The sequence below is a fragment of the Eleutherodactylus coqui genome, chromosome 9 (assembly GCF_035609145.1).
Source record: "Eleutherodactylus coqui strain aEleCoq1 chromosome 9, aEleCoq1.hap1, whole genome shotgun sequence".
Lineage (NCBI taxonomy): Eukaryota > Metazoa > Chordata > Amphibia > Anura > Eleutherodactylidae > Eleutherodactylus > Eleutherodactylus coqui.
The window spans coordinates 156,142,354-156,214,442 of NC_089845.1; the positions used below are offsets into that span (position 1 = coordinate 156,142,354).

The 72,089-nt window shown below is 46.9% G+C and overlaps 1 protein-coding gene and 1 pseudogene across 1 annotated transcript; both read right to left on the reverse strand.

Annotated features, from left to right (window-relative positions):
- Positions 1 to 4,882: 4,882 nt before the first annotated feature.
- Positions 4,883 to 31,259, reverse strand: LOC136578729 (uncharacterized; annotated as a pseudogene).
- A 31,460-nt stretch (positions 31,260 to 62,719) lies between these two features.
- LOC136578730 (forkhead activin signal transducer 3-like) lies at positions 62,720 to 67,073 on the reverse strand. The gene is made up of 3 exons (XM_066578904.1): positions 66,588 to 67,073; positions 65,315 to 65,419; positions 62,720 to 63,352 (listed from the first exon to the last, which is right to left on the reverse strand). Exons 1-3 carry the CDS (start codon positions 67,071 to 67,073, stop codon positions 62,720 to 62,722), a joined length of 1,224 nt encoding a protein of 407 aa, XP_066435001.1.
- Positions 67,074 to 72,089: the final 5,016 nt, after the last annotated feature.

The window sequence follows — 72,089 nt, forward strand, 5'->3', positions numbered from 1 at the left end:
CGACTGCTGTGCGACGTGCCCACACGCTAGAATTCTATGCTGCACATGTTGGTCAGGCTTACAAGCAGCGTAGAGCAATAGTGGAATACCAGCTGCAACATGGGCGGAGGAGTCGTAGTCAGCTTCCGCAATTCTTTACTGAGGAGTGGGCATGGATGGCAGATATCTACCAGGTCCTCGGAAACTTTGAGGAGTCTACCCAGATGGTGAGCGGCGATGCTGCAATCATTAGTGTTACCATCCCGCTGCTTTGCCTGCTGAGAAGTTCGCTGCTAAGCATAAAGGCCGACGCTTTGCGGTTGGAACAGGAGCCGGGGGATGACAGTATGTCACTCGATAGCCAGACCACCCTCATGTCTATATCTCAGCGCATTGTGGAGGAGGAGGGGGAGGAGGAGGAGAAGGGGGAAGAGACAGCTTGCCACACTGCAGAGGGTACCCATGCTGCTTGCCTCTCATCTGTTCAGCATGTATGGGCTGAAGAGCAGGAGGATCCTGAAAGTCCTCTTCCTAGTGAGGACAGCGATGTGTTGCGTACTGGTACCCCGGCAAACATGGCTGACATCATGTTAGGCTGCCTGTCCCATGACCCTCACGTTAGATGCATTCTGGCCAACACGGATTACTGGGTGTACACCCTTCTTGACCCATGGTATAAGGAGAACCTTTCGACTCTCATTCCTGAAGAGTAAAGGGGTACAAGAGTGATGCAATACCACAGGGCCCTGGTGGAAAAAGTGATGCTAAAGTTCCCATCTGACAGCACTAGAGGCAGATGACGCAGTTCAGAGGGCCAACTAGAAGGGGAGGCATGGAGATCAGGCAGCATGTTCAGCGCAGGCAGGGGAACACTCTCCAAGGCCTTTGCCAGCTTTATGGCTCCCCAGAAAGGCTGTGTCACCACTCCCCAGTCAAGGCTGAGTCAGAGGGAGCACTGTAAAAAGATGGTGAGGGAGTACATAGCCGACCGCACCACCGTCCTCCGTGATGCCTCTGCTCCATACAACTATTGGGTGTCAAAGCTGAACACATGGCATGAACTTGCACTATATGCCCTGAAGGTGCTGGCCTGCCCTGCGTCTTGTCAGAGAGGGTGTTTAGTGTAGCTGGGGGATCATCACAGATAAGCGCACCCGCCTGTCAACTGCCAGTGTGGACATGCTTTTTACTCATAAAGATGAACAAGGGCTGGATTTCCCCAGACGTCTCTTCTCCACCGGTGGAAAGCAGCGGATCCTGAAGAATCTTTTTGCTGCAACAGGAGAAAAATGCATCCTCTATTACCCCAAAAAAGGGGAGAATTAGCTTTGTGTATCCCTCTCAGATATTATTACTCCTCCTCCTCCTCCTAAAACAGCATGTCATCATGCTGAACTGACAATTTCTAAGCGGCCCAAAATGCTCTGTTTAAAACTTTTATCAGTTTTTATAGTTTTAAAAGTTAAACAAACCAATTTTTTGCAGAGGGCTGCCTCCAGGCTCTGTTACTAATTAACAAATATCTTCAAAAAATGTTTGTGGGTTTCACCTGCCCTTGTGGTTGAGCAATTTTTCAGGGGTACACTTGTACTCTTGGTACACCAATTTTTCAAGCCATTGCCAATACTGTTAGCAAACTAAATTTTCGAGGCTTCACCTATACTCTTGGTAAACAATTTTTTACAGGTGCTCACCTATACTATTGGTACACCAATGTTACTGGGGTTCGCCTATACTATTGCTACAGAAATGTTACTGGGGTTCGCCTATACTTTTGCTACAGAAATGTTACTGGGGTCTGCCTATACAGTTTCTACTGAATGGTTTGAGGGGTTCGCCTATACTCCTGCTACAGAAATGTTACTGGGGTCTGCCTATACTTTTTCTACTGAATGGTTTGAGGGGTTCGCCTATACTCCAGCTACAGAAATGTTACTGGGGTCCGCCTATACTCCTGCTACAGAAATGTTACTGGGGTTTGCCTATACTCTTGCTACAGAAATGTTACAGGGGTTCGCCTATACTCCTGCTACAGAAATGTTACTGGGGTTTGCCTATACTCTTGCTACAGAAATGTTACAGGGGTTCGCCTATACTCCTGCTACAGAAATGTTACTGGGGTTTGCCTATACTCTTGCTACAGAAATGTGACAGGGGTCCGCCTATGCTGTGGGTGCACAAAGACTTCCTATCGGGGTGTTTTACCTATCTGGCACAAATACAATGACTGACTAGGGCAGAAATGTGGACCGAGGTTCGTGGCGGGGTGAAACTCTGCCATGTTTGAGCACTCTTATTTCCTCCTGTGTAATACCATCTTTGTGCACCGACAGCATAGGTGAGCCCAAGGAACTCAAAGACTTCCCATTGTGGTGTTGAGCTATTTGACACCTACACAGAATGAATTGTGTGGGGACACATGGATTTCCCATTGCTATGTAGCTCGTGGCACCTTGGGTCACACAAGGTGGAGGCTGGGACCAAGCCTGACCCTGGGCCCACTCACGTACTTCCCAGAGTATTGCTGCATTGTGGAGATGTGTAGAAGTGCTGGCACCGGAGTCCCCTTTATGCCCACGTTTGCGGCTCCTGGCAATTTTGTGACGGAGGTGGCACGGGATTGAAATAATGATCGTACGTCAATTTATCATCAATTCCCAATATCATTGTGGGCTATCGCCCACATGTTCAAAGAGGGTCACTGCCTGGCCCTGCCAACCCTCTGCAGTGTGTGCCTCCGTTACCTCCTTATCCAGTACGCACTTATAAATCGACATGAGGGTAGTGTGGCTATGAAGCGAGTGTGTGGCATGAGGGCAGTTGAACGCTGCGCAGGGAAAATTTAGTGTGCGCTGTGGACGCAGGATCGTGCGGGGGGTTGGACAGCAATGCCAGCAAACCCAGGAGAAGAGCAGTGATTGTCCTTGGCTGCAGGTAGTGTGGTGCTCAGCTAAGGTGTGCCAGCGCATGTGCCTGGCTAATGAGGGTTTGTCCCAAGTAAATTGTTAGGGGGGTGACGCCAGACTCTTGCCCCCATTTTGGCTTAATAGTGGGACCTGGGAGCCTCAGATGTTCTAGAAAACCCCAGATGGTTGGCGGTGAGATCCTGGCGCTGATGACCGCGCCTCGCTGGAGTCACGCAGATCGCTGGATGATTTACACCTAATGTGGGTTCACACTGAAACAGAGCCCAAAACCGGAACCGGCAGTATTCTTAGCCACGCCCCTTACCGTATTGTGAACGCATCCACAATGCAAACCGACTGGGAATATTGGCGCCACCATACAGCGTCTGCATGTGGCGCTCCCTAAGGGCTCATTCACACTGATGGATGCGGGTTTAGTTACTGATTGAAACATGCAGTATTGATCGTGTATTACATGCAGACAGGAAGGGGTTTTACACGTGAAAACGCTGGGTATTTATGTGCGCAAATAGCAAACGCCTGAAACTCCATTGATTTCAAGCACAAATATTCAGGTTTTCTGCGTATTTTTGCCGTCCCAGTGACTTCATTGGGCTCTTTTGGCGCATATTATGCAGCAAATCAGGACATGCTGTTTTTTTTTTATGCAATTGAAATTCATGTGAAAAATCCGCAGACGTGAATAACCGCGATGACATCAATGGGTTTATTCTGCATGTTGCGCAGCGTATTTACGCCGTGTGAACGAGCCCTTAGAGTTACTACTTCCTTCCTTGCTGGATGTTTCCGAGGGGCTCATTCACAAGTACAGAACCGGGACAAGAGTCGTTTACAGAGAAAAAAGTTTATTAAGAGTTAAAAGACAAAACAACAAAGATTAACCCCTACAGGACCGGACACGTTTTAGGGATTTTACCCATCTGGTGGTTTTGCAGCTTTATTTTTTTTCCTTCAACAACCAAAATTATTTTTGCTGTGTTTTTTTCCGTGACATATAGGACTATTTTTTTATATATTTTTTCACTCTTTTTTCTTTTTTTAGTTTTATTGGAGGTAAAAAGCTAAAACAATAAATATTTTTTATATTTACCGTTTTTTTACGTTAGTATTAAGCACTTATGTAGCTAGGAAAGGGGAAGGCAAAAGCTATTATAGACTCCTCCGGGCCTTCAGCTGTGTCTGGGATTAAAGCTAAGGACCAAGCGCCGTATATTTACCACACATTGTCCATAAGTGATATATAACCCACTGTGCCCTCACCCCGGACCGGCCTGGTGAGATGCTTTGGGAAACGGACTTGGAAAAATGTCCAGTATGTTTACATGTAGTGAATTTGGTGCAGATTTCCTGCACTAGAAAATCCAAGCCAAAGTCTGCGGTTTGGTGTAGATTGCGGATTCGCATCAGACTTCAACTGAAGGGGTGAAATAAGCAGACCTGCACCAATATCCGCAGTGCAAGATATTCTGTGGACTTTGGTGCGGCACCAAAATCTCCCACATGCAAACACATCCTACGGTTCACAGGGTTGTAAGCAAACTCTTGCCACACAAAAACCCCCCGTGGTTTGCGGCGGAGATTCGCTCGAGATGGCGTATGTCACTGGCTCTGGCATGAATATTTGTGTGTAAACCTCCCGCTTGTTTATGTACACAAATATACATAAAGTTGCATTGATTTTGTGTATATGTGTGATGCAAATATGCAGGATTCCAAATTTGCGCAAGCACGGAAAGATCCCATTAATATCAATAGGGTCATGTACTGCACAAATGCTCCAAATATAAAACATGTTGCGATTTTTTTCTTCATGTGAGCGTGAAAAAATGCATCTATGTGAATGAACGCATTGAAAATATTACGCAGCACAAATCCAACCGTGTGAACCGGCCCTAAGAGGCTGTGAGGAACGAAGACTCAACATTATGTCCTCAGACCCAAAGATTGCATCTCCACGGTTAGTAACTCACATGCCGCTATCCAGAATAGCTGGCGCTGTGTGTGAGCGTCTGCCTGTATACCGGCTGGGACTGGGGCGGGGGGATCAGAGGTTGTGGGGTGTATCCTTGAATATCATACACTGATCTGTTAGGGGGGAAATCAGCAGACACCGGTGGAGGCCTTGGGGCAAGGGGTAATTGTGGTGGTAGGCAGGATGGGTAGGCCTCCCTCCTGTTTTGGTAAGGGGGATTGGGGCAAGGAGGCGGCATATAGTTACCCAGGGACTTTGATGCAAAGTTGGGGTAAAGCAAAAGTGGATGGATACTAGGAGGGGCGACCACATTAGGGGCAACACAGTTCGTGTAAGATGTGGGCAAGTTCCATAGGATCATTGGGTAAGACACTGCGGGGTCCGGGGCAGATGAGCTGGCTGCAGCAGCGGCTTTTGGTTGTGCTGCTGGAGCATCTGCCGCATCAGTAGGAGGGACAGCAGAATATTGGCACCGGGTAGGGCGGAAGGGATGTCCGTGGACAATGAAGGGGGCCAGATTGTGCGGGTAGATTTCCTGTCTGGTGACCGCCGTGTTCTGGAGCTTCATGGCGTCATCCGGAATCTTACTGACATCCACCGTCCAGTAGTTTCCCTTCGCCTGCGGTTTGTGCGGATCTTTCAGGACCTGAAAACAAAATAAAAAATAATTCAGCTGATGGCTTACTGGACAATTCTGGTTTACACCAAAGGCGAATTACAGGAGTTTTATTAATGATGACATCACTTATTACAGGCTGGTTGAACTCCGTCTTAGATGAATACATCTGCCTTTAGTACATGCGGCCTGGTGGCCATCTTATACTGTTGAGATGAATGTATTTAATGAGCTTTCTCCTATCAGACAGTGACTTTTTATTTGCACTATTAACCCCTTCCCGCACCAAGATTTACATGTACTACATGAGAGGGCAGGAGTTTCCCTGAAATGCCGTACATGTCTGGCATGTAGCTGGTGCGGGCTCAGAGCTGAGTCCATGCCATTCGCAATGGGAGTCAGCTATCGTCCTGCTACAATGACTGGAATGGCAAAGAACTGCGATCCCTGCCGTTAATCCCTTACATGCCCCAATCAATGTTGATTATGACATGTACAAGTCTACTGTAACAGAGGGAGGGGCTTCCTCTGCAATCCTATCACGAAAGACCAGATGATACATTGCAGGTCAGACGTACTGCTGTGTATAATCTGTTCGGTCATAGGATTGCAGGATTGGCTCCCCTACCGGGACATAAAAAAATGGTAAATAAAACTAAAATAGTCATACAAAATCTACAAAAAAATCCACCTAAAGGCTTATTTACACGAGCGTATATCGGTCGGGTTTTCACGGCCGGCCGATATACACTTCCATCTGGCAGTTCCCCCTTCCCTCGCCGGCTCTCTGCTTCTCTCCTCCTCTCTGGCGTTTGCAATGGAAGGGGGTTGGACAGGGGCTGAGCTAAGCTCCGCTCTGTGCCGCCCACTCCCATTGCTGGTTGCGGACAAGGGGCGGGGAGGGTATAAAACTGATATATTAAAAACCTGTATAAGGGTGCGTTCACACATGTAGCTGATTTACTGCGGATTTTGGTTCAAATGTGCAGTAGAGTTCACCCCTTCAATTTGAAATCAAAATGTGTGACAAAATCCCCATTTACCACATTTGAATGGACCCACAGAGTAAAGCTAACATGTTGATTTTGCTGCACTATGAACATCATACGGCGCAATTGTGTTTTTTTCTTTTTCACCCCTCTTAAAAATTTTAAAAGTTTTCAATGGTACATTAAAGAGACTTTTCAGGAGTAGGTGAGGGAGTCTATGAGCTGAAATTAGGTGATCTGCCGATCTTCTGATATAAAAGGCAGACAAAGGGAAGGGGCTCCTCTGTCATCCATCGGACCCCTGCGATGTGATTGTGGGGCCCTGATGGGTTGCCATGGCACCCAGAGGCTTTGGTATAGCCTCAGGGTCTTCCAGTTATGGTGGCCCATGAGGTTCATTTTCTTGCCTACCTCATTGGCTTTCTAATGCCTGTTATACTGAAGTAAATTAGTGTATTAGACGATTGATAAAATATGGTGATATTCAAGTCCACTTGTAGGACAAAAATAAAAAGTTACAGTATAAAAACTGGGGTCTGCCAGTTATACCGCACGGTAAACGCTGTTAAAAATAAAAAGCCAGAATTGCTGATTTTATTAATCTTGCCTCCAGAAAAAAATGAAATAAAAAGTAATAAAAATGTTAAATGTTCCCAAAAATTAACTAAATGAAAACTAAAGTTCATTCCGCAGAAATAAAGCCCTTATAGATCTCCATCGATGGAAAAATAAGAACAATTCTCTGGCCTTTGGAATGAGGCAGCACAAAAGCAATTTTTTTTTTAAAGCGTTTTTGTGTACAAAAAGAGTAAAACATTTAAAAACTGTATAAACTTGGTATCTCTGGAATCGGGCTGACCCCGAGAGTGTTACTACATTAAGCACAAATGGCAGAATTTCTTTTTTTCCCCAATCCCCCATAAAAACAATTAATAAATCATACAGTGCATTATATGTTCCCAAACAGATTTCATTAAACAATACAACTTGTCCCGCAAAAAAACTTCGTTATGGCTCCTGGACTGCGACAATGAAAAATACTGAAAAATTGATTGGCCATTATGGCGCAAACAGGTTTTGTCACTAAGGGGTTAAGAAATCTCCCAACTATATATTGAAAAGTTACCAACACTTATAAGAGGTATATCACTCCAGTAAATTCTACCACCGCAGTCCATTATTGGGTCCCTTACCTTTGTGAAGCATTCGTTAGATGATAAGTTGTGTCTGATGGAGTCTTTCCATCCCTGGTAATCTCCCTTGAAGAAGGGGAATGTGTTGCTGATCTCCTGAAGAATCTAGAAAAAAGCAAAAACATTTAGTGTTGGAGTCTGTTAGTAAATTGAACCCCCACCCCCTGCTTACCATTGGGTATGAAGAGCTTAGATTGTATAAACCCTTCCCACCCCATGATGTACATGTACAGCATATGGATAGCATGGGCTTAGTGATTGGCAGACAGGATCTTGTTGCAACAGTAGGAATCAGAAAGATCAGTATTCATCTCCGCATGTATGGGGCTCCCTCTGATGTCACTGGCCCTCGGTCATCCAATTGCGGAGGGATAAAAGTTTGCCATGGCTTCTTATGTAAATTAATAGAGATAATGCACTACAGTACAGAAGTACTGCTGTGTATTATCTGAATAGGGTCACAGTTTTTAGTCCCCCACTGGGAAATAAACAGTGAACAAAAAATTCCAAAATAATAAAAAATGCCTTTGGTATCGAGTTATCTAAATAATCAATTGAGCACACTTTTTATCCTGAGAGGCAAATGCCCATTAAAATAAAGCCCAATTGTGTTTTTGGTTTGTTCATTTTGCCTCCCAAAAAATGCAATAAATGCAATCAATAAGGTATTACGCTCCAGAATGTTACTAATAAAAACTACAGCTATCTCACACAAAAAAGCCCTTAACAGCATCGTCTATGGAAAAATGAAGAAGTTCAGGGTTTTTAACTGCAGTGATGTCAAAAGCAAATTATTTTTCAAAAAAGGGTTTATGGTGCAAAGTTGGAAAATCCTAAAAAAAACCAAAACATACGATTACGATACTAGAATTATATCGACCACCAGAAAAAAAGTGATCATGTTATTTATACTGCATGGTGAACGCCTTAAAAAATGGCAGAATTGATGTGCTCTTTCACCCTGCCCCCTCCCAAATAAGTTATACATTATATGTACCCCAAAATCATACCAATAAAAACTACAACTCGCCATACGAAGAGCGATCCCTCATATGGCCATGTTGGCTGAAAAATGAGTTAATTACTTTTGAAAAATGAAGAAGCAAATCCAAAACAATCATTATATATTTAAGTACCAATCTAGGCCGCGTCCTTAGGGGCTTAACAAGAAGTTTCTAGTACTTTGTACCTGGATAATGGCTGCAGCTGTTGGTCAGTTCCTACTTGCCAATCACTGCCCCGTGCTTCCAGGACATAAAGCTCTCTTACCTGGGACAGCTTGAGCTTCTTTTCTGGAGAGGCTTGTATAACCAGGGCAATCATGGCCAGGTAGGAATATGGAGGCTTGGCGTATCGCTGGTAGTTCTTTTTCTTCCCAGGGGTCTTCTCTATCTTCTTAGAAGCATCCATGAGGTCTTGCTCACACACAAGACTTCTCCCTTCCCCTGAACTACTCTCCCTGTTGGAGTCTCTCTCCAGCATCTGCTCCATGCTGGGCAGGTCAGTTGCCGGCACGTAGGTTGGATCCCAAGAACGGTATGGGTAGGACATGTCTCGCTCTTGTGTTCACCAAGGATGGAAAGTGAAGAGGTAGAGTTCACTGTGGTCTTCACTGCTCCCAATGCTGTATCTGATGTGACACTGGGCCCCATTGAATGGGACCTTGATAAGTTCTATCACCCCACCTCCAGCACTGTTATGTAAATGCCTCCAAACCAGAAGGAACCCATTGCTGGTAACCCCCTCACCACCCATCATTATTGTTATAAAAACCTCTATCCATAAAGACAATAACATTGAGTTTACACTTTAGTTTCAGTCCTTGGGTGTGATCCATCTTTCTGTTATGTATACAGTATGTATATGAGGTGTGTATACCCCAAAGTATGTTGCATGGGCAGTCATCATCCGCATACATCATTTGGGGCTTAGATTAACAATCTATAACATTTCATTCCCTTGGTTTAAGAGCTTATATTCTATGAGTGTAGAAGGGACTTTACATTTTTTTAAATTGCAGTTTTTTTGTATAAAATATCCATGTAGAACAAAATACTTGTAAACTACTAAATGCCATAATTAAAGGGGCGTCCAGTGAGTAAATGTATATGGTGGTAGGCTGAATCCTGCAAAGGCCTCTCTGCTGTGGCGAATGCATGGAGTCTTAAAAGGTTGAACCCCCCCCACCCTCTATGGACTCTTGAGCTTGGGGGATTTATTGTATTGTCTTGTAGATGACTCGGTCTTATAGTTCCCCCATTGTACTGTATGAGTAAGCCGGCCATTGAGTACTGATTTTTGTCATTGGTGGCGATAAATTTTGACCTTATTGTTTTAAGTCTGCAAGAGTGGAGTCAGACAGCGACCGAAAACAGATATCTTTGGAATAGTTGACAAACCCTTGAAGGAGTTGTGCCAACTTCCACGACCCCTATTATAATTCTGGGCCCTCTTGACTCCCCTGCATATAGCTTGTCATGGAGGCCGCAGCCAGCGAGATGTTTCCACTGCAGCAGAAATGTAGTAGTTCAGGACAGCCATTCACATTAATTACAAGAGCAGCACACTGTCTGCCTGAATTGGAGACAGTCTTATAACATGGCTCTCCACACTAGTCATGGAGGGGGCGATCTTCAGCAGCGTGACCCCTATATGCCGTAATGTGAATAGGGCATGCTATCTTAGCATAACCCCTTTAGGGTCCATTTACATGGGATGAAAATTGACATGATGATTGGCGCTCATTCACTGCCGTTCACACGATAGATGATCGGCTTTATGGGGACGAATATTAATACAAGCGTTCATCCTCACAGAGCCACCATTGATCGGCTATACATCTCCCAGTCCACACAGGGACATGTGCAGCCAACCAGTGAGCATCTTCATGCTACTATAAAAAACATTTGCGCAGGCAAATGAACGTTCTGGCAAAATTCCTGCCTGATAATTGAATTGTGTAAAAGGCCCTTAAAGGGGATGTGCCAAGTTATTCTATTTTCTTCTATAAGGATAACATCATGATTGGTGGGCGTCCTGCTTCTGTGATCCCTACGATCATGAAAACAGGGGTCCCACATGAGCAGAGCAGAGGTCACACATGTGCACTGCCATTCCATTCAAATCAATGATAGTGTCAATAATTGCCAAGTACAAATGCTTGGCATTCTCCAGCACTCCCATTGAAGTGAGTTGAGTCACGGTGTGCTTGCGTGATCTCCGCTGCATTCATATGGGGACTTTCGGGAACCCCATTCCTAAGATTGGTGGTGGCTCCAGTTATCAGACCCCCACTAATCATAAAGCTATCCTTATCCTGTGAATTTGGCACAACCCATTTTGTCCCCTTAACACTACAAGACATACAGTTATATCCTGCAGGTTCGGGGTATGTATGGAGGGGGATTGGGGGCGTTTATCCCGCTCTATACAATGCTGGTGCCGGCTGTTTGTTACGGCCAACAACAGCTCCGATAAGCCTCACCACTTATTGGAGCTGTTAACCCTTTCAATGCCGAGGTCAATTCTGACAGCAGAATTTAAATGCCCCGATCAATGTTCGCAGGTTGACATGCCAGCCTGGGGCTTCTGAAAGGCCCCAGAGCAGCCATTACAGTTTGCCTATCAATCCAGGCCTGTGGCATGGCTTGATAGAATGCCTGTCAGATTACGGTATGATATAATGGTAAGGCATAACAGCATACTGCAGGAGCGATCAAAGCATCACAAATTCTTGACCCTGATGAGGACTAAAAAAATGTAAAAATTAGTTTAAAAAAGTGTTATTACCTTTTATTTTTCTTAATAATTAATAAGTTCCCCCCTTTTTATATTTGTAATAAATTAATCTAAATAAACAAACTTATTTGGTATCACTCCATCCGTAAAAGTCAGATCTAGCAGTATTTACCCCGTATGGTGAACGTCGTCAGAAAAAAAAGCCAGAATTACACTTTTTTGGTCACCCTATGTCCAAGAAAAAATGTAATAAAAAGTGATCAAAAAGTCATATGTGCTCCAAAAGAAAGTATGGCGGCAGAAAATAATTTTAAAAAATTAAATATTTTTGGAAAAACAAATGTGCTCATACTGACCCATAGAAGAAAGTTATCATATCATATCATTGTTGCAGTGTGTATGCCGTAGAAACAAGAAAGGCTGCTTCCTTTAGGGGTTAAAGCGATAAACAAGTGATAACATTATACTGCAGAATGACGTTATCGCCTTATGAAGCATATAACTTTCTCTTTGAATTGCCGGAATACCCCATAAGTCAATGAGATGTTTGATGCATCCCTGTCACCTACTTGGTTTATCTATAGAGCCGTAGTGTTTACGTGAACAAAGCTGGAGATATTCGCAGCTTCAACTCAGGATCTGTTTTCTAATGAAAAAGTTACATTAAAAAATTTCGGTAAGAAGAGAAAAAACATTTGTAAGATTTTTAATACATATTTACAATGGAAGAAAAGCCCCGGTGCGCCTACTGATTATACAGAGATGAGTCGCTGCAGGTTCTGGTACTCATGTATAATACGCCAGATCCCATCATTGTATTATACTTTTGTATCTACAGGAGATTGAGAAGTGTTTTACTGATTGTGACTCTGTAGGTTCTGCGGACGGGACTTATTTCATTTATTTTACTTTTGTTTGAAGGTAAATACTGACAAACAAAAAATTGCACCCTATGGGATTCAAATACAGATACAAAATGTGAGAATAACCACTTATTTCCCCGCAGTACCACCTCCGTCTCTAATGTGTCAGATGCCCTACAGCTATACATGAATACAGTGTTATGTGAGGAGGTTCGCTCTCCAGCTGGGATTGTTGTCTTTGATTGCTGCTTGTTGACAGTCATTCTGGGATATTATTGGGGTCAGTCATATGTAAAGACTGTATTGTCCCCCAGATCGGTCACCACAGGGGGCTCCACTCTCACAGCATAGGAGGCTTGTATTCCTTTAGCATCTCACCCCACCCTGATGCTTCAAGTACTGAAGAGCATCTCAGTGAATGCACCCACCACTAGGACCTTACATAATAATACCACTATATGTGTTTATATAGGATTGTCATGAAAGTCCTTAAATGTTTTTGTGATTTCTTTCATTTTTCACAAAACATTGAAATGCAAAATGCACTGATGATGAAGAACACCCCCAGGGCAGGAGACACGGAGCCACATCTGTCTGTTGGCCTACAGGTTTTGCCGTTTTTTGTTTTATGGTTTTATACTCTTAGGGTTTTTTTGCATTGTTATTTTTATGTTTAATTAACAGCATTTTACAGTATAAACTTATGGATCCAATTTTAAGAAATCTCATCCACAGACTGGAAAAATATCTCCATTGTAAATTGACTTGCGGCGTAAATTTTAGATCTGCAGTTTGCCAATCTGTGCTGCCGGTTTCCATCATGGATTCCATCTCTTCCAATGAGAGGGTGAAATCCGCATTAACCCCTTAGTGACCAAGCCTGTTTGCGCCTTAATGACCAGGCCAAATTTTGCAAAAATTTGCATGGAAAAACACCAGAAAGATTTTGCATATCCAAGCGATTCTGACATTGTTTTTTCGCCACATGTTGTACTTCATTTAGGCGGAAAAAAGACTGATAGAGTTTGTGTTTATTTATTAAAAGCGCCAAAATTGGGAAAAAATTTTGAAAAAAAATCGTCATTTTTTTCACATTTCCAACTGCAATATCTCAAATATGTGCTAACATAATATAGAAATTTTTGCTAAGATATATATTTCCATGCGTTTACTTTATTCTGGATGCACATTGGAAAAACTTTGTTTTTTTTTAACAATTTAGGAGACGTACAAATTTAACATTACTTTTCAGCATTTTGAGGAACACTTTGTTTTCCTACACCAAGCCAAGATTGGAAAGGCTCATAGGAGTCAAAATGATAGATACCCCCACAAGTGACCCCATTTTAAAAACTACACCCCTTAACGTATTCACTGAGGGGTGTCATGAGTATTTTGACCCCACAGTTTTTTTAGGAGTCAATGCAATTTAGAAGAGAAATCTAAAATTTCATATTTTTGCAAATATGTCATTTTAAAGACAGGACTTTTTTCTATAGTACACATGAAAATGAGGATTTGCACCCCAGAATGGATACCCCTGTTTGTCCCGTGCTCAGAAACATACCCATTGTGGCCCTAGTATTATGTCTGTATGCACAATTGGGCCCAAAACGAAAGGAGCAATCGGTGGCTTTCGGAACAGAAATTTTGCTTGAAGGAGATTTAGGCCCTATTGCACACTTGTAGAGCCATTCAGTGACCAAAACGATGGAGAACCCCCACAATTGACCCCATTTTGAAAAGTAGACCCCTTAAGGAATTTATCTAGGAGTACGATGACTTTTTTGACTTCACAGTTTTTGAATGAATCTAAGCCAAGCCGAAGGAAAATAATTACAATTTTCATTTTTTTGGTAATACTGTCATTTCAAAAGCAGTTTTTTTTGTACAACACATATATGAATGAAGACTTGCACCCCAAAATGGGTACCCCTGTTTGTTCTGTGCTCAGAAACATACCCATTGTGGCCCCAGTGTTACGTCTGTATGCACAATGTGGCCCAAAATGAAAGGAGAAGCCGGTGGCTTTCGGAATAGAAATTTTGCTTGAAGGAGATTTAGTCCCCTTTGCCCACTTGTAGAGCCATTGAGTGACCAAAACGATGGAGAACCCCACAAGTGACCCCCATTTGAAAAGTAGAGCCCTTAACGAATTTATCTAGGGGTACGATGACTTTTTTGACTTCACAGTTTTTGAATGAATCTAAGCCAAGCAGAAGGAAAAAATTACGATTTTCATTTTTTTGGCAATTTTGTCAATTTAAAAATTGTTTTTTTTTTGTGCAGTGTACATAGGAATGAAGACGTTCACCCCAAAATGGATACCCCTGTTTGTCCCGTGTTCAGAAACATACCCATTGTGGCCCTAATCTACTTACAGGACACATGGCTAGGCCCATAATGGAGGGAATGCCTGCTGGGTTTCAGTACAGAACTGAATAAATTCCAGGCCCCATGCCAACTTATACGGAAAAAAATTGACTTCCTAAAAATAATCCCTCCCCCCCCCCACCATCCCCATTTTTTGGCATTCCCTAAATATTAGATAAAGGTAATAATATAAACTGCGTTTTATGTCCGAAGACAGGGGTAATTACGGAGGCTGGTTGGGTTGGGCACATGGGGCAAGAAAACCGGGTATTCCCCTTCCTCTCATGTTTTTTTGGGGGTATTTCTTGACCTCAGTGGTGGGGATGGGGTGTAAAAAGTGGCTCACAGAGAAGGCGCTCAACAAGCTGCTCCTGGAACTGCATGAAGGCGAGCGTTCCCGGGGCTTCTTGTAAATTACGGATTACAGGTAGCGGTCAGAATAACGCCGGGCTCACACGGCCGTATGCAGTATCCACTTGCGGAGGCCCGCAGCGGATTCCAGCTATGAGCCAGCCGTGACCCTGTGTATGGCCACGTAATGTACTGTGCATAACTGCCTATTCACACAGGCGGTCATGCGCAGTACACCGTTGTTTGTTTATATTTCCCGCGCCGTCGCTTAGAGATGACCCGGGTACCCACAGCCCGTACACAATGTATTTGCACATGGGCTGTGAGTATATTCACGGTCATAGAGCACAATGGGCTCTAGGTCGTGGATACCCGTGGTAAAATATATTGTATGCGGTGTTCTGTTTCTGCGAGTGGATTACGTAATTGCGACCCGCTAATTGGGGGGAATTGTGTAATCCAATGCATGCAATTGATCCGTGGATTACCGCTGATCAAGCGCATGGAGATCCCGTAATTCCTCTCCGGTCATGTGTGACCAGCCTAATGTTATATCACTAATTTATCACGTGACCGAGGACCGCTCAACGAGGCCACCGGTCACTGCTCCAAACAAGGAGATTTATACGCAGCCTACAGTATCTGTCTGCAGTATCAGGGGGATGAGGCTGGGGACTTCTGGCAACTGTCTCAAGAGCTTTCAGTGGGTGAGGAGGACGATGACAATGAGACACAGTTGTCTATCACTCAGGTAGTAGTAATTGCAGTAAGTCCGAGGGAGGAGCGCACAGAGGATTCGGAGGAAGAGCAGTTTTTCACTGAGAGTGCAGACGACCGACGAACTGTGGTGTGCATGGTTTGTCACGCCAAGATCAGCCGGGGAGCCACCACCACCAGCATGCGCAGACATATGATGGCCAAGCACCCCACAAGGTGGGGCGAAGGCCGTTCACCGCCTCCGGTTTGCACCACTGCCTCTCCCCCTGTGCCCCAAACCTGCCACTGAGATCCAACCCCCTCTCAGGACACAGGAAATACCATCTCCCGGCCTGCACCCACACCCTCACCTACGCTGTCCTCGGCCCCATCCAGTAATGTCCCTCAGCGCAGCGTCCAGCCGTCGCTAGCGCAACTGTTTGAGTGCAAGCGCAAGTACGCCGCCACGCACCCGCACGCTCAAGCGTTAAACGTGCACATAGCCAAATTGATCAGCCTGGAGATGCTGCCGTATAGGCTTGTGGAAACGGAGGCTTTCCAAAATATGATGGCAGCGGCGGCCCCGCGCTACTCGGTTCCCAGTTGCCACTACTTTTCCCGATGTGCCGTCCCAGCGCTGCACGACCACGTCTCCCGCAACATTGTACGCGCCCTCACCAACGCGGTTACTGCCAAGGTCCACTTAACAACGGACACGTGGACAAGCACAGGCGGGCAGGGCCACTATATCTCCCTGACGGCACATTGGGTGAATTTAGTGGAGGCTGGGACAGAGTCAGAGCCTGGGACCGCTCACGTCCTACCCACCCCCAGAATTGCGGGCCCCAGCTCGGTGCTGATATCTGCGGCAGTGTATGCTTCCTCCACTAAACCACCCTCCTCCTCCTACGCAACCTCTGTCTCACAATCAAGATGTGTCAGCAGCAGCATGTTGCCAGCAGTCGGTGTCGCGCGGCGTGGCAGCACAGCGGTGGGCAAGCGTCAGCTGGCCGTGCTGAAACTACTCAGCTTAGGAGAGAAGAGGCACACAGCCCATGAACTGCTGCAGGGTCTGACAGAGCAGACCGACCTCTGGCTTTCGCCGCTGAGCCTCCAACCGGGCATGGTCGTGTGTGACAATGGCCGTAACCTGGTGGAGGCTCTGCAGCTCGGCAGCCTCACGCACGTGCCATGCCTAGCCCACGTCTTTAATTTGGTGGTTCAGCGGTTTCTGAAAAGCTACCCACGCTTGTCAGACCTGCTCGGAAAGGTGCGCCAGCTCAGCGCACATTTCCACAAGTCCAAGACGGACGCTGCCACCCTGCGGACTCTGCAACATCGGTTTAATCTGCCAGTGCACCGACTGCTGTGCGACGTGCCCACACGGTGGAACTCTACGCTCCACATGTTGGCCAGGCTCTATGAGCAGCGTAGAACTATAGTGGAATACCAACTCCAACATGGGCGGCGTAGTGGAAGTCAGCCTCCTCAATTCTTTACAGAAGAGTGGGCCTGGTTGGCAGACATCTGCCAGGTCCTTGGAAACTTTGAGGAGTCTACCCAGATGGTGAGCGGCGATGCTGCAATTCTTAGCGTCACCATTCCTCTGCTATGCCTCTTGAGAAGTTCCCTGCAAAGCATAAAGGCAGACACTTTGCGCTCGGAAACGGAGGCGGGGGAAGACAGTATGCCGCTGGATAGTCAGAGCACCCTCCTGTCTATATCTCAGCGCATTGAGGAGGAGGAGGAGGAGGAGGGGGAGGAGCATGAGGAGGAGGGAGAAGAGACAGCTTGGCCCACTGCTGAGGGTACCCATGCTGCTTGCCTGTCATCCTTTCAGCGTGTATGGCCTGAGGAGGAGGAGGATCCTGAAAGTGATCTTCCTAGTGAGGACAGCCATGTGTTGCGTACAGGTACCCTGGCACACATGGCTGACTTCATGTTAGGATGCCTTTCTCGAGACCCTCGCGTTACACGCATTCTTGCCACAACGGATTACTGGGTGTACACACTGCTCGACCCACGGTATAAGGAGAACCTTTCCACTCTTATACCCGAAGAGGAAAGGGGTTCGAGAGTGATGTTATACCACAGGACCCTGGCGGACAAACTGATGGTAAAATTCCCATCCGACAGCGCTAGTGGCCGAAGGCGCAGTTCCGAGGGCCAGGTAGCAGGGGAGGCGCAGAGATCAGGCAGCATGTACAGCGCAGCCAGGGGAACACTCTCCAAGGCCTTTGACAGCTTTATGGCTCCCCAGCAAGACTGTGTTACCGCTCCCCAGTCAAGGCTGAGTCGGTGGGAGCACTGTAAAAGGATGGTGAGGGAGTACGTAGCCGATCGCACGACCGTCCTCCGTGACGCCTCTGCCCCCTACAACTACTGGGTGTCGAAGCTGGACACGTGGCCTGAACTCGCGCTGTATGCCCTGGAGGTGCTTGCTTGTCCTGCGGCTAGCGTCTTGTCAGAGAGGGTGTTTAGTGCGGCTGGGGGAATCATCACGGATAAGCGTACCCGCCTGTCAACCGTCAGTGCCGACAGGCCTTCAATCATAAAGATGAACAAAGCCTGGATTTCCCCAGACTTCTCTTCTCCACCAGCGGACAGCAGCGATACCTAAACAATACGTAGGCTGCACTCGCGGATGCAAGCATCGTTCTTGATCACCATCAAAAACGGGGACCTTTTAGCTTCATCAATCTGTGTATTATATTCATCCTCCTCCTCCTGCTCCTCCTCCCTAAACCTCACGTAATCACGCCGAATGGGCAATTTTTCTGAGACACACAAGGCTCTGTCATATAACTTTTGTAAACAATGTTTATACGTTTCAATTCTCAATTCAATAAAGCGTTGAAACTTGCACCTGAACCAATTTTTATTTTAACTGGGCCGCCTCCAGGCCTAGTTACAAATTAAGCCACATTAACCAAAGCGATTAATGGGTTTCACCTGCCCTCTTGGTTGGGCATGGACAATTTTTCTGAAGTACATTTCTACTGTTCGTACACCAATACTTTGGGGCCCTCGCTTACATTGTAATCCTAGTAATTTTTTGCCCACCTGCATTAAAGCTGACGTTACCTCAGCTGTTCCGGGCACTGCAATGGGATATATTTATGTACCGCCGGTGGGTTCCAGGGAGCCATCCATGCTGTCGGACCACACGGAGTTGTAACTGCATGTGTCCACTTCTAAAGAACCCCAGTCTGACTGGGGCATGCAGTGTGGGCCGAAGCCCACCTGCATTTAATCGGACGTTACCTCAGCTGTGATGGGCAATGCAATGGGATATATTTATGTACCGCCGGTGGGTTCCAGGGAGTCACCCATGCTGTCGGTCCACACGGAGTTGTAACTGCATGTGTCCACTTCTAAAGAGCCCCAGTCTGACTGGGGCATGCAGTGTGGGCCGAAGACCACCTGCATTAAACCTGACGTTACCTCAGCTGTGATGGGAAATGCAATGGGATTTATTTATGTACAGCCGGTGGGTTCCAGGGAGCCACCCATGCTGTGGGTGCACACGGAATTCTCATTGCAGAGTTGTACCTGCCTGTGACTATTTATATAAAACCCCGGTCTGACTGGGGCATGCAGACACCTTGACAGAATGAATAGTGTGTGGCACATGGGTTCCCCATTGCTATGCCCATGTGTGCAGCTCCTGATGGAGGTGGCACAGGATTGGATGTCTCATTGCTTCTGTACAGCATTATGGGCTATCGCCCCGCCCCTTTTAAAGAGGGTCGCTGCCTGGCTGTGCCAACCCTCTGCAGTGTGTGCCTGCGGTTCCTCCTCATGGCAGATGCGCTTATAAATAGACATGAGGGTGGTGTGGCATGAGGGCAGCTGAAGGCTGCGCAGGGACACTTTGGTGTGCGCTGTGGACACTGGGTCATGCGGGGGGGGGGGGGTTGGGCAGCATGTAACCCAGGAGAAGTGGCAGCGGAGTGTCATGCAGGCAGTGATTGTGCTTTGTTGGAGGTAGTGTGGTTCTTAGCTAAGCTATGCATTGCTAATGAGGGCTTTTCAGAAGCAAAAATTGTTGGGAGGGGGGGGGGCACTCTTGCCGCTATTGTGGCTTAATAGTGGGACCTGGGAACTTGAGATGCAGCCAAACATGTAGCCCCTCGCCTGCCCTATCAGTTGCTGTGTTGTTCCCATCACTTTCTTGAATTGCCCAGATTTTCACAAATGGAAACCTTAGCGAGCATCGGCGATATACAAAAATGCTCGGGTCGCCCATTGACTTCAATGGGGTTCGTTACTCGAAACGAACCCTCGAGCATTGAGAAAATTTTGTCACGAGTAACGAGCACCCGAGCATTTTGGTGCTCGCTCATCTCTATTTATTACATTTGCCTTTTCTGTCGTTATTCTGCCCTTCCCATCAGGTATGCCAGCGTCCCTTCTCAGTCCTTAGCGAGAGTAGGGACCACCGCCCAGTTGCCCGCCCAGGGTTAGCCAGGAGTCAAGGCAAGTAGGCAGGGGCAGGGGATGCCGGTGAGATCACGGCAACCCGGGCTGGCGTATCAAGGGTAGTATACTGTAACAGCAGCTTTATATACCTGAACTTTGACAAAATCCTATACATTCACTGAGGCCAATCATCCAAAGGAGATGGGAAAATGAAGACTTCTCCATGACCTTGTATTAGGTAAAGCAGTGGAATAAATTTACTTCTGATGTTAGAAGACTCTGAAATTTCAGTTTTAGGCCTCACAGGAGCGAGAATCTCACATGAGTTTTGTGCATTGCGAGGCACTCAATATTAGTGTGATTATAACTCCATTATTTTGAATGCCATCACAGAAAGGAGAACCTAAAACGTAACTTTTATTGGTATTAGATTAAAAAGAAAGAACAAAAGGAGAAAAGCCGGCTCCTTCTTTAGTTACAAAAAATCCATAAAATTATAAATCTTAGGCATGGTGGGATACCATGTCAACCCACAGTTGTGTTTCGAAAGCTACTGCTTTCTTGATCACTGTTACTCTGTTTCCCAAAAAATAAGCCTAACCCCTGAAAATAAGCCCTAGTTACACTACATAAAAAAAAACAAAAAACATTACCTACCAGACTTGATCCAGATCTCTCCCGCAGCTCTCTAGAAGTTCAACGCAGTTTCTGGAGTTCTTAGCCGCTCATACAACATCAATTCCTGGTTACGGGAATCATAAATCCCACCTCCAGGAAGTGATGGCTGTGATTGTTTCTTTGACTGCTACTCAGCCAATCAATGCAGCGCTGGATGAACTAATGCGATGGCTGTGATTAGCCATGGCTAACCCAATTCATAAATCCCACCTCAACAGCGCAATGACTGTTGATTGGTTCTTCCACCACTGCTCAGCCAATCAATGCAGCGCTGGATAAACCAATCACAGCCATCGCTTCCTGGAGGTGGGATTTATGAATATCGTAACCAGGAAGTGATGTTGTATGAGCAGATAAGGACTGCGGGAAGTGCGTCAAAGCTATAAAGAGTAGAAGGACGGAGCCGGACCAAGCCTGCTAGTTAAGTATAATAAGACCTCCTCCGAAAATAAGAGCTAGTGCCTCTTTTACGGCAAAAATTAATATAAGACAGGATCTTATTTTTGGGGAAACACGGTAGCAGACGGACATGGTAGTTCCCCTTGGAAACAATTATGGACCGATCATTACACATTTAGATCATGTGTAGACATTCCCACAAACTTGATTATAACTTGAATATATAAAAAAAAATGTTTCTCTTCCTTCTTCCTTTCGCTTTAATAAATATACAGCAAATATTTTTTCAAATTACCACTGGTAAGCGCGTTCCCAACTTCAATATCCAAAATACCTCTCTGCTGAGGACAAATTTTCTCCAATCCCCTCCTCTTAAAGGTTTTTTACAGCTTCAATATTGCAGAATCTGAATGACTCCAAAGAGCTGCATGATGTTCCAAAAAAAGTGTGCTCCACGGAGCCTTTGGGGCTCCACAAGTGATTGTCAGGGGCTCTGACGGAGTGTCTAGATCCCCACTCTACTCACCGCTGTAGAAGTGTCCGGACAGCCTGTACTATGGAAATTAATGTGTTGGACCTGTGGTTGGCATAGCAATGCGGATCAGATGAGCCGACTCCGATCATGTGATCTGTGTTGCTATGCCAACCACAGGTCCTGCATGCTTATTTCCTCAGTAAAGGTTGCTTGGACACCGTTACAGGAGTGAGTAGAGTGGGGACCAATGGTGGAAAATAATAGGGGTGAACGTACCGGGCCCGAGACTTCAAGGGGGCCCATGGCTGTCTTAATCTCACCTATTGTAATCTGCACTACTAAACCTCTCCTTGCATCTGAAGAGCATAGCGGCAATGAGGGACCCTATTGCTACTGGGGCCGCAATGGGGACCCTATCACTACTGGGGCCGCAATGGGGACCCTATCACTACTGGGCCAGCAATGGGGATCATAATACTACTGGAGCAGTAATGTGGGACAATATCACTATTGGAGTGGCAATGGGGGACCCTATTACTACTGGGGTGGAGATGGGAGGTGCTATCACTACTGGGGCTGCAATGGGAGAGCCTATTACCACAACTGGGGTCACTATTATTACTGAGGCCAATACAGGGGTCACTATTACTACTGAGGGCACCAATATAGGGGACACTATTATTACTGGGATAGCAATAGGGGACACTATTACAACTGAGATCAATATAGGGGACACTATTACTACTAGGGCCAATATAGGGGACACTATTGCAACTAGGACCACCAATTAATTGGACACTTTTACTAAGGGGGACCACCAATATAGGGGGTCACTAATACTACACGGCGGATTTGCTGCAGTATTTACAGTAGCTGTAGCAGCAGAATGGATGAGATTTTGAAAATCTCATCCACACGCAACAAAACCCATGTGGATATTGGCATGAGGTGCGGAATTAAATTCCGCACCTCATGTCAATTTTAAATATAATGTATATCAATAGCCTATTCAGTGCTTCAGCATTCCCCTGGGGTTGTTTTTTAAATGGCCCTGTCCTTTTTATAATGATTAAGGTTAAAATCATGTCATAAGCCACGCCCCTAACCCCTCCCCTGACCACACCTTGGGGCTCTACGAGAAACTTTTGCTTCAAAAAGGGCTCCATGGCTAAAAACGTTTGAGAGCCGCTGCTCTATGTCATTAATATGCTTGATGCAGCCTGTAAAGCTTTTATTACAAATATGTTGCAGATGACGTGTTTACGGTCACAATTGATGACATTTTTAATAATAAACTCAGATTTTCCATCTAAGGCCGCCTGCACACGGGCGGAAATCTCAAGGCGGGATTTCCCGCGGGATTTCCGCCGCTCAAAGCCTGCATAGGAGTGCATTACAATACGCACACCTATGCAGACGGCCGCGGTTTGGCCGCGCGAAATGTCGCGCGGCAAACAAACCGCAGCATGTCCTATTTTTGTGCAGGGCTCGCAGAGCCTCGCACAGATACGTCACTCACCCGGCCGCCGGTTCCGGTCTGCGCATGCGCCGGCTGCCGGAACATGAAAGAGCCGGGGCCGCCGGGCGCGGGTGAGTACGCACTCGTCTCTGCAGGCGCTCAGGTCGGGTCCCGCGGCGAGAATTCTCGCCACCGGATCCGACCCAATCGTCTGCAGGTGGCCTAAGAAGAAAGAACACATCGCTGCATTAAACTCCAATCCACCAAATCCACGGACGTACGGGGTCCGGGTGATCAGGCGTCGCCCACAGATCGCGGGCAGTGGAGGGTATTGGGAGATATAACAACCATTGGCACCATATGAGGGACAACAGTGATTATTTCAATGTTAATCACAAGACCAACAGAACAGAACTACCGGCCGGTTGGTGAGATGAGACCTGCGGCTCCGGTGATACAAAAACATCTCTAAGGGTTCCATCCCATGAGTGCTGTTTGAGCGCTCCAATAGCGGCTATCTGAGCGTTAAATCACGTGAATAAATAGCAGCTGCAAGAACGTTGTGGCTGCTATTAGCGAGATTGCCGCTCTCCTCCCTCCCTGATTTGCCGGCTGGCTTCTATAGGAGTCTATGGGAGCCACCTGCGATGTGCTGTCAAAAGATAGGACATGTCCTATCTTCTGAGGCGAGAAATCTCAGCGTCAAAAATCACACCTATTGCTCCATCTTTTGCCGCGTGAGTTTCTCGGCACGCCAAATAATTCCTCATCTGGAAGAACCCATAGGAAATTCTAGCTTCTTTTAGGGTGAAGTCACACGAACGTATATCGGCTCGGTTTTCCCGCCGAGCCGATATACGTTGTCCTCGTGTGCAGGGGGGGGTGGAAGAGCCAAGTGCAGGAACCGAGCTCCCGCCCCCCTCTCTGCCTCCTCTCCGCCCCTTTGCACTATTTGCAATGGGTGAAAACCGAGCCGATATACGTTCGTGTGACTTCACCCTGAGATGTGATTTTATTTTTTTTTTTTTACACACCTAATCAGCGTTCATGAGGCCTAATATACACACATGGATGAATGGGACTTATCCCCCCTGATGCAAACAGTTATAATTGAGGTGTCGGCTGCTGTGAGACACAGGAAGCTGTGATGGTGATTGAATTACTATTACCCCTAGGGCTCCATTCACAAGGGGAGGGGGGGGGGGTTGGTTGTGGTAAAAACCGCACCAAATAGCGCATTGGTGAAATGGTTTGTTTTTACTATGTTTGTTGAAAAATGTGGCGATTACTGCGGAGGGGTCACATTCTTGTACACATGGACGGACCAGGATCGCAGTGCAGGGATGTGATGGGTAGACATAGCGGTGCCTATCAATACAATGTTTATTCACTTGTGTTAGGGCTCCTTCACATTGGTGATAAAACGGTGCGAGAGTGAATGAAAACGCATGATTATGTAACCAATGATTTTCAATGGTTTCATTCCATTTGTGATGTTTGCGATGCTGCTTGAAAAATCACATGTCCTTTCGTTTTGTAATATCACCCATTATTTTCATTGGGGCTCAGCATAAAGCGATAAAAAAAAATCACTCCCTTGTCGTTAGCGGCTGTTTAAGATGACTTTTCAATCCAGATTAGCTCTTTTTGCTTCCTGTGTAAAAAGCTCCCAGCTCAGCGCCGCCGACCCCATTGAAAACACTGGGAGAACATCGCGATCCCCAACTAGGGCTGTGACAGTGGCAGGAGGGGATTCCTTCAGCCCCGCAGTGATGTGAGGCTGTCACAACCGGGGTTCCAACACTGCTGGCCCCATTGAAAAGTGCCGATGTGGGGATCAATATGAAAACACCTCGCATCCAGGGGTTTACAGAAGGATTGCGAGGGCGATATCACAGCATTATATCGCCCCCACCAGTGTGCAGGAGGCCGAAGACATAACATTCTGTTTTATTGGTTGTTTATACTGAAGACTCAATCTACCCCCCCCCCCCCCCCCGACAGACGTTCTATGGATAGTGTGATGACATCATCTTGGTGAACACCCACCTCGGTCCCTGATTGGCTCTAGAACTGAGGAGGGCGGGGTTATGAACACATAAGGCCGGACGTTGGCCGGCGGCTCCACTATTACCTCCAGCTAGTGGCTGAACATCATGGCTGTATGGCTCTCTACCCATTAGGGCAAATAATGTCTAAAACTCCTGATGAAATACTGCGGTTATGCCGGATAGAAACCCGTTGAGTCTTCATACTTTATCCAAACCTTTTCAGTGATGAGTTGTTTGTCTATTAGATTCCCTTTCGCTGGATGCTTTCCTCATCGCGCCATTTTTGGTATACACTCCACATTGCTGCACTAGAAAACCCCAGATGGTTGGCAGTGAGATCCTGGTGCTGATGACCGCGCCTCGCTGGAGTCACGCAGATCGCTGGATGATTTACATCTAATGTGGATTCACACTGAAACAGAGCCCAAAACCGGATCCGGCAGTATTCTTAGCCACGCCCCTTACCGTATTGTGAACGCATCCACAATGCAAACCGACCGGGATTATTAGCGCCACCATACAGCGTCTGCATGTGGCGCTCCCTAAGGGCTCATTCACACTGATGGATGCGGGTTTATTTACGGGACAAAACACGCAGTATTAATCGTGTATTACATGTGCGCAAATAACAAACGCCTGAAACTCCATTGATTTCAAGTACAAATATTGAGGTTTTCTGCGTATTTTCACAGTCCCATTGTTTACAATTGGCTCTTTTGGCGTGAATTATGCAGCAAATCAGGACATGCTGTTTTTTTTAATGCAACTGAAATTCATGTGAAAAATCGGCAGATGTGAATAACCGCGATGACATCACTGGGTTTATTCTCTGCATGGTGCGCAGCGTATTTACGCCATGGGAACGAGCCCTTAGAGTTACTTCCGTCCTTGCTGGATGTCTCCTCAGAGGGGCTCATTCACAAATACAGAAACGGGACAAGAGTCATTTACAGAGAAAAAAAAGTTTATTAAGAGTTAAAAGACACAAACAACAAAGATTAACCCCTACAGGACCGGACACGTTTTAGGGATTTTACCCATCTGGTGGTTTTGCAGCTTTATTTTTTTTCCTTCAGCTACCAAAATTATTTTTGCTGTGTTTTTTTCCGTGACATATAGGGCTATTTTTTTATATCTGTTTTCACTTATTTTTCTTTTTTTAGTTTTATTGGAGGTAAAAAGCTAAAACAATAAATATTTTTTATATTTACAGTTTCTTTAACGTTAGTATCGAGCGCTATGCAGCCGGGGAAGGAGAAGGCAAAAGCTATTAAAGACTGCTTCTCCTCCGGGTCTTCAGCTGTGTCTGGGATTAAAGCCCAGGACCAAGCGCCGTATATTTACCGCACTTTGTCCTTAAGTGATATATAACCCACTGTGCCCTCACCCCGGACCGGCCTGGTGAGATGCTTTGGGAAGCGGACTTAGAAAAATGTCCAGTATGTTTACATGTAGTGAATTTGATGCAGATTTCCTGCACTAGAAAATCCACGCCAAAGTCTGCGGTTTGGTGTAGATTGCGAATCCGCATCAGACTTCAACCGAAGGGGTGAAATAAGCAGACCTGCACCAATATCCGCAGTGCAAGATATTCTGTGGACTTTGGTGCGACACCAAAATCTGCCACATGTAAACACATCCTACGGTTCACTGGGTTGTAAGCAAACTCTTGCCACACATACCCCCCATGGTTGTGCGGCGGAGATTCGCTTGTGACGGCGTATGTCACTGGCTATGGCATAAATATTTGTGTGTAAACCTCCCGCATGTTTGTGTGCACAAATATACATAAAGTTGCATCGATTTTGTGTATTTGTGCGACGCAAATATGCAGGATTCCAAATTTGCGCAAGCACGAAAAGAGCCCATTGATATCAATGGGGTCATGTAATGCACAAATGCTCCAAATATGAATGAACGCATTGAAAATATTACACAGCACAAATCCAACCGTGTGAACCGGCCCTAAGAGGCTGTGAGGACCGAGGACTCAACATTGTGTCCTCAGACCCAAAGATTGCTCTTCCACTATTAGTAAGCCCCATGCCGTCATCCAGGATAGCCGGCGCTCTGTGTGAGCGGCTGCCTGTATACCGTCTGGGGCGGTGGGATCAGAGATTGTGGGGTGTATCCTTCAATATCATACACTGATCTGTTAGGAGGGAAATTAACAGACACCGGTGGAGGCCTTGGGGCGAGGGGTAGTTGTTGTAGGCAGGATGGGTAGGCCTCCCTCCGGTTTTGGTAAGGGGGATTAGGGCAAGGAGGCGGGATGTAGTTACCCAGAGACATTGATGCAAAGTTGGGGTAAAGCAGAAGAGGATGGACACTAGGAGGGGCGACCACATTAGGGGCAACACAGTTCGTGTAAGATGTGGGCAAGTTCCATAGGATCATGGGGTAAGACACTGCGGGGTCCGGGGCAGATGAGCTGGCTGCAGCAGCGGCTTCTGGTTGTGCTGCTGGGGGATCTGCCGCATCAGTAGGAGGGACAGCAGAATATTGGCACCATGTAGGACGGAAGGGATGTCCATGGATAATGAAGGGGGCCAGGTCATGCGGGTAGATATCCTTTCTGGTGACCGCCGTGTTCTGGATCTTCATGGCGTCATCCGGAATCTTACTGACATCCACCGTCCAGTAGTTTCCCTTCGCCTGCGGTTTGTGCGGATCTTTCAGGACCTGAAAACAAGATGAAAAATAATTCAGCTGATGGCTTACTGGACAATTCTGGTTTATACCAAAGGCGAATTACAAGTGTTTTATTAATGATATCACTTATTACAGGCTGGTTGAACTCCGTCTTAGATGAATATATCTGCCTTTAGTACATGCGGCCTGGTGGCATCTTGTACTGCTGGGATGAATGTATTTAATGAGCTTTCCCCTATTGGACAGTGACTTTTTATTTGCACTATTAACCCCTTCCCGCACCAGGATTTACATGTACTACATGAGAGGGCAGGAGTTTCCCTGAAATTCCGTACATGTCTGGCATGTAGCTGGTGCGGGCTCAGAGCTGAGTCCATGTCATTCACAATGGGAGTCAGCTATCGTCCTGCTACAATGACTGGAATGGCAAAGAACTGTGATCCCTGCCGTTAATCCCTTACATACCCCAATCATTGTTGATTATGACATGTACAAGTCTATTGTAACAGAGGGAGGGGCTTCCTCTGCCATCCTATCACAAAAGACCAGATGATACATTGCAGGTCAGAAGTACTGCTGTGTATTATCTGTTCGGTCATAGGATTGCAGGATTGGCTCACCTACCGGGACATAAAAAAAAGGTAAAAAAAAAATAAAATAGTCATACAAAATCTACAAAAAATCCACCTAAAGGCTTATTTACACGAGCGTATATCAGTTCCCCTATTGTCCCCCGCTGCTGGGCTATTGCTGCCCAGAAGCACCTTTTAAATGTCCCGTTGTAAAGTCCTGTTAGTCCCAGCGGGGATTATCGGAACCCTCGGTGAGTCCCTTCATCCCCGCGGGGACCAACCGGAGTTAACAGCGGGACATTTAAAAGGTGTTCTGGGCAGCAGGTGATAAATGTCCTGCTGTAAGCAGCGGGGAATCTATTCCCAGAGCAGGAGTTTCCAATAACTCCTTCTCCCATAGGAATCAGTGGAAACTCCTGACGCCGCGCACTGAACATAGTGCATGTTCTATCTGTTTTAGGTGCGCACCGTTTTGTGCTGCTCATTCCTCACATATGAACGCTTCTATAAAAACCTGCTGGTTATTGTAGGAGAATTCATTTTCTGCGCACATATAAAACGTACATATAAAACAGCTCATAGTGCAAAAAAAAATCTGACACGGCACTGCTGCAAAAAAGAAAGAAAAATGTTAGAATTCTTTGTACGCAGTGACAAATAATTTTTGAAAATTTTTAAACATTGCAAAAAAAACCCAAACCTATATAAATTTGGTATTAATGTAATCATACTGGACTGCAGCATTAATTTACCATATTTATACCGTACGGGAACGCTGTTAAAAATAAAAAGCCAGAATTGCAGATTTTATTAATCTGGCCTCCCGAAAAAATGAAATAAAAAGTAATAAAAATGTTAAATGTTCCCAAAAATTGGATAAATGAAGACTAAAGTGTTTTTGTCCACAAAAATAGTAAAACACAAAAAACCTGTATAAACTTGGTATCTCTGGAATCGGGCTGACCCCGAGAGTGTTATTACATTCAACACAAAACACAAATGGCAGAATTTCTTTTTTTCCCTAATCCCCCATAAAAACAATTAATAAATCATACAGCGCATTATATGTACCCAAAAAACAGTTCATTAAACAATACAACTTGTCCCGCAAAAAAACTTTGTTATGGCTGGAAGGCGACAATGAAAAATACTAAAAAATTGATTGGTCATTATGGAGCAAACCGGCTTTGTCACTAAGGGGTTAAGAAATCTCCCAACTATATATGGAAAAGTTGTTCACACTTATAAGAGGTATATCACTCCAGTAAGTTCTACCACCGCAGTCCATTATTGGGTCCCTTACCTTTGTGAAGCATTCGTTAGATGATAAGTTGTGTCTGATGGAGTCTTTCCATCCCTGGTAATCTCCCTTAAAGAAGGGGAATATGTTGCTGATCTCCTGAAGAATCTAGAAAAAAGCAAAAACATTTAGTCTTGGAGTCTGTTAGTAAATTGAGTCCCCACCCCCTGCTTACCATTGGGTATGAAGAGCTTAGATTGTATAAACCCTTCCCGCCCCATGGTGTACATGTACAGCATATGGATAGCATGGGCTTAGTGATTGGCAGACAGGATCTTGCTGCAAAAGTGGGGATCAGAAAGATCAGTATTGATCTCCGCATGTATGGGGCTCCCTCTATGATGTCACTGGCCCTCGGTCATCCAATTGCGGAGGGATAAAAGTTTGCCATGGCTTCTTATGTAAATTAATAGAGATAATGCACTACAGTACAGAAGTACTGCTGTGTATTATCTGAATAGGATCACAGTTTTTAGTCCCCTACAGGGATATAAACAGTGAACACAAATTCTACAATAATAAAAACTCCCTTTGGTATCAAGTTACATAAATAATTAATTGAGCACACTTTTTATCCTGCGAGGCAAATGCCCATTAAAATAAAGCCCAATTGTGTTTTTTTTGTTCATTTTGCCTCCCAAAAATGCAATAAATGCAATCAATAAGGTATTACATGTTCCAGAATGTTACTAATAAAAACTACAGCTATCTCACACAAAAAAGCCCTTAACAGCATCGTCTATGGAAAAATGAAGAAGTTCAGGGTTTTTAACTGCAGTGATGCCAAAAGCTAATTATTTTTCAAAAAAGGGTTTATGGTGCAAAGTTGGAAAATCCTAAAAAACCCCAAAACATACGATTACGATACTAAAATTATATCGACCACCAGAAAAAAGTGATCATGTTATTTATACTGCATGGTGAACGCCTTAAAGAATGGCAGAATTGATGTGTTCTTTCACCCTGCCCCCTCCCAAATAAGTTATACCTTATATGTAACCCAAAATCATACCAATAAAAAACTACAACTCGCCATACGAAGAGCGATCCCTCATATGGCCATGTTGGCTGAAAAATGAGTTAATTACTTTAGAAAAGTGAAGAAGCAAATCCAAAACAATCATTGTATATTTAAGTACCAATCTAGGCCGCATCCTTATGGGCTTAACAAGAAGTTTCTAGTACTTTGTATCTGGATAATGGCTGCAGCTGTTGGTCAGCTCCTACTTGCCAATCACTGCCCCGTGCTTCCAGGACATAAAGCTCTCTTACCTGGGACAGCTTGAGCTTTTTTTCTGGAGAGCCTTGTATAACCAGGGCAATCATGGCCAGGTAGGAATATGGAGGCTTGGCGTATCGCTGGTAGCTCTTTTTTTTCCTAGGGGTCTTCTCTATCTTCTTAGAAGCATCCATGAGGTCTTGCTCACACACAAGACTTCTCCCTTCCCCTGAACTACTCTCCCTCTTGTAGTCTCTCTCCAGCATCTGCTCCATGCTGGGCAGGTCAGTTGCTGACACATAGGTTGGATCCCAAGGACGGTATGGGTAGGACATGTCCCGCTCTTGTGTTCACCAAGGATGGAAAGTGAAGAGGTAGAGTCCACTGTGGTCTTCACTGCTCCCAATGCTGTATCTGATGTGATACTGGGCCCCATTGAATGAAACCTTGATAAGTCCTATCACCCCACCTCCAGCACTGTTATGTAAATGCCTCCAAACCAGAAGGAACCCATTGCTGGTAACCCCCCTACCCCCCACCACCCATCATTATTGTTATAGAAAAACCTCTATCCATAAAGACAATAACATTGAGTTTACACTTTAGTTTCAGTCCTTGGGTGTGATCCATCTTTCTGTTATGTATACAGTATATATATGAGGTGTGTATACCCCAAAGCATGTTGCATGGGCAGTCATCATCCGCATACATCATTTGGGGCTTAGATTAACAATCTATAACATTTCATTCCCTTGGTTTAAGAGCTTATATTCTATGAGTGTAGAAGGGACTTTACATATTTTTAAATTTCAGTTTTTTGTATTAAATATCCATGTAGAACAAAATACCTGTAAGCTACTAAATGCCATAATTAAAGGGGCGGCCAGTGACTACATGTATTTGGTGGTAGGCTGAATCCTGCAAAGGCCTCTCCGCTGTGGCGAATGCATGGAGTCTTAAAAGGCTGAACCCCCCCCCACACTCTATGGACACTTGAGCTTGAGGGATTTATGGTATTGTCTTGTAGATGACTCGGTCTTATAATTCCCCCATTGTACTATATGAGTAAGCCGGCCATGGAGTACTGATTTTTGTCATTGGGGGCGACAAATTTTGACCTTATTGTATTAAGCCTGCAAAAGTGGAGTCAGACAGCGACCGAAAACAGATATCTTTGGGATAGTTGACAAACCCTTGAAGGAGTTGTGCCAACTTCCACAACCCCTATTATAATTCTGGGCCCGAGGTAAACAGCTGATTTCCAGGATCTCACTCTTAACTCTCCTGCATATAGATTGTCATGAAGCCACAGGCAATGAGATGTTTCCACTGTGGGAGAAATGTAGTACAGGACAGCCATTCACATGAAATACAAGAGTGGAACACAGTCTGCCTGAATTGGAGACAGTCTTATAACATGGCTCTCCACACTAGTCATGGAGGGGGTGATCTTCAGCAGTGTGACCCCTATATGTCCTAATGTGAATAGGGCATGCTATCTTAGCATAACCCCTTTAGGGCCCATGTACATGGGATGAAAATTGACATGATGATTGGTGCTCATTCACTGCCATTCACACATGATAGATGATCGGCTTTATGGGAACGAATAATAATACAATCATTCATCCTCACAGAGCCACCATTGATTGGCTATACATGTCCAAGTTCACATGGCAAGATGTACAGACAACCAGTGAGCATCTTCATGCTCCTATGAAAAAACATTTGCGCAGGCAAATGAACGTTCTGGCAAAATTCCTGCCTGATAATTGAATTGTGTAAAAGGCCCTTAAAGGGGATGTGCCAAGTTATTCCCTTTTCTTCTATAAGGATAACATCTTGATTGGTGGGCATTCTGCTTCTGTGATCCCTACGATCATGAAAACAGGGGTCCCACATGAGCAGAGCAGAGGTCACACATGTGCACTGCCATTCCATTCAAATCAATGAAAGTGTCAATAATTGCCGAGTACAAATGCTTGGCATTCTCCAGCACTCCCATTGAAATGAGTTGAGTCACGGCGTGCTTGCGTGACCTCCGCTGCATTCATATGGGGAGTTTCGAGACCCCCATTCCTAAGATTGGTGGTGGCTCCAGTTATCAGACCCCCACTAATCATAAAGCAATCCTTATCCTGTGAATTTGGCACAACCCAATTTGTCCCCTTAACGCTACAAGATGTACAGTTATATCCTGCAGGTTCGGGGTATGTATGGAGGGGGATTGGGGGGGGGGTTGATCCCTCTCTATACAATGCTGGTGCCAGCAGTTTGTTACGGCCGACACCTGCCTGCAACAGCTCCGATAAGCCGCGCCACTTATTGGAGCTGTTAACTAGAGATGAGCGAACGTACTCGTCCGAGCTTGATACTCGTTCGAGTATTAGCGTGTTCGAGATGCTCGTTACTCGTGACGAGTACCACGCGATGTTCGGGTTACTTTCACTTTCATCTCTGAGACGTTAGTGCGCTTTTCTGGCCAATAGAAAGACAGGGAAGGCATTACAACTTCCCCCTGCGACGTTCAAGCCCTATACCACCCCCCTGCAGTGAGTGGCTGGGGAGATCAGGTGTCACCCGAGTATAAAAATCGGCCCCTCCCGCGGCTCGCCACAGATGCGTTCTGACAGAGATCAGGGAAAGTGCTGCTGGTGCCGGAGCTGCTATAGGGAGAGTGTTAGGAGTATTTTAGGCTTCAAGAACCCCAACGGTCCTTCTTAGGGCCACATCTAACCGTGTGCAGTACTATGGAGGCTGCTTTTTGCAGTGTTGCACATTTTTTATTTTTTTTGTATATCTGCCGTGCAGAGCATTGCGCCCTGCAGTAATTATACATAGTCCAGGGCCAGTAGTGGTGGTGAGGCAGGGACAGAAGACATATTTATTGAATATAGGCAGTGGGCCTTTCCAAAATCATTTGGGAAAAAAAATCTATTTGGGCTGCCTGTGACTGTCCTCAGTGTACTGGGTCTGTGCTGGGGGTAGTTGTCCTCCTAATTCATACGCAGCCAGCTAAGTGTTACAGCAGGCTTGCGCAAAATTATTTCCTGGCTCTGTATTGGCTGTTACATCACCACTGTATTCCAGTCTACAGTGCAACAGTCTGCAGTTATTTTACATACTCTAGGGCCAGTAGTGGTGAGGCAGGGACAGAAGACATATTTATTGAATATAGGCAGTGGGCCTTTCCAAAAACATTTGGGAAAAAAAATCTATTTGGGCTGCCTGTGACTGTCCTCAGTGTACTGGGTCTGTGCTGGGGGTAGTTGTCCTCCTAATTCATATGCAGCCAGCTAAGTGTTACAGCAGGCTTGCACAAAATTATTTCCTGGCTCTGCTGTGCGTTCCGTAAGCGAAGTCAGCCTCTAACCACAGGCCAATAAGTGGCACATTTAATTACAGCGTTCTGTTTCTGCACTACTGGTAATACAGCATGCTGAGGGGTAGGGGTAGGCCTAGAGGACGTGGACGCGGGCGAGGACGTGGAGGCCCAAGTCAGGGTGTGGGCACAGGCCAAGCCAGTGCGGTGGCCAGGGGTAGAGGCAGGGCCAGACCGAATAATGCACCAACTGTTTCCCAAAGCGCCCCCTCGCGCCATGCCACCCTGCAGAGGTCAAGGTACTCTACGGTGTGGCAGTTTTTCACAGAGACGCCTGACGACCGACGAACAGTGGTGTGCAACCTTTGTCGCGCCAAGATCAGCTGGGGAGCCACCACCACCAGCATGCGCAGGCATATGATGGCCAAGCACCCCACAAGGTGGGACGAAGGCCATTCACCGCCTCCGGTTTGCACCACTGCCTCTCCCCCTGTGCCCCAACCTGCCACTGAGATCCAACCCCCCTCTCAGGACACAGGCACTACCGTCTCCTGGCCTGCACCCACACCCTCACCTCCGCTGTCCTCGGCCCCATCCAGCAATGTCTCTCAGCGCAGCGTCCAGACATCGCTAGCGCCACTGTTTGAGCGCAAGCGCAAGTACGCCGCCACGCACCCGCACGCTCAAGCGTTAAACGTGCACATAGCCAAATTTATCAGCCTGGAGATGCTGCCGTATAGGCTTGTGGAAACGGAGGCTTTCAAAAGCATGATGGTGGCGGCGGCCCCGCGCTACTCGGTTCCCAGTTGCCACTACTTTTCCCGATGTGCCGTCCCAGCCCTGCACGACCACGTCTCCCGCAACATTGTACGTGCCGTCACCAACGTGGTTACTGCCAAGGTCCACTTAACAACAGACACGTGGACAAGCACAGGCGGGCAGGGCCACTATATCTCCCTGAAGACACATTGGGTGAATTTAGTGGAGGCTGGGACAGAGTCAGAGCCTGGGACCGCTCACGTCCTACCCACCCCCAGAATTGCGGGCCCCAGCTCGGTGCTGGTATCTGCGGCGGTGTATGCTTTCTCCACTAAACCACCCTCCTCCTCCTCCAACGCAACCTCTGTCTCGCAATCAAGATGTGTCAGCAGCAGCATGTCGCCAGCAGTCGGTGTCGCGCGGCGTGGCAGCACAGCCGTGGGCAAGCGTCAGCAGGCCGTGCTGAAACTACTCAGCTTAGGAGAGAAGAGGCACACGGCCCATGAACTGCTGCAGGGTCTGACAGAGCAGACCGACCGCTGGCTTACGCCGCTGAGCCTCCAACCGGGCATGGTCGTGTGTGACAACGGCCGTAACCTGGTGGCGGCTCTGCAGCTCGGCAGCCTCACGCACGTGCCATGCCTGGCCCATGTCTTTAATTTGGTGGTTCAGCGCTTTCTGAAAAGCTACCCACGCTTGTCATACCTGCTCGGAAAGGTGCGCCGGGTCAGCGCACATTTCCGCAACTCCAAGACGGACGCTGCCACCCTGCGGACCCTGCAACATCGGTTTAATCTGCCAGTGCACCGACTGCTGTGCGACGTGCCCACACGGTAGAACTCTACGCTCCACATGTTGGCCAGGCTCTATGAGCAGCGTAGAGCTATAGTGGAATACCAACTCCAACATGGGCGGCGCAGTGGGAGTCAGCCTCCTCAATTCCTTTCAGAAGAGTGGGCCTGGTTGGCAGACATCTGCCAGGTCCTTGGAAACTTTGAGGAGTCTACCCAGATGGTGAGCGGCGATGCTGCAATCATTAGCGTCACCATTCCTCTGCTATGCCTCTTGAGAAGTTCCCTGCAAAGCATAAAGGCAGACGCTTTGCACTCGGAAACGGAGGCGTGGGAAGACAGTATGTCGCTGGATAGTCAGAGCACCCTCATGTCTATATCTCAGCGCGTTGAGGAGGAGGAGGGGGAGGAGCATGAGGAGGAGGGGGAAGAGGCTGCTTGCCTGTCATCCTTTCAGCGTGTATGGCCGAAGGAGGAGGAGGAGGATCCTGAAAGTGATCTTCCTAGTGAGGACAGCCATGTGTTGCGTACAGGTACCCTGGCACACATGGCTGACTTCATGTTAGGATGCCTTTCTCGTGACCCTCGCGTTACACGCATTCTGGCCACTACGGATTACTCAGTGTACACACTGCTCGACCCACGGTATAAGGAGAACCTTTCCACTCATTCCCGAAGAGGAAAGGGGTTCGAGAATGATGCTATACCACAGGGCGCTGGTGGACAAACTGATGGTAAACTTCCCATCCGACAGCGCTAGTGGAAGAAGGCGCAGTTCCGAGGGCCAGGTAGCAGGGGAAGCGCAGAGATCAGGCAGCATGTACAGCGCAGGCAGGGGAACATTCTCCAAGGCCTTTGCCAGCTTTATGGCTCCCCAGCAAGACTGTGTCACCGCTCCCCAGTCAAGGCTGAGTTGGCGGGAGCACTGTAAAAGGATGGTGAGGGAGTACGTAGCCGATCGCACGACCATCCTCCGTGACGCCTCTGCCCCCTACAACTACTGGGTGTCGAAGCTGGACACGTGGCCTGAACTCGCGCTGTATGCCCTGGAGGTGCTTGCTTGTCCTGCGGCTAGCATCTTGTCCGAGAGTCTGTTTAGTGCGGCTGGGGGAATCGTCAGAGATAAGCATACCCGCCTGTCAACCGACAGTGCCGACAGGCTTACACTCATCAAGATGAACAAAACCTGGATTTCCCCAGACTTCTCTTCTCCACCAGCGGACAGCAGCGATACCTAAGCAATACGTAGGCTGCACCCGCGGATGGAAGCATCGTTCTCTATCACCATCAAAAACGGGGACATTTTTGCTTCATCAATCTGTGTATAATATTCCTCCTCCTCCTCCTGCTCCTCCTCCTGAAACCTCACGTAATCACGCTGAACGGGCAATTTTTCTTAGGCCCACAAGGCTCAGTCATATAATTTTTGTAAACAATTTTTATACGTTTCAATGCTCACTAAAGCGTTGAAACTTGCACCTGAACCAATTTTTATTTTAACTGGGCTGCCTCCAGCCCTAGTTACAAATTAAGCCACATTAACCAAAGCGATTAATGGGTTTCACCTGCCCTCTTGGTTGGGCATGGGCAATTTTTTTGAGGTACATTAGTACTGTTGGTACACCAATTTTTTGGGGCCCTCGCCTACAGTGTAATCCAATTAATGTTTTGCCCACCTGCAGTAAAGCTGACGTTACCTGAGCTGTGCTGGGCACTGCAATGGGATATATTTATGTACCGCCGGTGGGTTCCAGGGAGCCACCCATGCTGTCGGTCCACACGGAGTTGTAACTGCATGTGTCCACTTCTAAAGAACCCCAGTCTGACTGGGGCATGCAGTGTGGGCCGAAGCCCACCTGCATTTAACATGACATTACCTCAGCTGTGATGGGCAATGCAATGGGATATATTTATGTGCCGCCGGTGGCTTCCTGGCACCCACCCATGCTGTCGGTCCACAGGGACTTCACAATAGGGAGTTGTACCTGCCTGTGTCTATGAATTAAAAACCCCGGTCAGGTTGGGGCATGCAGTGTGGGCTGAAGCCCACCTGCATTTAATCTGACGTTAGCTCTGCTGTCCAGGGCACTGCAATGGGATACATTTATGTGCAGCCGGTGGGTTCCAGGGAGCCACCCATGCTGTGGGTGCACACGGAATTCCCATTGCGGAGTTGTACCTGCCTGTGACTATTTATAAAAAACTGCGGTCTGACTGGGGCATGCAGACACCTTGACAGAATGAATAGTGTGTGGCACATAGGTTCCCCATTGCTATGCCCACGTGTGCAGCTCCTGATGGCGGTGGCACAGGATTATATTTCTCACTGCTTCTGTACAGCATTGTGGGCTATCGTCCTGCCCCTTTTAAAGAGTGTCACTGCCTAGCCGTGCCAACCCTCTGCAGTGTGTGCCTGCGGTTCCTCCTTATGGCAGACGCACTTATAAATAGACATGAGGGTGGCGTGGCATGAGGGCAGCTGAAGGCTGCGCAGGGACACTTTGGTGTGTGCTGTGGACACTGGGTCGTGCGGGGGGGGGGGGGGGGGTTGGGCAGCATGTAACCCAGGAGAAGTGGCAGCGGAGTGTCATGCAGGCAGTGATTGTACTTTGTTGGAGGTAGTGTGGTGCTTAGCTAAGGTATGCATTGCTAATGAGGGCTTTTCAGAAGTAAAAATTGTTGGGAGGGGGGGGGGCACTCTTGCCGCTATTGTGGCTTAATAGTGGGACCTGTGAACTTGAGATGCAGCCCAACATGTAGCCCCTCGCCTGCCCTATCTGTTGCTGTGTCGTTCCCATCACGTTCTTGAATTGCCCAGATTTTCACAAATGGAAACCTTAGCGAGCATCGGCGATATACAAAAATGCTCGGGTCGCCCATTGACTTCAATGGGGTTCATTATTCGAAACGAACCCTCGAGCATCGCAAAATTTTCGTCCCAAGTAACGAGCACCCGAGCATTTTGGTGCTTGCTCATCTCTAGTCACTTTGTATTAATGGGTTGTAACTTTGAATCCACAATTACTCTGTCAATGAACATGTCTTTCACTTAGGCTGGGCTCACATGGGTGGAATCCAATTGCAGAAACCGCAATCGGCATCTGCGTGAATTATCCGCAGCAAACCACAGCCATTCAAAGGCATGTACTTTCGCTTTTTCACTCAGTTTCGTGGATATGGATTACGTATCCTGCAAGAGGAGGAAAAAAATTGCAGCATCCTCTATTTTGCTGTGGACTCCACGCTGACGGCCTACATTGAAGTCAATTAACATTGTGTATGGGCTGCAGATGCAATGACGCGGAAATAAAAACATTTTTAAAAAACTGTATTGCGCATGACCAATGGCGAGCTGCTGCGGCCATATGCAATACAGATTATTCAGGTATGCAGGGTTGCTGGCTGAGCTTACAGACGTAATCTGCTGTGGGGCTCCGGAATGTGGAATCTTTTCCGCCTGTGTGAGCCCGGCCGTAGGCTGCTTCCACATTCGCAACTTATTGACACTCTTATTTTGACGGGAACATGAATGTGAATTCTGCAGAATTTGTGATGGAGGCACCAAAAAAAGCCTTTGAGGTTGATGTGAATGCAGCTGTTACCATGCGGCGGTATTTCCTCCTGGGGCAGCCGGGTCCCACCGTCGGGGCGCGCCCCTCCGGCTTGTGGTTTGACTACTGGGGGCGCGGGTGCCTGGCTGGCGGTGTGCTGGTGGCTCGTGGTGCCGTGCGCTCATGCATCGGTGAGTGCAGTTGCTGTGCACTAGCTTCCTTTTTATATTGTCTGTTGGCTGTCTCCCTCTCTCCGCCCCTGGGCGGAGGCTTTTGTTTATAAGTCTGGCGGTGATGTGCAATCCCTGCCAGTTATTGGTTTCCCTCAGTAAGCTAGCCAGCCTGCCTCTGGCGGTCTCCTGCTCTTGTCAGCTTGTTTGCTATTTCTGTCAGGTTATTCCATCTGCCTCAGGTCTGCTTTGTATTTTCATGTTGGTTTATTACATTTGCCTTTTCTGTCGTTATTCTGCCCTTCCCATCAGGTATGTCAGCGTCCCTTCTCAGTCCTTAGCGAGAGTAGGGACCACCGCCCAGTTGCCCGCCTAGGGTTAGCCAGGAGTGAAGGCAAGTAGGCAGGGGCAGGGATTGCGGGTGAGATCACGGCAACCCGGGCTGGCGTATCAAGGGTAGTATACCGTAACAGCAGCTTTATATACCTGAACCTTGACCAAATCCTATACATTCACCGAGGCCAATCATCCAAAGGAGATGGGAAAATGAAGACTTCTCCATGACCTTGTATTAGGTAAAGCAGTGGAATAAGTTTAGTTCTGAAGTTAGAAGACTCTGGATTTTCAGTTTTAGGCTTCACAGGAGCGAGAATCTCACATGAGTTTAGTGCGTTGCGAGGCACAGAATATTAGCGCGATTATTAACTCCATTATTTTGAATGCCATCACAGAAAGGAGAACCTAAAACGTAACTTTTATTGGTATTAGATTAAAAAGAAAGAACAAAAGGAGAAAAGCCAGCTCATTAAAACACTTTTTTAAATCTTTAGTTACAAAAAATCCATAAAATTATAAATCATAGGCACTGTGTGATACCATGTCAACCCACAGACATGTTTTGAAAGCTACTGCTTTCTTGACCACCGCTACTCTGTTTCCCAGAAAATAAGCCCAACCCCGAAAATAAGCCCTAGTTACACTACATAAAAAAGAGAATACATTACCTATCAGATTTGATCCAGGTCTCTCCCGCTGCTCTCTAGAAGTTCAGCGCAGTTCCTGCAGTTCTTAGCCGCTCATACAACATCAATTCCTGGTTACGGGATTCATAAATCCCACCTCCAGGAAGTGATGGCTGTGATTGGCTGAGCAGCAGTCAAAGAACCAATCAATGCAGCGCTGGATGAACTAATGCGATGGCTGTGATTAGCCATGGCTCACCCAATTCGTAAATCCCACCTCAACAGCACAATGACTGTTGATTTGGCTGAGCAGTGGTGGAAGAACCAATCAATGCAGCGCTGGATAAACCAATCACAGCCATCGCTTCCTGGAGGAGGGGGTTTATGAATACCGTAACCAGGAAGTGATGATGTATGAGCAGACAAGGACTGCGGGAAGTACGTCAGAGCTATGAAGAGTAGAAGGAGGGAGCCGGACCAAGCCTGCTAGGTATGTATAATAAGACCTAGTGCCTCTTTTAGGGCAAAAATAAATATAAGACAGGATCTTATTTTTGGGGAAACACGGTAGCAGACTGACATGATACTTTCCCTTGAAAACAATTATGGACCGATCATTACACATTTAAATCATGTGTACTAGAGATGAGCGAACGTACTCGGTAAAGCACTACTCGTCCGAGTAATGTGCTTTATCCGAGTATCTCCCCGCTCGTCCTGAAAGATTCGGGGAGCGCCGCGGAGTGGGGAGCTGCGGGGGAGAGTGGGGAGGAACGGAGGGGAGATCTCTCTCTCCTTCTCTCCCGCCCGCTCTCCCCTGCTCCCCGCCGCAACTCACCTGTCAGCAGCGGCGCTCCCCGAATCTTTCAGGACGAGCGGGGAGGTACTCGGATAAAGCACATTACTCGGACGAGTAGTGCTTTACCGAGTACGTTCGCTCATCTCTAATGTGTACACATTCCCACAAACTTGATTATAACTTGAATATATATAAAAAATGTTTCTCTTCCTTCTTCCCTTCGCTTTAATAAATATGCAGCAAATATTTTTTCAAATTACCACTGGTAAGCGCGTTCCCAACTTCAATATCCAAAATACCTCTCTGCTGAGGATACATTTTCTCCAATCTCCTCCTCTTAAAGGTTTTTTACAGCTTTAATATCGCAAAGTCTGAATGACTCCAAAGAGCTGCATGATGTTCCAAAAAAATGCCATGCAGCTCCTGAAGCATTTTTGTTCTTTTTCTCTGTCAGGGTTTCCCAAAGCATGCTCCACGGAGCCTTTAGGGCTCCACGAGTGATTGTCAGGGGCTCTGACGGAGTGTCTAGATCCCCACTCTACTCAGTGCTGTAGCAGTGTCCGGACAGCCTGTACTATGGAAAATAATGTGCTGGACCTGTGGTCGGCATAGCAATGGGGATCACATGAGCCGACTCCGGTCATGTGATCTGTGTTGCTATGCCAACCACAGGTCCTGCATGCTTATTTTCTCAGTAAAGGTTGCTTGGACACCGCTACAGGGGTGAGTAGAGTGGGGACCAATGGCGGATCATAATAGGGGTGAATGTACCGGGCCCGAGACTCCAAGGGGGCCCATGGCTGTCTTAATCTCACCTATTGTAATCTGCACTACTAAACCTCTCCCTGCATCTGAAGAGCATAGCGGCAATGAGGGACCCTATTGCTACTGGGGCCGCAATGGGGACCCTATCACTACTGGACCAGCAATGAGGGATCATAATACTATTGGAGCAGTAATGTGGGACCATATCACTATTGGAGTGGCAATAGGGGACCCTATTACTACTGGGATGGAAATGGGAGGTGCTATCACTACTGGGGCTGCAATGGGAGAGCCTATTACCACAACAGGGGTCACTATTATTACTGAGGCCAATATAGGGGTCACTATTACTATTGAGGGCACCAATATAGGGGACACTATTACTACTGGGATAGCAATGGGGGACACTGTTACAACTGGGGCCAATATAGGGGACATTATTGCTACTAGGGCCTATTTAGGGGACACTATTACAACTAAGACCACCAATTATTGGGACACTTTTACTAAGGGGGCCCATCAATATAGGGGGTCACTATTACTACACGGGTGGATTTGCTGCAGTATTCCCATCCACACACAGTGGAAAGAATCTACACAAAACCCATGCGGATATTGACATGAGGTGCAGGATTTAATTCCGCACCTCATGTCAATTTTAAATATAATGTATATTAAGAGCCTATTCAGTGCTTCAGCATTCCCCTGGGGTTGTTTTTTAAATGGCCCTGTCCTTTTTTTAACAAGGAGGTAAAAATCATGTCATAAGCCACGCCCCTAACCCCTCCCCCGACCCCACCTTGGGGCTCTACGAGAAACTTTTGCTTCAAAAAGGACTCCATGGCTAAAAACATTTGATAACTGCTGCTCTATGTCATTAATATGCTTGAGGATACGTGTTTTAACTTGCCCATAGTGCAGCCTGTAAAGATTTTGTTACAAATATGTTGCAAATGACGTGTTTCCGATCACAATTGATGACATTTTTAATAATAAACTCAGATTTTCCATCTAAGAAGAAAGAACACATCGCTGCATTAAACTCCAATCCACCAAATCCACGGACGTACGGGGTCCGGGTGATAATCAGGCGTCGCCCACAGATCGTGGACAGCGGAGGGTATTGGGGGATATATTATTTCAAGGTTAATCACAAGACCAACAGAACAGAATTACTGGACGGTTGGTGAGATGAGACCTGCGGCTCCGGTGATACAGAAACATCTCTAAGGGTTCCATCCCATGAGTGCTGTTTGAGCGCTAAATCACGTTAATTAATAGCAGCTGCAAGCACATCGCGGCTGCTATTAGCGAGATTGCCGCTCTCCTCCCTCCCCTTCTTTGCCAGCTGGCTTCTATAGGAGTCTATGGGAGCCGCCGGCGATGTGCTGTCAAAAGATAAGACGCCCTATTTTCTGAGGCGAGAAATCTCAGCGTCAAAAATCACACCTATTGCTCCATCTTTTGTTGCGTGATTTTCTTGGCGCGCCAAATAATTCCTCATCTGGAAGAATCCATAAGAAATCATAGCTTCTGTGATTTTTTTTTGACATACCTAATCAGCGTTCATGTGAATGAGGCCTAATATACACACATGGATGAATGGGACTTATCCCCCCTTGATACAAACAGTTATAATTGAGGTGTCGGCTGCTGTGAGACACAGGAAGCTCTGATGGTGATTGGATTACTATTACCCCTAGTGCTCCATTCACAAGGGGGAGGGGGGTTGTTGTGGTAAAAACCGCACCAAATAGCGCATTGGTGAAATCGTGTGTTTTTACTACGTTTGTTGAAAAATGTTGCAAAAAATGCATTGGATTACTGCAGAGGGGTCACATTCTTGTATACATGGACGGACCAGGATCGTAGTGCAGGGATGTGATAGGTAGACATAGCGGTGCCTATAGTTAGCGGGGTCGGCTCTGCCATACTTGTCTCTTGCAAACATCGTATGCAGTGGAATGCTTTAAGGAAACTGCATGTGACTGGGGACAGGTATAAGAAGTGTTAAAAGCGAACGTAGCAGAAGGGGTGGAGCTAGGACAGGAAGTGAAGAGGGAAGAGAGCGGAAGGAGACCACTAACGAGAGACACGAGGAGAAGAAGCAAGACAGCAGCGGAGAAGATGAGCAGTGCAAGTAAAGAAAGAAAGCAAGGGAAGACAAGACAGAAAAGCAAGAGCTCCTAAAGAGCAGAAGATAAAGAAAAAGGTGAAGATTAGTCGAGTCAGGCGCAACAAGCAGGAAGAGGGAGCGAGTAGCAAGCACGCCGGAGGAAGAGAGAAGCCCAGAGATCAGGGATGGAAGACTTACGGAGAAGATCCAGCAAGCTGTCCAGCAGGATGGTACCGGGTGGCTAGAGGAGCTACTGGCAAGCTGCAGATCGGCATCAGAGTCCTGGAGGCTGATGGAGGTGGAAGCACGGGAGCCAGAAGTCAGAGGAGGTACGGCCCAAAAGGGGGATGCCGGGCGAGGACACCCGAAGAGCAGGAAGAACCCCCCGGCGAGACTCAGTCCGAGTCCTGCCGCAAAGCGAGGCAGCTGGAGAAGCAGTCGGGGCGGGGAGATTTTTTTTTGACATACCTAATCAGCGTTCATGTGAATGAGGCCTAATATACACACATGGATGAATGGGACTTATCCCCCCTTGATACAAACAGTTATAATTGAGGTGTCGGCTGCTGTGAGACACAGGAAGCTCTGATGGTGATTGGATTACTATTACCCCTAGTGCTCCATTCACAAGGGGGAGGGGGGTTGTTGTGGTAAAAACCGCACCAAATAGCGCATTGGTGAAATCGTGTGTTTTTACTACGTTTGTTGAAAAATGTTGCAAAAAATGCATTGGATTACTGCAGAGGGGTCACATTCTTGTATACATGGACGGACCAGGATCGTAGTGCAGGGATGTGATAGGTAGACATAGCGGTGCCTATAGTTAGCGGGGTCGGCTCTGCCATACTTGTCTCTTGCAAACATCGTATGCAGTGGAATGCTTTAAGGAAACTGCATGTGACTGGGGACAGGTATAAGAAGTGTTAAAAGCGAACGTAGCAGAAGGGGTGGAGCTAGGACAGGAAGTGAAGAGGGAAGAGAGCGGAAGGAGACCACTAACGAGAGACACGAGGAGAAGAAGCAAGACAGCAGCGGAGAAGATGAGCAGTGCAAGTAAAGAAAGAAAGCAAGGGAAGACAAGACAGAAAAGCAAGAGCTCCTAAAGAGCAGAAGATAAAGAAAAAGGTGAAGATTAGTCGAGTCAGGCGCAACAAGCAGGAAGAGGGAGCGAGTAGCAAGCACGCCGGAGGAAGAGAGAAGCCCAGAGATCAGGGATGGAAGACTTACGGAGAAGATCCAGCAAGCTGTCCAGCAGGATGGTACCGGGTGGCTAGAGGAGCTACTGGCAAGCTGCAGATCGGCATCAGAGTCCTGGAGGCTGATGGAGGTGGAAGCACGGGAGCCAGAAGTCAGAGGAGGTACGGCCCAAAAGGGGGATGCCGGGCGAGGACACCCGAAGAGCAGGAAGAACCCCCCGGCGAGACTCAGTCCGAGTCCTGCCGCAAAGCGAGGCAGCTGGAGAAGCAGTCGGGGCGGGGAGAGGCTGCAGGACGCCCGGGACAGAAAACTGCACCAAATTTGAACTGCGCGGCGGGGAGAGCGCCCGCGGGGGGTCTACGGTCACCACCAGCCGGTGGCCCGTCAAAAAGAGGAGGGCACACGGCAGCATCACAGGCATGCTCCCACCCGGCGGATCAGCGCGCGGCAGGACGGCCGAGGCCAGAAGGCCCGAGGAGCAGCAGAGAAAAGGGGAGGCACAAAGGAGCTCGCGGCATGGCCGCCGGCTCACACAAGATGGTGGCGCCGCTTACCAACAGCAAGAGGTAGAGGTTAGAGGGGCAGCAATCAGGCCACCGGAGAGGCAAAAAGCGGTGGGTCAGGGAATAGTAGAGCGCAGCCACACCACGGTGAGAGGGGGGGGGGGAACGGTACAGTCCCGCTCTTAGCGCAGCAAGCAGCGCAGGCAGCAGGTCCCCTAGTACGCAAGGCAGCAACAGGGACAGAGGGTGTGCAACAGAGGACAGTAGGAGCCTGTTTTCTGACCTCACCCCTGAGAGCTCTCCCGGCCCTAGCTCCATTAACCCCCGCTTTTCCCATAGTACTAGCAGGCCAGTCCTACCCCAGGTCCCCCCTTCCCGCGCCTTACCCCATAGCCCCCCTCGCGAGCATAGCCAACATAGCACGCGCATGAGCATTCCTCCGCATCAGACAGACTCACTATTCCAAGCTCCCATAGGCGCTGCTACGTTAATCCCAGATATGTGGGTGCCCTCTCACCTTCAGGGGCATATTCTTCATATAGCACCATTAGCCGCGCTAGCAGCAACCGACAGGGCCAAGGAGCTAAGCGGAGACAGAGGGAGAGAGCCAGGAGAGAGAGGTACCAGCAGAAACGCGATGGAGAGCATGATAGGTTAGTTTCAGAAGGCAGTAGAGGTAGGATTAGGGCAAGCGGAGAGAATGAGGGCGACAGGTGCATTTGGTCCGGAGCAACGGCACCAACCTGAAACCTACCGCCGACCGGCAGCTTCGCCCTCGACCCCTACGAACAGGGACCTCATATGCAGCAGGAGGCGGGAGCTTTCGCAAGGATGGCCGGAGCTGGGCCACCCTGGAACAGAGCACTCAAGGAGGGGTCGAGAGGCTCCGCACGGGATCGTTCATCAGCCCTCGCCCGGAAGGGGCAGGAGCCCTGGGAGAAGACCGGCAAGGACCACGCCCTTGGCAACGCCGGAGGTCGGTCGAGCCGGTGAGTGTAACTATTTAAATGTGTGGAAAAATGTGATGGATCCCGCTAAGGCGGCAGATAGAGGTGATCTGGTTACGGTGTTAAGATCGCTGTTGAGCAAGGTTGATCAAAAAGAAGGGCTTTCAGTGTCCTGTGGATCGCCAGGGGGCTTGGGCTCACCTGCGGTAAATGATGGAGTTGGCTCAATGGCCGGTGGTGAGGCGGACCCTTTAGAGGGGTTAAGATACGCCGACTCTTTGTTTTGTGGTTTTGCCCGTCTAGGGGTTCGTTTGTCTGATGATTTATTGGATAAAATTCGTAAAGGAGTTTATGTGGATATTTGGTCCTTGCTATCGGCGGACCACGTGATGGTGGATAAGGAACGTGTGTTGGAGCGCGGAGCGGAAAAGAAGCCGAAAGTGGCTAAAACGTTTGGCAATTGGTTGCAAGCGTACATGGTTCTGGCATATGTTACATGCCAGCACCAGCCTAGGAAAGGTCTAGAACTTATGGTTTACCTTAACACCATATATAGTGCTTACAAATTGCACGGCGGCGCAGTCTGGTGGCGATATGATGAAGATTTTAGGCGTCGCGTATCGGGTATAAGCCACATAAGCTGGGCGTCGAAAGCTAGTACAGACGTATGGATCCAGCTTATTTTAGCTCAGCGTCCACAAAGATCGTCTTTTCAAGGGGGAGCCGCAGGGGGCAGTCAACAGCCACCTGCGGCCTCACCGAGACCAAATGGCTCCTGTTGGCTTTACAACGAGGGCCATTGTAGATTTTACTCCACCTGCAAGTTCAGACATGAGTGCTCTGTCTGCGGGGGCCAACATGCCGCGATATGTTGCTTCAGGAAGCAAAGAGCATCAGTCGCTATGGGCGGTGCCAGTGGAGCGCCGAACCCCGGTGAAAAGCAAATACCTGTTTCAGTGGCTCGACAAGTACCACAGGAGACAGGAAGCAAGAATTCTTACACGGTTTCTCCGACGGTTTTGTTATCCCTTTTTCGTTCCAACCAACGACTACGTTGTGTTCAAATTTAAAATCAGTGACGGACAATTTAAATTTAGTAAGAGAAAAAGTGCTCAAAGAGGTAGAATTGGGCCGTATGGCCGGCCCTTTCGTGGAACCGCTGTTTGATAATTTGCGGGTCTCCCCATTGGGGCTAGTACCCAAGAAGGAGGCTGGCAAGTTCTGCCTGATACATCATTTATCCTTCCCTAAAGGGGAGTCGGTAAATGACAGCATTTCAAAAGAACAAGCCTCAGTGGTTTACACTTCTTTTGACCACGCAGTGCTTTTAGTAAGAACGGCGGGTAAACGTGCTCAGCTAGCAAAAGCCGATATCGAGTCCGCTTTCCGGCTATTGCCTGTCCATCCCGAGTGTTTTCATCTATTGGGTTGCAAAGCTGACAACCAATTCTTTTTTGACATGTGCTTACTGATGGGTTGCTCCATATCATGTTACTACTTTGAGCTTTTCAGCTCCTTCCTGGAGTGGATCCTCAGGTATGAAACGGGCATCTCATCAGTGACGCATTACCTAGATGATTTTCTGTTCATCGGAACGGAAGCATCTGGTGATTGCGGTTTTTTGCTACATACATTTCGGAAACTTATGCAGCGAGCAGGGGTTCCATTGTCTGAAGAGAAAATGATTGGCCCGGTAACTAGGCTCACTTTTCTCGGGATTGAAATTGCCACAGAAGAAATGGTTTTTAGGCTACCTTTAGATAAAGTAGCTCGGCTGCGTCAGACGGTAAAAGAAGTAGCGCGCTGCAAAAAGCCCACGTTGCGCCAAGTTCAGGTCCTGATGGGTTTGTTAAATTTTGCATGCAAAGTGATCCCCATGGGCCGCGTTTTTTCTAGACGGTTATCACTGGCGACAGTGGGAGTCAAAGAGCCCCACCATTTCGTACGGATCACTCAAGGAATTAGAGCGAATTTGCATATTTGGAGAGTATTTTTGGAATCTTTCAATGGGCAAGTGGTGTGCCCTAAGGAAGAGTGGTCAGGCTCCGACCTCTGCTTGTTCGCAGATGCGGCCGTTTCGGTTGGTTTTGGCGTTATTTTCCAGAACCACTGGTGCAGGGAACCCTGGCCAGTCACGTGAAAAGAGAGACAATGGAACAAACACATCACACTATTGGAGTTTTTCCCGTTGGTGGTGGCTTTGGAGTTATGGGGAGAAGAGCTCCAGGAGCGTAAAATCTGTTTTTGGTCCGATAACGTGTCGGTGGTACAAAGTATTATCAAGCAGTCTTTGGCTTCCCCGCCGGTGTTGGCACTTTTAAGGCACGTGGTTTTAAGATGTCTGCAACGGAACGTGTATTTACGAGCAAAACATGTACCGGGTTATAACAATTGAGCAGCTGACGCACTCTCTCGTTCGTAGATGGAGCTGTTCAGGGAGCGGCACCCACAGGCGGAGGCCGAGGGGGTACGCTGCCCACCTTTCTTATGGAGTCTGGCAGAAGAGAGTTGCTGAAGCTGGCGGAGGCATCGGTGGCAGTTGCGACATGGAAAAATTATAATGCAGTCTGGCAGACGTGGTTGACGTTCGCTGAGGGTAGCATGGCGAGGGGTGACAGCGCTCGCTCGGCCACTCTGGATATGTTAGCGTCATTGCGGGATAAGCATTCGTCGGTTGATGTAGAAAAAAAAAAAAAACCTGTCGGGAGTGGAGTTTTTATTGAAATTGCATGGCATAGAAGATGTCACCAAAGAATTTGTTTTCCGTCAGATTGTTCGCGGTTGGAAAAAGGATAAGGGTCGGGTAGATTCTCGCCGCCCTATAACCTATTCGGTGTTGTGTAAATTGTTGGATATTTTGGAAACCACCTGCATAAACAGTTCGTAAACGTTGCTGTTCAGGACGGCGCTTTTACTCACGTTTTTTGCGGCTTTGAGAATCGAGGAGTTAGTCCCAGCCAGTAAGAATAAAACAGGAGGCCTTCTCTGGAACAACGTGATTTTGGCGGATGGGTCCTTACGCTTGCGGGTAAGAAAGTCAAAAACGAACGTTTACAGCAGAGGCGAATGGCTAACGATCAGCAGACTGGGCTCGCGGTGGTGTCCAGTCGACACGGTAGGACATTACTTGGCCACCAAGAGCCACGGTGACCAATTTTTGGTTCACTCTTCAGGCCTCCCCCTCACCCGTTTCCAGTTTTCGGCGGTGTTACGGTCTTCTTTGCGGTCAGCGGGTTTTGATCCATCGGAGTTTGGGACGCATTCGTTGAGAATCGGTGCTGCCACTTCAGCAGATGGAGGAGGTATGACTGAAGAAGGGTTAAAAAGACTGGGCAGGTGGAAATCCCAGGCATATAAATCTTATGTTAGACCGGATTTGATGGTTAGTGATGTCCTCAGTGAAGAAAGTTAGTGCTTTCTTCAGTGAATTTTTCCGTTTTCAGTTTTAGTACGGGGGGTTTTCTTGTACTTTCTGTTTTTGTTTTTCTCAGCCGCGGAGCCGTGGAAGGTGTGCATCGTTGGTCATTCGTACATTTATTGGGCGGAAAAGAGGGCAGCTGTGCCGCCATTGGGAAAGGACTTAGGCTTAACCAGAACATCTGTAACTTGGCACGGAGTACGGGGACTGCAATGGCTTAGTATGCTGAAATTAGTGATGGACATAAGCAGCCGGACCCCCCGAAGGGTGGTTTTGGTCGTTCATGCCGGTGGGAATGACCTAGGCAAAATGTGATCTTTTGGTGCTAATGAAGCAGGACATGCTGCGTTTTCGTGACTGCTTTCAAGAAGTGATCATGGTATGGTCGGACATAGTGGCAAGAAGAAATTGGAGAGGAGCGAGAGATCCGGAGGCAATAGATAGGGTTAGGAAGTTAGGCAATCTAAAAATGTCACAGTTTGTTCAGTATTTGGGGGGCATTGCGGTCCGACACTGGGAGTTAGAAGACAAGGAAAGAGATGCATTGAGGAAGGACGGAGTCTATCTCAATGAGGTCGAGATAGATACATTTTTATCTGGTTTGCAGGGTGGTGTAGAGGCAGCTCTAGCGCGTGTTGGTGGGGTGGGACGGAATGTGCCGCAGTGATACGGCACATCCCGTGTGGCCCGGAGTTATTCCATACTGGATAGGGATAGTAGAGGAAAGTTTGCAAGCCGAAGGAGCGGGGCTTACGAACGTCCTCGGGGACGGTTACGGACTCATAAAGTTAACCTTCTTACAGCATGGAAAGGTTTTGATGATAGAAAAGTTTATTAATAATGTTATCATATGTTAATTTAATAAAGCCTACCCCACGTTTTGTACAGCAAGAAGTTGCAGACATGTTTTTTGGGTATGGTAAGAGAGCACTTAGTTAAGTTAGTGTCCCCAGTCATGTTTATTCACTTCGGGCTCCTTCACATTGGCGAGAAAGCTGTGCCATTTCCCTGCGATGCGAGAGTGAATGAAAACGCATGATTATGAAACCAATGATTTTCAATGGTTTCATTTCCATTTGTGATGTTTGTGATGCAGCGCGAAAAAAAATCACAACGTGTCCTTTTAATTTTGTAATATCACCCATTATTTTCGGTGGGGCTCAGTATAAAGCGAAAAAATCACTCACTTGTCGTTAGCGGCTGTTTAAGCTGACTTTTCAATCAGCTTAGTAATCCTCGTTAGCTCTCTCTGCTTTCTGTGTAAAAAGCTCCCAGGTCAGCGCCGCCGACCCCATTGAAAACACTGGGAGAACATCGCGATCCCCAACTGTAGCAGCTGGAGGAGGGGATTCCTTCAGCCCCGCAATGATGTGAGGCTGTCGCAACCGCGAGGGCGATATCACAGCATTATATTGCCCACACCAGTGTGCAGGAGGCCGAAGACATAACATTCTGTTTTATCGGTTGTTTATACTGAAGACTGAATCTATTCCCCCCCCCCCCCCTACTGACAGACTTTCTAGGGATAGTGTGATGACATCATCTTGGTGAACACCCACCTCAGTCCATGATAGCCTGGGAGAGCCACACCTCTAGAACTGAGGTGGGTGGGGTTATGAACACATAAGGCCGGGCGTTCGCCGGCGGCCTCACTATTACCCCCCCAGCAAGCGGCTGAACATCATGGCTGTATGGCTCTCTACCCATTAGGGCAAATAATGTCTAAAACTCCTGATGAAATACTGCGGTTATGCCGGACAGAAACCCGTTAAGTCTTCATACTTTATCCCAACCTTTTCAGTGATGAGTTGTTTGTCTATTTGATCCCCTTTTGCTGGATGCTTTCCTCATCACTCCATTTTTGTAGAGATGAGCGAGCACACTTGTTCGAGCTTGATGCTCATTCGAGTATTAGGGTACTTGAGATGCTTGTTACTTGAGACGAACACCACGCGGTACTCGAGTCAATTTCATTTCCTTCCCCGCATGTTTAGCACCATTTTCTAGCCAATAGACATGCGGGGAAGGCATTACCACTTCCTGCTGTGACGTGCCAGCCCTATCCCACCCCAGAGTAGTGAGTGGCTGGGCTGATCAGGTGACCGCTGAGTACTTAAACTGGTCCCACCCGCGGCTCGCCTCAGATGCATGCTGGCAGAGGTTAGGGAAAGTGCTGCTGCTGATATAGGGAAAGTGTTAGAGTAGGATCCAGTCTTCAAGAACCCCAACGGTCCTTCTTTGGGCTACATCTCACTGTTTGCATTATAGTTGTGGCTGGCTGGGAGCAGTAGTGCACCAACTTTTGTATTACACATCTCGGCCTGTTCCCAGCCTTTCAGTTATAGCGTTCTCAGCCTGCAGTGTCTTTCAATGAGCTCTCACCGTGAAACTGCACTCAAAAATTTCCTAGCCTACTGCAAAGTAGTTCAGTTATACCGTTTTGAGTCTGCGGTGCATTAGACACGTCTCACCGCTAAACAGTACTGTATTATTTCCTGGGCCACTGCTAAGTATTTCAGCTCAGCCGCTGTGCAGAGCGTCTTAAAATACCATTTCCGTTGGTGGGGTTGAGATAGCCGCAGTTACCAGCACTATCCACTGGCTTTAGAATCTTCTCCCACTCCACACAGCCTCTATTATCTACAAGTCTCTGTGAGTGGTAAATTACCCCTAGGTATTAGCGCTAAACAGCTGGTTAATTTTTTCAAGTCACAGCACAGAGCCTCTGCTATCTACAAGTCTCTGTGTGCGGTGAATTAGCTACAGTTGTCAATGCTATACATTCGGGTAATTTATTTGGGCCCTGCTCTATTCTTAATCCGCCATGTTGAGGAGTAGGGGTAAGGGTCACGGACTTCCAAGTAAGGGTGTGGGCACAGGCTGAGTTCCTGGGCGTGGTGAATCACAGCCGGGTGCTGCGGGATTAGGAGAGAGGCAAGTTTCTTGGCTCCCCAGCTTCATATCACAATTTACGGGTCCGCATGGTAGACCTTTATTATAAACAGAGCAGTGCGAGCAGGTCCTGTCGTGGATGGCAGAAAACGTGTCAAGCAATGTATCGACCACCCAGTCTTCTACGCAGTCCACTACTCCCAGCCTAGGGACTGCAATTCTGAATCCTCTGGTTGCTCCTCCTTCCTCCCAGCCTCCTCACTCCATGAAAATGACATATTCTGAGCAGGTAGACTCCCGGGAACTGTTCTCGGGTCCCTGCCATGAGTGGGAAATAACGGTTCCTCTCTCACCTGAGGAGTTTGCCATAACCGATGCCCAACCTTTGGAAAGTTTCCGTAGTCTGGGTAATGAGGTTGGGGACTTCAGGCAACTGTCTCAAGAACTTTTTGTGGATGAGGATGATGAGACACAGTTGTCTGTCAGTGAGGTAGTAGTAAGCGCAGTAAGTCCGAGTGAGGAGCGCACAGAGGATTCGGAGGGAGAGCAGCTGGACGATGAGGTGACTGACCCCACCTGGTTTGCTAAGCCTACTGAGGACAGGGCTTCAGAGGGGGAGGCAAGTGCAGCAGCAGGACAGGTTGGTAGAGGCAGTGGAGTGGCCAGGGGTGGAGGCAGGGCCAGAGCGAAGAATCCCCCAACTGTTTACCAAAGCACCCCCTCGTGGCAAGCCTGCGTGCAGAGGGCTAGGTGTTCAAAGGTGTGGATGTTTTTTAGTGAGAGCGCAGACGATCAAACAGTGGTGTGCAACCTGTGTCGCACCAAGATCAGCCGGGGAGCCACCACTACCAGCCTGACCACCACCAGCATGCGCAGGCATATGATGGCCAAGCACCCCACAAGGTGGGACAAAGGCCATTCACCACCTCCGGGTCACACCACTGCCTCTTCCCCTGTGTCAAAACCTGGCACACAGATCCAATCCCCCTCCCAGGACACAGGCACAAGCGCCTCCCGGCCTGCACCCACACCCTCACCTCCACCGTCCTCCACTCCATCCAGCAATGTCTCTCACCAACGCGGTTACTGGGAAGGTCCACTTAACCACGGACACGTGGACAAGTACTGGCGGGCAGGGCCACTATATCTTCCTGACGGCACATTGGGTGAACTTGGTGAAGGCTGGGACCGAGTCAGAGCCTGGGACCGCTCACGCCCTACCCACACCCAGAATAGCGGGTCCTAATTTGGTGCTGGTATCTGCAGTGTTTTATGCCACCTCCTCCAAACCCTCCCCCTCCTCCTTCTCCGCCACGTCTACCTCTCAATTAAAAAGTGTGAGCACGTTGCCAGCAGTCTGTAGCACGCGGCGCGGCAGCACAGAGGTGGGCAAGCGTCAGCAATCCGTGCTAAAACTAATGAGCTTAGATGACAAGAGGCCCATAGCCCCCAAGCTGCTGCAGGGTCTGACAGAGCAGACCGACCTCTGGCTTTCGCCGCTGAGCCTCCAACCGGGCATGGTCATGTGTGACAACGGCCGTAACCTGGTGGCGGCTCGGCAGCCTCACACACGTGCCCTGCCTGGCCCACGTCTTCAATCTGGTGGTTCAGCAGTTTCTGAAAAACTACCCCTTGTCTGACCTGCTCAGCAAGATGCGCCACGTCTGCGCACATTTCCTCAAGTCCACCACGGACACTGCCACCCTGAGGACCCTGCAGCATCTGTTTCAGCTGCCGGAGCACCGACTGCTGTACGACGTGCCCACACGCTGGAATTCTACACTGCACATGTTGACCAGGCTATTCGAGCAGCATAGAGCAATAGTGGAATACCAGCTGCAACATGGGCTGCGGAGTGGTAGTCAGCCTCCGTAATTCTTTACTGAGGAATGGGCATGGATGGCAGATATCTGCCAGGTCCGTGGAAACTTTGAGGAGTCTACCCAGATGGTGAGCGGTGATGCAGCAATCATTAGCGTTACCATCCCGCTGCTTTGCCTGCTGAGAAATTTGCTGCTAAGCATAAAGGCCGACGCTTTGCGGTTGGAACAGGAGACGGGGGATGACAGTATGTCTCTTGATAGCCAGACCATTCTCATGTCTATATCTCAGCGAATTTTGGAGGAGGAGGGGGGGGGGGAGAGACAGCTGGCAACACTGCAGAGGGTACCCATGCTGCTTGCCTCTCATTTGTTCAGCATGTATGGGCTGAGGAGGAGGAGGCGGAGGATCCTGAAAGTCATCTTCCTAGTGAGGACAGCGATGTGTTGCGTACTGGGACCCTGGCACACATGGCTGACTTCATGTTAAGCTGCCTTTCCCGTGACCCTCGTGTTAGACGCATTCCCGTCAACACGGATTACTGGGTGTACACCCTTCTCAACCCACGGTATAATAATAATCTTTCCACTCTCATTCCCGAAGAGGAAAGGGGTACGAGAGTGATGCAATACCACAGGGCCCTGGTGGAAAAAGTGATGCTAAAGTTCCCATCTGTCAGCGCTAGTGGCAGAAGGCGCAGTTCAGAGGGCCAACTAGCAGGGAAGGAGCGGGGTTCAGACAGCATGTTCAGCACAGGCAGGGGAACACTCTCCAAGGCCTTTGCCAGCTTTATGGCTCTCCAGCAAGGCTGTGTCACCATTCCCCAGTCAAGGCTGAGTCAGAGGGAGCACTGTAAAAAGATGGTGAGGGAGTACATAGCTGACCGTACCACCGTCCTCCGTGATGCCTCTACTCTATACAACTATTGGGTGTCAAAGCTGGACACGTGGCACGAACTTGCACTGTACGCCCTGGAGGTTCTGGCCTGCCCTGCGGCTAGCGTCTTGTCAGAGAGGGTGTTTAGTGCAGCTGGGGGAATCATCATTGATAAGCGTACCCGCCAGTCAACTGACAGCGCCAACATGCTTACACTCATCAAGATGAACAAAGGCTGGATTTTCCCAGACTTCTCTTCTCCTCCAGTGAAAAGCAGCGGATCCTACAGAATCTTTTCGCTGCAACAGGAGAAAAATGCATCCATCCCCCCCAAAAAGGGGAGAATTAGCTCTGTGTATTCCTCTCAGATATTATTACTCCTCCTCCTCCTAAAACAGCATGTCATCATGCTGAACTGCCAATTTCTATGCGGCCCAAAATTCTCTGTTTAAAACTTTTAAAAGTTTTAAAAGTTAAACTTTAACCAATTTTATTCACAGGGCTGCCTCCAGGCTCTGTTACAAATTAACGAATAATGAGCTGTATCTTCAAAAAATGTTTATGGGTTTCACCTGTGTGATACGTGTGGGACACGATTGAGTGAGAGATTGTGTCAAAGGTATAGGTAGATAGTAGGGATGAGCGAGTATACTCGCTAAGGCACTACTCGCTCGAGCAATGTGCCTTAGCCGAGTATCTCCCTGCTCGTCCCTAAAGATTCGGAGGCCGCCGCAGCTGACAGGTGAGTTGCGGCGGGGAGCGGGGCAGAGCGGGCGGGAGAGAGGGAGAGAGAGATCTCCCCTCCGTTCCTCCCTGCTCTCCCCCGCAGCTCCCCGCCCCGCGGCGGCACCCGAATCTTTCGGGACGAGCGGGGAGATACTCGGCTAAGGCACATTACTCAAGCGAGTAGTGCCTTAGCGAGTATACTCGCTCATCCCTAGTAGATAGTAATCATTAACTAATTGCTGTATCGTTTTCCATAAGCTTAATACTAGTTCAATGAACTAATGAACTTATCTGAATGTTCTTCTAAGATCTGCATAAAAGCAGTATATTCTGGAAAAAAACTGTTAGAATGACTCATAGTCATCAGATATTGTAAGTAATAGAATGCAGATGTGATAACTTCATAGAGAAAATATGCAGTATTATATGTTGCCAAGGTTTTATGGAGCATGCGTAAAGCTTGATTAGTTATATAAGAATGACATATATACTCATAACTGCGCAGAAGCGGATATGCCACGTAATGAAGAAGTTGTATATATATCGGCGGATTTACAGGGGGGTTTTGGGACTCGACTTTGTAGACGTGCTGGCGGTTTCCCGGATTCCTCCTACCAATCGTACCTGGAGATCCCCCGATTGCGGAGTGATGCTACAATATCCGGTGATGTATTAATGCTTATTTTTGTTACCCATGTGATCTGTATGCTTATATGTTAATTAACCGTTTCACTTACATTTATATACTAAAGAGTGAAAAAACTCGTGTTTTATATCTGTTTTACCTCACACTGTCTCAGTATGCTTAGTTGGTATGCAAATGAGGTTGTAGAATTGCCAAATCTTGAGCAGGTAAGACAACCTGCCCCGCAGTTGAGCAATTTTTCTGGGGTGCACTTGTACTCTTGGTACACCAATTTTTCAGTCCATTGCCAATACTGTTAGCAAACTAATTTTTCCAGGCTTTGTCTATACTTTTCGTACACCAATGTTACTGAGGTTCGCCTATACTCTTGCTACAGCAATGTTACTGGGGTCCACCTTTACTCTTGTTACAGAAATGTTACTGGGGTCTGCCTATACTTTGGCTACTGAAATGTTACTGGGGTCCGCCTATACCTTTTCTACTGAATGGTTTGAGGGGTTCGCCTATACTTTTGCTACAGAAATGTTACTGGGGTCCGCCTATACTCCTGCTACAGAAATGTTACTGGGGTCTGCCTATACTCTTGCTACAGAAATGTTACAGGGCTTCGCCTATACTTCTGATACAGAAATGTTACTGGGGTCTGCCTATACTTTGGCTTCAGAAATGTTACTGGGGTCCGCCTATACAGTTTCTACTGAATGGTTTGAGGGGTTCGGCTATACTCTTGCTACAAAAAATGTTACTGGGGTCAGCCTATACCTTTTCTGCTGAATGGTTTGAGGGGTTCGCCTATACTCCTGCTACAGAAATGTTACTGGGGTCCGCCTATACTTTTGCTACAGAAATGTTACTGGGGTCCACCTATACTCTTGCTACAGAAATGTTACAGGGGTTCGCCTATACTTCTGCTACAGAAATATTACTGGGGTCTGCCTATACTTTGGCTTCAGAAATGTTTATGGCTTCCGCCTATACCTTTGCTACAGAAATGTTACTGGGGTCCGCCTATACAGTTTCTACTGAATGGTTTGAGGGGTTCGGCTATACTCTTGCTACAAAAAATGTTACTGGGGTCAGCCTATACCTTTTCTACTGAATTGTTTGAGGGGTTCGCCTATACTTTTGCTACAGAAATGTTACTGGGGTTCGCCTATACTTTTGCTACAGAAATGTTACTGGGCTCCGCCTATACAGTTTCTACTGAATGGTTTGAGGGGTTCGCCTATGCTCTTGCTACAGAAATGTTACTGGGGTCTGCCTATACTTTGGCTACAGAAATGTTACTGGGGTCTGCCTATACCTTTTCTACTGAATGGTTTGAGGGGTTCGCCTATACTTTTGCTACAGAAATGTTACTGGGGTCTGCCTATACTCTTGCAACATAAATCTTACAGGGGTTCGCCTATACTTTTGCTACAGAAATGTTTCTAGGGTCTGCCTATACTTTGGCTTCAGAAATGTTACTGGGGTCTGCCTATGCTGTGGGTGCACAAAGACTTCCTATCGCTGTGTTTTACCTATCTGGCACAAATACACTGACTGACTATGGCCGAAATATGGGCCGAGGCCGATGTCCTTGGCAGGGTTAAACTCTGCCATGTTTGGGCACTCTTATTTCCTCCTGTGTAATACCATCCTTGTGCACCGACAGCATAGGCGAGCCCAAGGAACTCAAAGACTTCCCCTTGCGGTGTTGAGCTATCTGACACCTACACAGAATGAATTGTGTGGGGACACATGGATTTCCCGTTGCTATGTAACTCGCGGCACCTTGGTTCACACAATGTGGAGGCTGGGACCGAGCCTGACCCAGGGCCCGCTCATGTACTTCCCACACAGAGTATTGCGGGTCCTATCTCGGTCATGGTTTCACTGCCTTATTATGCTACCTCCTTCTCCTGCTTGGGGTCTGGAGATCAGCGCTGGGCAACATGTCTTTTCTCTCATGTTACCAGTAGAGATGAGCGAACATGTCCGTTACGGACACATCCGCACCCGGACACCGGCTTTGCCGAACACTGCAGTGTTCGCGCGTAAAGGTCCGGGTGCCGCCGGGGGGCGGGGAGATGCGCGGCGGCGCGGGCGGCAGTAGCGGGGAACAGGGGGGAGCCCTCTCTCTCTCCCTCTCCCCACCACTCCCCGCCGCACCCCCCCCCCCGCGCTGCCACGGCGGCCCCCGAACTTTTTTCGCCCGAACACTGAAGTGTTCGCAAAGTTCGGTGTTCGGGCGAAAAAGGGGCGGGGCCGAACGTGTTCGCTCATCTCTAGTTACCAGTTATCTGAGACACTGGTTTGGGCCAAACAAAAGGAGCGTTACTGCATTAATAAGACGTTCACTGTTGCACTAGCATCCAAGTCTGCTTTATGCCCACGATTACTGAGGGTGTGAGCCGAGGTTGAGGTGCTTGGCAGGGTGAAACTGCCTTGTTTGGGCGCTCTGATTTCTTTATGCATAATACTTTCCTTGCGTTCCAGGGGCTCACCTATGCTGTGGGTGCACAAAGACTTCCCATTGCACAAATACACTGACTGACTAGGGCAGAAATGTGGGCCAAGGCCGAGGCCCTTAGCAGGATGAAACTCTGCCATGTTTGGGCACTCTGATTTCCTCATGTGTAATACCATGTTTAAAATTTCTGGGCTTGCCTATGCTGTGGGTGCACAAAGACTTCCCATCGCAGTGTTTTACCTGTCTGACAAAAATACACTGACTAGGGCAGAAATGTGGGCCGAGGCCGAGATCCTTGGCGGGGTGAAACTCTGCCATGTTTGGACACTCAGTATTACACTGGAAGAAATCAATCTTTGTGCACCGACTGCATAGGCGAGCCCAAGGAACTCAAAGACTTCCCATTGCGGTGTTTTACCTGTCTGGCACAAATACACTGACTGACTAGGGTAGAAATGTGGGCCGAGGTCCTTGGCAGGGTGAAACTCTGCCATGTTTGGACACTCTGATTATTTTTTTCCTGTGTAATACCATCTTTGTGCACCGACAGCATAGGCGAGCCCAAGGAACTCAAACACTTCCAATTGCGGTGCTGAGCTATGTGACACCTACACAGAATGAATTGTGTGGGGACACATGGATTTCCCATTGCTATGTAACTCGTGGCACCTTGGGTCACACAAGATGGAGGCTGGGACCGAGCCTGACCCTGGGCCCGCTCACGTGCTTCCCACACAGAGTATTGCTGCATTGTGGAGATGTGTAGAAATGCTGGCACCTGAGTACCCTTTATGCCCACGTTTGCGGCTCCTGACAATTTTGTGACAGAGGTGGCACGGGATTGGAATGATGATAGTACGTCAATTTATCACCAATTCTCATCAGCATTGTTGGCTATCACCCACACTTTCAAAGAGGGTCGCTGCCTAGCCCTGCCAACCCTCTGCAGTGTGTGCCTCCGGTTCCTCCTCATCCAGTACGAGCTTATAAATAGACATGAGGGTGGTGTGGCTATGAAGCGAGCGTGTGACATGAGGGCAGCTGAACGTTGCGCAGGAAAAATTTTGTGTGCGCTGTGGACGCAGGGTCATGCGGGGAAGGTTGAACAGCAATGCCAACATGTAACTCAGGAGAAGAGGCAGTGGTGTCACCCGCAGGTGGCGATTGTCCTTGGCTGCAGGTAGTGTGGTGCTTAGCTAAGGTGTGCCAGCGTGTGTGCCTTGCTAATGAGGGTTTGTCCCAAGTAAATTGTTAGGGGGGTGACGCCGGGCTCTTGCCCCCATTTTGGCTTAATAGTGAGACCTGGGAGCCTCAGATGTTCTAGAAAACCCCAGATGGTTGGCGGTGAGATCCTGGCACTGATGACCGCGCCTCGCTGGAGTCACGCAGATCGATGGATGATTTACAGCTAATGTGGGTTCACACTGAAACGGAGCCCAAAACCGGAACCGGCAGTATTCTTAGCCACGCCCCTTACCGTATTGTGAACGCATCCACAATGCAAACCGACCAGAAATATTAGCGCCACTATACAGCGTCTGCATGTGGCGCTCCCTAAGGGCTCATTCACACTGACGGATGCGGGTTTATTTATGGGCCAAAACACGCAGCATTAATCGTGTGTTACGTGCGGAACAAGAAGGGGTTTCGCATGTGAAAACACTGCGTATTTATGTGCGCAAATAACAAACGCCTGAAACTCCATTGATTTCAAGCACAAATATTCAGGTTTTCTGCGTATTTTCGCAGTCCCAGTGACTACAAGGGGCTCCTTTGGCGCGTATTATGCAGCAAATCAGGACATGCTGTTTTTTTTTTTCATGCAACTGAAATTCATGTGAAAAATCAGCAGATGTGAATAACCGCGATGACATCACTGGGTTTATTCTCTGCATGGTGCGCAGCGTATTTACGCCGTGTGAACGAGCTTTTAGAGTTGTTACTTCCGTCCTTGCTGGATGTCTCCTCTGAGGGGCTCATTCACAAGTACAGAACCGGGACAAGAGTCGTTTACAGAGAAAAAAAACTTTATTAAGAGTTAAAAGACAAAAACAACAAAGATTAACCCCTAAAGCTCAGGACACATTTTAGGGATTTTACCCATCTGGTGGTTTTACTGCTTTTTTTTTTTTTTCCTTCAGCTGCCAAAATTATTTTTGCTATGTTTTTTTCCGTGACATATAGGACTATTTTTTCTTTTTTTAGTTTTATTGGAGGTAAAAAGCTAAAACAATAAATATTTTTTAAATTTACAGTTTGTTTTTTTTACGTTCGTATCGAGCGCTGCGTAGCCGGTAAAGGAGAAGGCAAAAGCTGTTAAAGACTACTTCAACTCACAGTCTTCAACTGTGTCTGGGATTAAAGCCCAGGACCAAGTGCCGTATATTTACCGCACTTTGTCCTTAAGTGATATATAACCCACTGTGCCCTCACCCCGGACCGGCCTGGTGAGAAGCTTTGGGAAACGGACTTGGAAAAATGTCCCGTATGTTTACATGTAGTGAATTTGATGCAGATTTCCTGTACTAGAAAATCCACGCCAAAGTCTGCGGTTTGGTGTAGATTGTGGATCCGCATCAGACTTCAACTGAAGGGGTGCAAGATATTCTGTGGACTTTGGTGCGGCACCAAAATCTGCCACATGTAAACACATCCTATGGTTCACAGGGTTGTAAGCAAACTCTTGCCACACAAATACCCCCCGTGGTTGTGCGACGGAGATTCGCTTGAGACTGCGTTTGTCACTGGCTCTGGCATGAATATTTGTGCGTGAACCTCCCGCATGTTTGTGTACACAAATATACATAAACTTGCATTGATTTTGTGTACATGTGTGATGCAAATATACAGGATTCCAAATTTGCGCAAGCACGGAAAGAGCCCATTGATATAAAACATGTTGTGATTTTTTTCTTCATGTGAGCATGAAAAAATGCACATATGTGAATGAACGCATTGAAAATATTATGCAGCACAAATCCAACCGTGTGAACCGGCCCTAAGAGCCTGTGAGGACCGAGGACTCAACATTATGTCCTCAGACCCAAAGATTGCTCCTCCACTATTAGTAACCCCCATGACGTTATCCAGAATAGCCGGCGCTGTGTGTGAGCGGCTGCCTGTATACCGGCTGAGGCGGTGGGATCAGAGGTTGTGGGGTGTATCCTTCAATATCATACACTGATCTGTTAGGAGGGAAATCAACAGACACCGGTGGAGGCCTTGGGGCGAGGGGTAGTTGTTGTAGGCTGGAGGGGTAGGCCTCCCTCCGGTTTTGGTAAGGGGGATTAGGGCAAGGAGGCGGGATGTAGTTACCCAGGGACATTGATGCAAAGTTGGGGTAAAGCAAAAGTGGATGGACACTAGGAGGGGCGACCACATTAGGGGCAACACAGTTCGTGTAAGACGTAGGCAGGTTCCATAGGATCATTGGGTAAGACACTGCGGGGTCCGGGGCAGATGAGCTGGCTGCAGCAGCGGCTTCTGGTTGTGCTGCTGGAGCATCTGCTGCATCTGTCGGAGGGACAGCAGAATATTGGCACCGGGTAGGGGGGAAGGGATGTCCGTGGACAATGAAGGGGACCAGGTTGTGCGGGTAGATTTCCTGTCTGGTGACCGCCGTGTTCTGAAGCTTCATGGCGTCATCCGGAATCTTACTGACATCCACTGTCCAGTAGTTTCCTTTCGCCTGCGGTTTGTGCGGATCTTTCAGGACCTGAAAACAAGATGAAAAATAATTCAGCTGATGGCTTACTGGACAATTCTGGTTTACACGAAAGGCGAATTACAGGAGTTTTATTAATGATGACATCACTTATTACAGGCTGGTTGAACTCCGTCTTAGATAATTATATCTGTCTTTAGTACATGCGGCCTGGTGGCCATCCAATACTGTTGAGATGAATGTATTTAATGAGCTTTCTCCTATCAGACAGTGACTTTTTATTTGCACTATTAACCCCTTCCCGCACCAGGATTTACATGTACTACATGAGAGGGCAGGAGTTTCCCTGAAATGCCGTACATGTCTGGCATGTAGCTGGTGCGGGCCCAGAGCTGAGTCCATGCCATTCGCAATGGGAGTCAGCTATCGTCCTGCTACAATGACTGGAATGGCAAAGAACTGCGATCCCTGCCGTTAATCCCTTACATGCCCCAATCAATGTTGATTATGACATGTACAAGTCTATTGTAACAGAGGGAGGGGCTTCCTCTGCCATCCTATCACAAAAGACCAGATGATACATTGCAGGTCAGAAGTACTGCTGTGTATTATCTGTTCGGTCATAGGATTGCAGGATTGGCTCTCCTACCGGGATATAAAAAAAGGAAAACAAAAACTAAAGTAGTCATACAAAATCTACAAAAAATCCACCTAAAGGCTTATTTACACGAGCGTATATCGGTTCCCCTACTGTCCCCCACTGCTGGGCTATTGCTGCCCAGAGTCACCTTTTAAATGTCCCGTTGTAAAATCCTGTTAGTCCCAGCGGGGATTATCGGAACCCTCAGTGAGTCCCCTCATCCCCGCGGGGACCAACCGGAGTTAACAGCGGGACATTTAAAAGGTGTTCTGGGCAGCAGGTGATAAATGTCCTGCTGTAAGCGGCGGGGAATCTATTCCCAGAGCAGGAGTTTCCAATAACTACTTCTCCCATAGGAATCAGTGGAAACTCCTGACGCCGCGCACTGAACATAGTGCATGTTCTATCTTTTTTAGGTGCGCACCGTTTTGTGCTGCTCATTCCTCACATATGAACGCTTCTATAAAAACCTGCTGGTTATTGTAGGAGAATTCATTTTCTGCGCACATATAACACGCACATATAAAACAACTCATAGCGCAAAATAGAGATCTGACACGGCACTGCTGAAAAAAAGAAATAAAAATGTTAGGGATCTTTGAATGCAGTGATAAATAATTTTTTAAATTTTTAAACATTGCAAAAAAAACCCCAAACCTATATAAATTTGGTATTAATGTAATCATACTGGACTGCAGAATTAATTTACCATATTTATACCGTAAGGGAACGCTGTTAAAAATAAAAAGCCAGAATTGCAGATTTTATTAATCTTGCCTCCAGAAAAAATGAAATAAATAGTAATAAAAATGTTAAATGTTCCCAAAGCTTGAATAAATGAAGACTAAAGTTCATTCCGCAGAAATAAAGCCCTTATAGATCTCCATCGATGGAAAAAAAAACAAATTCTCCGGCTTTTGGAATGAGGCAGCACAAAAGCAAATCTTTAAAAGAAAACATGTTTTTTTGTGTACAAAAATAGTAAGACATAAAAAATCTGTATAAACTTGGTATCTCTGGAATCAGGCTGACCCCCTGAGTGTTACTACATTAAGCACAAAGCACAAATGGCAGAATTTCTTTTTTTCCCCAATCCCCCATAAAAACAATTAATAAATTATACAGCGCATTATATGTACCCAAACAGATTTCATTAAACAATACAACTTGTGCCGCAAAAAAACTTCGTTATGGCTCCTGGACTGCGACAATGAAAAATACTGAAAAATTGATTGGCCATTATGGCGCAAACCGGCTTTGTCACTAAGGGGTTAAGAAATCTCCCAACTATATATGGAAAAGTTACCAACACTTATAAGAGGTATATCACCCCAGTAAATTCTACCACCGCAGTCCATTATTGGGTCCCTTACCTTTGTGAAGCATTCGTTAGATGATAAGTTGTGTCTGATGGAGTCTTTCCATCCCTGGTAATCTCCCTTAAAGAAGGGGAATATGTTGCTGATCTCCTGAAGAATCTAGAAAAAAGCAAAAACATTTAGTCTTGGAGTCTGTTAGTAAATTGTGCCCCCACCCTCTGCTTACCATTGGGTATGAAGAGCTTAGATTGTATAAACCCTTCCCACACCATGATGTACATGTACAGCATATGGATAGCATGGGCTTAGTGATTGGCAGACAGGATCTTGCTGCAACAGTGGGGATCAGAAAGATCAGTATTGATCTCCGCATGTATGGGGCTCCCTCTATGATGTCACTGGCCCTCGGTCATCCAATTGCGGAGGGATAAAAGTTTGCCATGGCTTCTTATGTAAATTAATAGAGATAATGCACTACAGTACAGAAGTACTGCTGTGTATTATCTGAATAGGATCACAGTTTTTAGTCCCCTACTGGGATATAAACAGTGAACAAAAAATTCCACAATAATAAAAAATCCCTTTGGTATCGAGTTATCTAAATAATTAATTGAGCACAGTTTTTATCCTGTGAGGCAAATGCCCATTAAAATAAAGCCCAATTGTGGTTTTTTTTTGTTCATTTTGCCTCCCAAAAAATGCAATAAATGCAATCAATAAGGTATTACGTGTTCCAGAATGTTACTAATAAAAACTACAGCTATCTCACACAAAAAATCCCTTAACAGCATCGTCTATGGAAAAATGAAGAAGTTCAGGGTTTTTAACTGCAGTGATGCCAAAAGCAAATTATTTTTCAAAAAAGGGTTTATGGTGCAAAGTTGGAAAATCCTAAAAAAAACCAAAACATACGATTACGATACTAGAATTATATCGACCACCAGAAAAAAAGTGATCATGTTATTTATACTGCATGGTGAACGCCTTAAAGAATGGCAGAATTGATGTGCTCTTTCACCCTGCCCCCTCCCAAATAAGTTATACATTATATGTACCCCAAAATCATACCAATAAAAACTACAACTCGCCATACGAAGAGCGATCCCTCATATGGCCATGTTAGCTGAAAAATGAGTTAATTACTTTAGAAAAGTGAAGAAGCAAATCCAAAACAATCATTGTATATTTAAGTACCAATCTAGGCCGCGTCCTTAGGGGCATAACAAGCAGTTTCTAGTACTTTGTATCTGGATAATGGCTGCAGCTGTTGGTCAGTTCCTACTTGCCAATCACTGCCCCGTGTTTCCAGGACATTAAGCTTTCTTACCTGGGACAGCTTGAGCTTCTTTTCTGGAGAGGCTTGTATAACCAGGGCAATCATGGCCAGGTAGGAATATGGAGGCTTGGCATATCGCTGGTAGTTCTTTTTCTTCGCAGGGGTCTTCTCTACCTTCTTAGAATTATCCATGAGGTCTTGCTCACGCACAAGACTTCTCCCTTCCCCTGAACTACTCTCCCTGTTGGAGTCCATCTGCAGCATCTGCTCCATGCTGGGCAGGTCAGTTGCCGGCACGTAGGATGGATCCCAAGAACGGTATTGGTAGGACATGGTGAACACAAGAGCGGGACAAGGATGGAAAGTGAAGAGGTAGAGTCCACTGTGGTCTTCACTGCTCCCAATGCTGTATCTGATGTGATACTGGGCCCCATTGAATGGGACCTTGATAAGTCCTATCACCCCACCACCAGCACTGTTATGTAAATGCCTCCAAACCAGAAGGAACCCATTGCTGGTAACCCCCTCACCACCCATCATTATTGTTATAAAAACCTCTATCCATAAAGACAATACCATTGAGTTTACACTTTAGTTTCAGTCCTTGGGTGTGATCCATCTTTCTGTTATGTATACAGTATGTATATGAGGTGTGTATACCCTAAAGTATGTTGCATGGGCAGTCATCATCTGCATACATCATTTGGGGCTTAGATTAACAATCTATAACATTTAATTCCCTTGGTTTAAGAGTTTATATTCTATGAGTGTAGATGACACTTTAAATGTTTTTAATTTGCAGTTTTTTGTATTAAATATCCATGTAGAACAAAATACTTGTAAACTACTAAATGCCATAATTAAAGGGGCGTCCAATGAGTAAATGTATATGGTGGTAGGCTGAATCCTGCAAAGGCCTCTCCGCTGTGGCGAATGCATGGAGTCTTAAAAGGTTGAACCAACCCCCGCCCCCCCCCCCCCCCACACACACACCCACACCCTCTATGGACACTTGATCTTGGGGGATTTATTGTATTGTCTTGTAGATGACTCGTTGATATAGTTCCCTCATTGTACTGTATGAGTAAGCCGGCCATGGAGTACTGATTTTTGTCATTGGTGGTGACAAATTTTGACCTTATTGTTTAAAGCCTGCAAAAGTGGAGTCAGACAGCGACCGAAAACAGATATCTTTGGGATAGTTGACAAACCCTTGAAGGAGTTGTGCCAACTTCCACAACCCCTATTATAATTCTGGGCCCGAGGTAAACAGCTGATTTCCAGGGTCTCACTCTTGACTCCCCTGCATATAGATTGTCATGGAGGCCACAGGCAATGAGATGTTTCCGCTGTAGGAGAAATGTAGTAGTACAGGACAGCCATTCACATGAATTACAAGTGCGGCGCACAGTCTACCTGAATTGGAGACAGTCTTATAACATGGCTCTCCACACTAGTCATGGAGGGGGCGATCTTCAGCAGTGTGACCCCTATATGCCCTAATGTGGATAGGGCATGCTATCTTAACATAACCCCTTTAGGGCCCATGTACATGGGATGAAAATTGACATGATGACTGGCGCTCATTCACTGCCGTTCACACATGATAGATGATCGGCTTTATGGGGACGAATATTAATACAATCGTTCATCCTCACAGAGCCACCATTGATCGGCTATACATGTCCCAGTCCACACAGGGACATGTGCAGCCAACCAGTGAGCATCTTCATGTTACTATAAAAAAACATTTGCGCAGGCAAATGAACGTTCTGGCAAAATTCCTGCCTGATAATCGAATTTTGTAAAAGGCCCTTAAAGGGGATGTGCCAAGTTATTCTATTTTCTTCTATAAGGATAACATCATGATTGGTGGGCGTCCTGCTTCTGTGATCCCTACGATCATGAAAACAGGGGTCCCACATGAGCAGAGCAGAGGTCACACATGTGCACTGCCATTCCATTCAAATCAATGATAGTGTCAATAATTGCCAAGTACAAATGCTTGGCATTCTCCAGCACTCCCATTGAAATGAGTTGAGTCACGGCGTGCTTGTGTGACCTCCGCTGCATTCATATGGGGACTTTCGGGAACCCCATTCCTAAGATTGGTGGTGGCTCCAGTTATCAGACCCCCACTAATCATAAAGCTATCCTTATCCTGTGAATTTGGCACAACCCATTTTGTCCCCTTAACACTACAAGACGTATAGTTATATCCTGCAGGTTCGGGGTATGTATGGAGGGGGATTGGGGGCGTTTATCCCGCTCTATACAATGCTGGTGCCGGCTGTTTGTTACGGCCAACAACCGCTCCGATAAGCCTCACCACTTATTGGAGCTGTTAACCCTTTCAATGCCGAGGTCAATTCTGACAGCAGAATTTAAATGCCCCGATCAATGTTTGCAGGTTGACACGGCAGCCTGGGGCTTCTGAAAGGCCCCAGAGCAGCCATTACAGTTTGCCTATCAATCCAGGCCTGTGGCATGGCTTGATAGAATGCCTGTCAGATTACGGTATGATATAATGGTAAGGCATAACATCATAATGCAGGAGCGATCAAAGCATCACAAGTTCTTGACCCTGATGAGGACTAAAAAAATGTAAAAATTAGTTTCAAAAAGTGTTATTACCTTTTATTTTTCTTAATAATTAATAAGTTCCCCCCTTTTTATATTTGTAATAAATTAATCTAAATAAACAAACTTATTTGGTATCACTCCATCCGTAAAAGTCAGATCTAGCAGTATTTATCCCGTATGGTGAACGTCGTCAGAAAAAAAGCCAGAATTACACTTTTTTGGTCACCCTGTGTCCAAGAAAAAATGTAATAAAAAGTGATCAAAAAGTCATATGTGCTGCAAAAGAAAGTATGGCGGCAGAAAATAATTTTAAAAAATTAAATATTTTTGGAAAAACAAATTTGCTCATACTGACCCATAGAAGAAAGTTATCATATATTATTGTTGCAGTGTGTACGCCGTAGAAACAAGAAAGGCTGCTTCCTTTAGGGGTTAAAGCGATAAACAAGTGCTAACATTATACTGCAGAATGACGTTATCGCCTTATGAAGCATATAACTTTCTCTTTGTATTGCCGGAATACCCCATAAGTCAATGAGATGTTTGATGCATCTCTGTCACCTACTTGGTTTAGCTATAGAGCCGTAGTTCTGACGTGAACAAAGCTGGAGATATTCGCAGCTTCAACTCAGGATCTGTTTTACAATGAAAAGGTTAAATTAAAAAATATCGGTAAGAAGAGAAGAAACTTTTGTAAGATTTTTAATACATATTTACAATGGAAGAAAAGCCCCGGTGCGCCTACTGATTATACAGAGATGAGTCGCTGCAGGTTCTGGTACTCATGTATAATACGCCAGATCCCATCATTGTATTATACTTTTGTATCTACAGGAGATTGAGAAGTGTTTTACTGATTGTGACTCTGTAGGTTCTGCGGACGGGACTTATTTCATTTATTTTACTTTTGTTTGAAGGTAAATACTGACAAACAAAAAATTGCACCATATGGGATTCAAAAACAAATACGAAATGCGAGAATAACCACTTATTTCTCTGCAGTTCCACCTCAGTCTCTAATGTGTCAGATGCCCTACAGCTATACATGAATACAGTGTAATGTGGGGAGGTTCGCTCTCCAGCTGGGATTGTTGTCGCTGATGGCCCTGTATTCAGGCTGCTTGTTGACCATCATTACATATGACTGACCCCAGTGATATCCCATAAAGACTGTATTGTCCCCCAGATCGGTCACCACAGGAGGCTCCACTCTCACAGCATAGGAGGCTTGTATTCCTTCAGCATCTCACCCCACCCTGATGCTTCAAGTACTGAAGAGCATCTCAGTGAATGCACCCACCACTAGGACCTTACATAATAATACTACCATACGTCTTTATATAGGATTGTCATGAAAGTCCTTAAATGTTTTTGTGATTTCTTTCATTTTTCACAAAACATTGAAATGCAAAATGCACTGATGATGAATAACACCCCCGGGGCAGGAGACACGGAGCCACATCTGTCTGTTGGCCTACAGGTTTTGCAGTTTTTTGTTTTATGGTTTTTTATACTCTTAGGGTTTTTTTTGGATTGTTATTTTTATGTTTAATTAACAGCATTTTACAGTATATACTTATGGATCCAATTTTAAGAAATCTCATCCACAGACTGGAAAAATATCTCCATTGTAAATTGACTTGCGGCATAAATTGTAGATCTGCAGTTTGCCAATCTGTGCTGCCGGTTTCCATCATGGATTCCATCTCTTCCAATGAGAGGATGAAATCCGCATTAACCCCTTAGTGACCAAGCCTGTTTGCGCCTTAATGACCAGGCCAAATTTTGCAAATCTGACACGTGTCACTTTAGCATGGAAAAACACCAGAAAGATTTTGCATATCCAAGCGATTCTGACATTGTTTTTTCGCCACATGTTGTACTTCATTTAGGCGGAAAAAAAAGACTGATAGAGTTTGTGTTTATTTATTAAAAGCGCCAAAATTGGGAAAAAAATGTGAAAAAAATCGTCATTTTTTTCACATTTCCAACTGCAATATCTCAAATATGTGCTAACATAATATAGAAATTTTTGCTAAGATATATATTTCCATGCGTTTACTTTATTTTGGGTGCACATTGGAAAAACTTTGGATTTTTTTAACAATTTAGGAGACGTACAAATTTAACATTACTTTTCAGCATTTTGAGAAACGCTTTGTTTTCCTACACCAAGCCAAGATTGGAAAGGCTCATAGGAGTCAAAATGATAGATACCCCCACAAGTGACCCCATTTTAAAAACTACACCCCTTAACGTATTCACTGAGGGGTGTCATGAGTATTTTGACCCCACAGTTTTTTTAGGAGTCAATGCAATTTAGAAGAGAAATCTAAAATGTCATATTTTTGCAAATATGTCATTTTAAAGACAGGACTTTTTTCTATAGTACACATGAAAATGAGGATTTGCACCCCAGAATGGATACTCCTGTTTGTCCCGTGCTCAGAAACATACCCATTGTGGCCCTAGTATTACGTCTGTATGCACAATTGGGCCCAAAATGAAAGGAGCAAGCGGTGGCTGTCGGAACAGAAATTTTGCTTGAAGGAGATTTAGGCCCTATTGCACACTTGTAGAGCCATTGAGTGACCAAAACGATGGAGAACCCCCACAATTGACCCCATTTTGAAAAGTAGACCCCTTAAGGAATTTATCTAGGGGTACGATGACTTTTTTGACTTCACAGTTTTTGAATGAATCTAAGCCAAGCCGAAGGAAAATAATTACAATTTTCATTTTTTTGGTAATACTGTCATTTCAAAAGCAGTTTTTTTTGTACAACACATATATGAATGAAGACTTGCACCCCAAAATGGGTACCCCTGTTTGTTCTGTGCTCAGAAACATACCCATTGTGGCCCCAATGTTACGTCTGTATGCACAATGTGGCCCAAAATGAAAGGAGCAGCCGGTGGCTTTCGGAACAGAAATTTTGCTTGAAGGAGATTTAGTCCCCTTTGCCCACTT

Bases quoted from the DNA above. Each gene is read 5' to 3' on its own strand.
- LOC136578730 (XM_066578904.1), bottom strand. From the start codon at position 67,073: ATGGGTGGTGAGGGGGTTACCAGCAATGGGTTCCTTCTGGTTTGGAGG. The intron at 65,420-66,587 runs GTAAGAAAGCTT...GCTTTTTTCTAG, and splicing joins AGAAGCTCAAGCTGTCCCAG to ATTCTTCAGGAGATCAGCAA. The intron at 63,353-65,314 runs GTAAGGGACCCA...TCTTGTTTTCAG, and splicing joins CTAACGAATGCTTCACAAAG to GTCCTGAAAGATCCGCACAA.